General features: G+C 37.6%; 2 pseudogenes; both read left to right on the top strand.

Moving 5' to 3' along the window:
- Positions 1-15,087: 15,087 nt before the first annotated feature.
- LOC149203030 (protein transport protein SEC23 E-like) lies at positions 15,088-65,051 on the top strand (annotated as a pseudogene).
- LOC149203031 (protein CLAVATA3 INSENSITIVE RECEPTOR KINASE 1-like) lies at positions 23,540-32,484 on the top strand (annotated as a pseudogene).
- Positions 65,052-72,089: the final 7,038 nt, after the last annotated feature.

Below are 72,089 nucleotides of genomic sequence, written 5' to 3'. Positions count from 1 at the left end.
ATCATTGCTTGTATATATATCGTGTTGTTCTGATGTTCATTTGCTGTCTATATTTCCTTTATGCTTCTTTTCTAACTGTTAGCTGATCAGTGCTTCTTTTACAGGTTTTGTTGTAGGTAACCCGGGCAGATTTACATATTTTTTTGATAACTACTGACATGAGATCATCTTGTCCTTGCTGCTGATTTTCATTTCCTGAAGTTTAATTCCAGCACTGTCATTTTTCAAATTGCATTTTGCTTATTTACTTTTCTGCTACTTAGACATCATATTACTCATCTGTTTATGATTTCCTTTCTATAGTCAAGTGACTCTATTAGTAAGGAATCAAAATATTACTTATTGTAGTATGATTTAGTTTGCTTTCCTGCAATTTAGATGTCATATTACTCAGCTTGTTTATGATTACTCCCCACAGGAAGATTGAGTTGAAGGGTAAAGGATCAGAATAGGGGTTGAAGTAATGTGATTAGTTTCCTTTTATGCAATTTAATTTCCTACAATCTAGATATCATATTACTCAGCTTGTTTGTGATTACTCCCCATAGGCAGATTGAGTTGAAGGGTAAAGGATCAGAACAGGGGTTGAAGTAGTGTGATTTAGTTGCTTTTCTTTCAGTCTTTGAGTTGCTTTAAGTTCAGTTTTTACTTTCTTTTTCATGCAGTAGTAAGGATACTGGGCCATTGTCACTAGTTCACTGTTTGTTTCATTTACTTCCTCTTGAGAATTGATTTCATTACAGTTAGTTTAGAGCTTTCTTTTTAAACACTTTTAAGTTTGGAAAATCACTGTAGAAATCACCATTACCATCCATACTTAACTTTCAATTTCCATCACACAATAGGGAATCCATAAAAGATAAATCCAAAAACAAACTAAAACCTCAAAAACGACAAAAGACTAAGAAAATGGTTATCTTGTACATTTAGTACACCTCACTTCGTCAGTTTACGAATCCCGGATTGAAATTTTAATTAGCAATTTAGAACACATAAAATTGACCAAACATTTTGGCGCCGTTGCCGGGGAAGTGAAACTAGGTAGCCAATTTCTTAAAAAAAATTATAAATAAAAAAAAAAAAAAATCAAGGAAGGAAAATTGATAACCTCTCAAAGTATGCTCTCCTCTTGCACCTAGAGTGATCTGGAGGATCAGAAAAGAGAAAGTTATTGGTTTAATAGTTTCTTGAGTATGCTCTCTTCTTGCACCTAGAGTGACCTGGAAGATCAGAAAGAGAATTATTAGCCTGACTTGAAGAAAAATAAAAATGATATGCATAGAGCAAGAGATTCTAGGGGAAGGTTTTTAGCTAGAGCCAAGAGTTCGATTTTCACAACTCCATCTACTTCAAGGAATAGACAAGAGACACCTCCATCATCACCAACCCACACTCCTAGCCCTAGGATTCCTGGAATTCAAGAGGCAGTAGTTGAGTTAGGAGACTCTTCCACACCATCCATCGAATCTGAATTAGGAAAAGATCATTTCTTTCCTTCTACAGGGAGACACATTGTAATTGAAGAAGTAGAATCACCTGAGGAAGAAGAGGGAGAAATTCCTCCTCGTTCGCCATTAGTAGAGGAACCAGAGGACTCTAAAATCTCTGAGGAAGCTACCATGACAGAGGAGGGAGTTAACAAATTTGGTAGAGGTAGAGGAGGGGGAGGAGGAAATAATGGAGGAGGTAGAGGTAACAATGGGGGAAATAGGGATGGAGATAACTCATTTGGATTTCCTATAGTCGATGAGGATTCTCGAGCAACAATGAAAAATATTTCACCATCTGTCCTCCCAAACTTTCATGGGTTAAGAAATGAGGATCCTGAAACATATCTATTTGAGTTTGAGGTCGTGTGTCGAACCTATGATTATCTGGAAGACTCTCAAAAACTCAAACTGTTTCCTTCTACATTGAAAGGAGCTGCTTTGAAATGGTTCATGGGATTACTCACTCAATCCATTAGGACTTGGAATGATATGAAACAAACATTTTTGGATAGATACCTGGACTATTGTATGCCCACCAACCACAAGGATGAAGTATTTAAAATGGTACAAAGAGAAGATGAAAACTTGGAGGATTTACTTGAAAGATTCCAATACAATCTGAAAAGAGAAAAAATGAGTAACTTAGATGAGGAAACCTTGAAAGCCCTTCTATTAAAAGCCATTAGAGATGAATGGATAGATATTTTGAACATGATGGGAAAAGGAGACATATCTCAACTTCCACTTCATGATATAGCAGAGCTGTGTGTCCATCTCTCAAGAGGAAAATATAAAACTGGAAAAGGGCCTAGAGATCCTTCTCTCATCAGAGCAAACAAATTTGCAACTGGATCAGTAAGTAGGGCTGAGATTCGCAATATGCTTGATGAATTCAAAACTGATATCTTAGGGAGTCTTAGTGAGCAACTAGACACTCTTAAGATCCACAATAAGCAGAAAGCAGAAGCTGAAGCTTTAGCCATCTTTTGCCCAAAATGTAGAAAGAAACATGCTCTTAGGGAATGTCCCCTGGATGCAAAAGTTGTAGAAACATGTGCGATTTGTTCAGAGAATCATGAGACCAAGGATTGTCCTTCAATTCCTGGGCTCAAAGCTGTGATCCAAATACAATTGAGTCTCTCTGTTTTGTTGCAAGGAGACCTTGGCAGGGGCAACAAAACCAAGGGTTTAACAACTCTATGAACTTTCAAACCCCACCAAATTGGAATCCTTGGCAACAACCTTGGTCCCAACCTCAAAATCCTTTTCAATCATGGGTACAAGGCATGCAAAATCCTTATGGGAGATTTTCTCAATTTTATCAATATCCTCCATCTTTTCAAAACCAACAAGCTCCACAACTCCCAAATCAAAATCCACAACTATCATTGCCATTTCAACAACAACAAAAACCTTCTCAACAGAACCCAGATTCTCAACTCTTGCTTCCATTCCAACAGAAGTCAAATCAACTTCCTTCCCAGCCATTGTCGAACCCCAATAATAAAAGCCCTCAAAATGCTTACATGGTAGAAGGTCAACAATTTCCTACCTATATGATTGTTCCTCTCAATGATGTACAACTCAGATCTGGTAGAGTTTTAGATAAACCTTCTATAGATGCCCAAAAGCAAAGCATTTCTGAGGAAGATTCTCTTGAAACCAATAAGGGTTCTGAAGCATCTCTTCAAAACCCAAGCACTCATAAAGAAAAAGAAAAAGAGTTAACCCCCACAACTCCTATAGTTGAGCAACCTGCATCTTCATCCACACCTCCTGTTCCTGAAAGATTACAAATTGACAAAGGGGTGGAAAAACAAATCTTGTTGCCTGACTATGATTTTCTAGATGAATTGAAGAATGTCTGTATCAAGATTCCCTTGTTACAAGCCATTAGAGAGATTCCTATTCTAGCAAAAACAATAAAGGAGTTGAGTCTTAAAAGAGCAGGAAGGAAACCTAGAGATACAAGAAGAATCCACCTGGTAGGAAAAATTGCAGATATCATGATGGGAAAAATTACTATGCAGAAGTATGTAGATCCCGGTAGTCCAATTGTCAAAACACATATCAATGGGGTAGAAATTCCAAATACTTTGATTGATTTAGGGGCTGCTATCAACATTATGAGTAGACAGACTATGGAACAGCTAAAACTTCCTAATCTTCTTTTTACACCTACTTTATTGCAACTTGCAGATCGATCAATTATCAAACCAGATGGTGTCTTAGAAGACATTTCGGTCTCCTTAGACTCTTGGGAATATCCAGTAGATTTCATGATTTTAACCCCCAAGAGTAATTTAGGAGGACACCCTCTCATCTTAGGAAGACCTTGGCTAGCCACAGCCGATGCTTTCATCAGTTATAGGTCTGGGGATATGTATATTTCTGATGGTAATTCGACAAAGAAATTCAATATGTATCCTCCAGCAAAATCAATTACAGAAATAGGAGATAATGAGTGGATTGATGATGAAGATGCTATACAACCTGTCTTTACCATTTCTGAAGTTAGTGAAGATAGTCAAATTCTGAACACATTAGAAAACTTTGAAACATCTTCGGAATATGACCACACACAATTTCAGTTAGATTCTGATATTGAGTATCTATCATCTAGACAAATGTCTCTTTTCTCTATGGAAGAGTTTGGTAGTTCCGCCATTGAGATCTTTCCAGGTAAAACATTGAATATCAACAAAAATTTGGAAAGATCACAACAGGAAGAACTAACCAAAATCTTGCAAAAACATTCTACTGCATTTGCATGGGAATATACTAATATGAAAAGTATTGACCCTAAGACTTGCATTCATCACATCTACATTGAGGAAAACAGTAGACCAATCAGACAACCTCAGAGAAGGATGAATCCAAACCTTAGGGAGATAGTGAAAGAAGAGCTCCAAAAACTACTTAATGTAAACTTCATTTATCCAATTTCAGATAGCCGATGGGTTTCTCCTTTGGTTATAGTACCTAAAAAGAATGGTAAATGGAGGGTATGCATTGATTACAGGGAATTGAACAAAGCAACTTTGAAGGATCACTTTCCTTTACCCTTTATCGATCAGGTATTAGATACTTTAGCAGGAAAAAAGTATTTTTCATTTTTGGATGGTTTTAGTGGCTATAATCAGATTCAGGTAGCACCTGAAGATCAGGACAAGACCACATTTACCTGTCCATGGGGAACTTTTTCTTACCGAGTACTTCCTTTTGGATTATGTAATGCACCCGCAACATTTCAAAGGGCAGTACTAGGAATCTTTTCCGATCTAATCCATGATTGTGTAGAGGTTTATATGGATGATTTTACAGTTTATGGTAATTCGTTTGAAGAGGCATTAGAGAATTTGGAAAAAGTCCTTATAAGATGTAAAGAAACAAACCTATCAGCGAGTCATGAAAAATGCTTTATGATGTTTACTGAAGGAATTGTTTTAGGACATCATATTTCAGGGGATGGGATTAAAGTTGATAGATCAAAAGTTGAAGTCATCTCCAAGTTGCCTATTCCAAATTGTCAAAAAGATGTTATAAGTTTTCTTGGATTTACTGGATACTATAGAAGATTTATTGAAAACTTCACCAAAATAGCATCTCCACTCTTCAAATTACTTACAAAAGACTGTGAATTCAAATGGGATCCTGATTGTCAAACTGCATTTGAAACTTTGAAAACAAGAATATCTGAAGCACCCATTTTGAGAGGGCCAAATTGGAAACTTCCTTTCCATATTTCCACAAATGCTTCAGATACAGCTCTAGGAGCTGTGTTGGGACAAAAGGATTTATTTCCTTATGCCATTTACTACACCAGTAAAAATTTGACTCCCACCGAGTTAAACTATAATGTGACTGAAAAGGAGTTCTTAACTGTTGTTCATGCAATCAATAAGTTTAGACACTATATAACTGGCTATGAAACTTTTGTCCATACTGATCATTCTGCAATTAGATATTTCATGAATAAACTTGTTACTAATGATATAGTTACAAGATGGCTCTTACTTTTACAAGAATTCAATATTACTGTGTTGGATAGACCAGGGAAACAAAATACAGTAGTTGATTTCTTGTCTAGAATCCAAAATACTAATGAAGATTCTCCTGTAGAGGATAAGTTTCCAGATGAGTATTTATTTGCAATAACTACTAAGACTCCTTGGTATGCAGATATTGCTAACTATTTGGTTACAGGAAAGCTACCTCCACATTTATTTCCTGGTGAAAAAAGAAGAATTATTCAGGAGAGTTCAAGTTATTCATGGATTTCTAATGAATTGTTTAAAACAGAGCTAGACTGTGTGATCAGAAGATGTGTTCGGGAAGATGAAATGCCTGACATCCTCAAGGCATGTCATGATGAACCATGCGGTGGACACTTTGCTGACAAAAGGACGGCCTATAAAATCCTTTCTTTAGGATATTATTGGCCTTCCCTTTTCAAAGATGCAAAACAATATGTCAGAAGGTGTGACAGCTGCCAAAGAGTTGGGAGATCGACTCTTTAAAATGAAATGCCATTACAACCACAGGTACTCATCGAACCCTTTGAAAAATGGGCTTTAGATTTCATTGGACCTATTAATCCACCATCTAAACAGAAAAAGTATATATTGGTATGCACTGATTATGTCACTAAATGGGTAGAAGCCAAAGCATTGCCTTTTGCCACTGAAAATTCAGTTGTTCAATTTCTTTTTGAGGATATTTTTACTCGTTTTGGTGTCCCAAGAGAAATTGTGACAGATCAGGGAAGTCAATTTACATCTAACTTGATGGAGAAGTTGATGGAAGAATACAAAATCAAGCACAGAAAATCTACTCCTTACCATCCGCAAGCAAATGGCCAAGTGGAGTCTACGAACAAAGTTCTTGAGAGCATCATCACCAAAACTGTTCATCTACACATAAAAGATTGGGTAGAAAGGCTTCCTGAAGCCTTATGGGCCTACAGAACTACATGGAGGAATACAACAGGACATTCTCCCTATGAACTTGTTTATGGGAAAGAAGTCCTGCTCCCCATTGAGTTTCAAGTTAAGACTTTTAAGATGGCAGTCCAGTTGGGGATGAATCTATCAGAAGCCCAAAAGCACAGAATGGAGCAGTTGAACGAGCTAGATGAGATCAGACAAGAAGCAATTTTAAAGACTGATCTAGTTCAACATCAAAGAGCTAAATGGCATGACAGATACATCAAAGAGAGAAAGTTTCAAGAGGGAGATTGGGCATTACTGTTTGATTCCAAGTTCAAAGACTTTAAAGGTAAATTTCAGACCCATTGGCTTGGGCCATATGAAATTGACAAAGTCTTTAATAATGGAGCAGTAAGAATCAAGACCATTGATGAATTTCAGATTTCTTTTCTTGTGAATGGCCACTGATTGAAAATTTATCATAAGCCACTCTCAAAAGAAGAATTTGTCAAGATGTTCCAAGAGAATTCTGCAATAAGGCTGGTGGAGAAGAATCCTTCTTCCCCACCAGCCTAGCCTTTGATTCTTTCAGTTAAAAAAAAAATAAAAAAATAAAAAAAAAATTGTATAAGCCTGAAAACCAATCATAGATTGGCAGTCTTATACAGAAAATATAGAGTGAAAATCAAGGACACTTGACACTCTATATTTTCCAAAAAAAATCCTCTTTCCATCTTCACTCCACCTCATTCGCCATTCCACTCCATCTCCATCTCATTCACATTTTCTCTTCACTTCACTCCGCTTCATTTTCATTCCATTCCACTCATTTCATTCTCATTTCATCAATAAAAGTTCCTTTTTAGAACTATTTTCACTTAGTTAGTTCTTTTCTAACCATATTTGTTCAGCTAAGTGGGTGCTATCTCAGTTTCCACAGCCGGAAGCAGTTTCCGCAGCCAGAAACAGTTTCCGTAGCCAGAAACGATTTCCGCAGCCACCACCACTCTGTTTTTCAAATTCACAGACAAAATGTTAGTACAAAAATCAGGAAAATGCAGGTGTAAGTGAGCAAATGCCATGAAGACATGGAACATCTCCAAGACATCAAGAAAGAATAGTTGGTTAAAAACTATGGGCAGGAAATGACAAAGTTTCCAAAGGTATGAGCAAATTTTTTTATCAAATAGCAATTAAAGTCATGATTATGCATAGTTATCAAACCATGAAAAGTTCTACTATGTGCAATGATTCGATATGATAGCTCCATTACTCACTCCTATCCCACGATCTTACTCCATACACCATGCATTCATTTCTTAACGGTCTCATGATGGGTTTTCGGGTTTAAACTCAAGTTGACTGCACTATCATTTGCCACCTGCGCTCATAAGATGTGACCAATCTCTTTACGGCTCTTCCTCACCGTATTTTCCGCAGCTATCTATTAAAACGTGTGATCTCCCGTACACAGCCGTTAATTCAAAAAAAAAAAAAGATCTCGCCTCCACTACCGGTCACTTACCATTTCATTTAAGACCTTCCTTTCATACACACGCACTTCAGTTTGTAAACCCATTCACTACTGTTTATCCTCTGTTCCGCCTGAAATCCGAAGCACTCCCATTACCTGCTATCGATTGCAGCCATTACCTTTTACCATAAACCCTGCAACCGAGCTACTGTCCTCTGCTAAAATCCTCATACGCAATTGCATCCTCAGTTGAAATTTAAAACAGGGAAAGGAATGGGAAAACTACTCAGGGCAGAGCCAGAAGGACCGAAATATCTAGAAGGTTACCCTCAAGCCAAGGATTTACTGAAGAAAGCTAAATGGTTACGGTTCATTCAAAGGTTTAAAGGCTATAACAAAGAAGTAACCAAGGCTTTTGCACGGTCATTTGATGGTCAGAAAGTGGAGATTGGAGATTTGAAGCTCACGGTGACCGAAACAACAGTAGCAGCTGCTACAGGCTTACCTCAGGAGGGTGAGAGATGGTTCAAAAATAAAAGCGTGGATGAACAGGCATGGAGAATCATGCTAAGAAACCCAGGTATGGACACCACCGTGTTTACTAAAGGAATTCCTGTTCATGCATTAAAGGAAGAATGGGCTAGCCTGCTATTAGTTATCCAAAAATTTGTCACCTGTGAAGGATGCTTCGGTTCGATGTATATGTACCATGCTAGACTGTTGATGAATTTCTTAGAAAATCAGACTCTTAATTTGCCTTATTTCTTGCTCTTGAGTTTGAAGAAGATGAGCATTACAGTCCAAAAACACATAGGCAATATAGACCCTCATCTATACCATCATGGACTTATAAAAATTCTTATTGAAGACCACTTAAGGAAAAACAAAGATACATGGGAGCAATTCTTGATAAGAAACTACTTCCAAGAGCCATCTGAGGCCTCTGAAAGTAGCACACTGAGGACACCAAGAAAAAGTAGGAGGAGAGAAAAGAGCACTACAGTCCAAGACTCCCCTACTATAGAAACTCAAGAAACCGGTCAAAAAGAAGAAGAAGATAGAGCTAAAGACAAGAAACAGAAGAAAGAAAAAGGCAAAAGGACCATCCAAGAAGTCTACCCATCCCCTGAGCAATCCATAGAGGAGGATTATCAACCACTTTCAGAAAGATTAGTACATCTTCAGGCTGCTGCTATAGCAAAGAAAAAGGCAAAAGGAAAACAGAGTATACAAGAAAAGAGTACTAGTCCACCATACTTAAGGAGAAGCACAAGGTTAAGAGGAAAAGGGAGTAAAACGCAAATAAAACGGCCCCACTTCATTGACTTGGGTGGAGAGACACCTGAGAAAACTCCAGCTGGCCGTAGTCCACCTCATCCTCAACCAAGCATTGAAATCAGTCCTCCACATGATGAAAGCCCTTCTCGGCCAGAGTTAGAGAGCAGTCCTCCTCCTCCACCAGATTTTGAACTCAGTCCAAGAAAGACACCTGAAGTAGACCCCAATCAACAGGAAGTATATGACTACTTGGAATCATTAGAAAAATCAGCTGCAGGTCCAAGTACCACTCTGCCACTAGATGCACAAGTTCAGTCCTTAAAACAGGAGGTATTTGAATTAGAAGTCCTAAACAGGCATATCAAGCAGGAAAATGAAGCACTCAAAGAGCAGAGCAAGGTAGATAAAATTATTCATGATAACACTATGCTCCATTTAGGACTATGGCAAAAGAAAAACAAGAAGCTGAAGAAAAAGTGAAAAAAGTTGAGCAGAGCATTGATTAATCTCAAGTTCAGATGTCTAATAAGGAAACCAAGAATGGTGGTAGCACCAAAGAAGAAGAAAAGAGGGCTAGATGTCCTAGCAGAAGCATCAGAACATATGGATTAGAAAGGGGTGACTAAATTTTGGTTGCATGAGGACATGCAACACCTTCACAGTGGGGGTATGTTGAGTCCCAAACCTGCACTTCCCTATATACCCTTTCAGCCTTCTTTTTCCATTTACTTCATCCACCAAGCTGTCAAATAATTGCATAATAGTCTAAAAAGAGCTTATGGAATGGTTTCCTAACTATGTTTATGACTGTTGTTTGATTTAGATTTTTGTTCAAACAGTTGCGGAAACTTGTCACTTTCTGTAGCCAGCCCAAGTTTCCGCAGCCATTTTGTTAAAGGCTATGCTACAGGTGTCCAATGGAGAAACCAGCCACATGGGTAAGCTGCACGTGACGTGTACATGGGGTGTGTCCCCTCAGATCAGCCAAATCACTCATAAACAGTCACGGTCAATGATGGTCAAAGGAAGGGCCAAATGAGGAGTTTTACGGTGGCACGGCTCTGTTTTGCCCACGTGAAGGTTTGCGTGGCACGATCCTTAGTTTCTGGAGGTACTGGCACACCTGGAGAGCAGCCCGTGAACTGAACCAAGCAGCCACCACTCCATGAATTCATGACCATCACGCTAGATCTCGGCTCAAGGAGATTTACGTGTCTCTTGGTAGCATAAATCTAGGAATTAGTTGCAGCACCTTTTTCTTATAAATAACGCGTTGATATACGCTGAATGGACTAGCTTTTGTATTGTAATCTTGAATGTTGTCGCCCACTGTACTGCATTTCACTTTGCTTTAAATACATGAGAAGACTATTTTTCTGAATCTGATTTGTGACTAAGTGATTGACTGGCCGAGGTTGCAGAGGGCCCCTGTACACCAGAGCTTTGTATAGTTTCTTACTTGCTTTCATTTACTGTTTTTTTTTTAAATCATTGCTTGTATATATATCATGCTGTTCTGATGTTCATTTGCTGTCTATATTTCCTTTATGCTTCTTTTCTAACGGTTAGCTGATCAGTGCTTCTTTTACAGGTTTCGTTGTAGGTAACCCGGGCAGATTTACATTTTTTTTTGATAACTACTGACATAAGATCATCTTGTCCTTGCTACTGATTTTCATTTCCTGAAGTTTAATTCCAGCACTGTCATTTTTCAAATTGTGTTTTGCTTATTTACTTTTCTGCTACTTAGACATCATATTACTCATCTGTTTATGATTTCCTTTCTATAGTCAAGTGACTCTATTAGTAAGGAATCAAAATATTACCTATTGTAGTATGATTTAGTTTGCTTTCCTGCAATTTAGATGTCATATTACTCAACTTGTTTATGATTACTCCCCACAGGTAGATTGAGTTGAAGGGTAAAGGATCAGAACAGGGGTTGAAGTAGTGTGATTAGTTTCCTTTTATGCAATTTAATTTCCTGCAATCTAGATATCATATTACTCAGCTTGTTTGTGATTACTCCCCATAGGCAGATTGAGTTGAAGGGTAAAGGATTAGAATAGGGGTTGAAGTAGTGTGATTTAGTTTCTTTGCTTTCAGTCTTTGAGTTGCTTTAAGTTCAGTTTTTACTTTCTTTTTCATGCAGCAGTAAGGATATTGGGCCATTGTCACTAGTTCACTGTTTGGTTCATTTACTTCCTCTTGAGAATTGATTTCATTACAGTTAGTTTAGAGCTTTCTTTTTGAACACTTTTAAGTTTGGAAAATCACTGTAGAAATCACCATTACCATCCATACTTAACTTTCAATTTCCATCACACACTAGGGAATCCATAAAAGATAAATCCAAAAACAAACTAAAAAACTAAAAAACGACAAAAGACTAAGAAAATGGTTATCTTGTACATATAGTACACCTCACTTCGTCAGTTTACGAATCCCGGATTGACATTTTAATTAGCAATTTAGAACACACTAAATTGACCAAACACAATGCTTGGGAGGAAAATCATGAAGCCGATCCATATGTCCATTCAGAAGTATCCTACTAACTATGATGCTCGAATTTCGTCTAGATAGTTCACCACATATCATGGTTACAAAATTACAAGTACTTCTTAAATTGCATGATATTTCATAGTTACTTTGAAGCCATATATAGGCGTGGAAAATTTGCAGTCATGGAAAATGTTGTCCATTTAGGTACTATGGCTGATTTTGTAGTCATGGACACTGTTGTACAATTAGTCACTATGGCTACCCCATATGATAAATGTATTTCCCCAAGCGAGATATTTTACATGACCTATGGGTCAATATTGTTCTTAGGGAACATTAAACCTAAGGCAAGGTTTGGCAAGGTCTTAAGTCTCATTAAGACTGGGCACTTTAACAAACCTTATGATATTAGGGTATAATATTCCTTATTGCCTCGATTACAATTCGTGAGGTTCATAGGAAAATAGCCCAGTTTTCTGAGGACACCTTGAGTGACATTACTTATTTTATGCACAAAATTGGGCATATTAATGGTGGCTTGCTATAACTTTGTTCTTGATGTAACATTGATTGAATGTGGCCTATGATAACTCTATCCCTATTAGTTCCTTGTATAAGATCAATTGATATTACTATTGTTCCTAACATTCATTTTTATGCGACCTCTCTAATAACTGCACAACTACTAGTCTTCTCATACATATGTATAAAATCAAGAAGAGGATCTCGTACTATATTAGTTGCTATAATTTTACTAGACTTCCTTCATAGACAACAAAGAAACTTGGGACTATATGCAATTGTTGTAGCTTTCTAATTGTGTAGCCATCGAGTGAAATTTTTATGCATTACTCTATTACAAGCATTGCTACAGACAAATGATAGATAAAATAGGCTATCCTTGTGTAATCACGGTTGGGCATGATGTCAAAGTGATGCCATGGTGTATTTCTCATTGGCTATGATGTCACACGTAATCGAAGCATATTGTTGCTAGATTTGGTTTCCTTTATGATTAAGCATGATGTCATTATTTACATTATTATAGGGTATAAAATGGTGTTACCAAACCTATGTAGTCATGTTTTGTTACTGGGCAGAATGTCTTGCTATAGCAGCAGGGAAATGGTCATCGTTGAACTACTCATCTAGTGGATCAACACTATTATTGTCACCAACATGTTTCCCATTGATAACCAAACTAGTGGACTATCCAAACTTTGGTATGTTCATGTTAATCCACTAAAATTAGATGTGCATTATGCTTACAAATTTTGAAAAAGACAGTTGAGTCATGGAACCTTTTAAACTGTAATAGTAGCTTAAGACTAATTTGAACATTTTGTGTAATTTAATATGCATAGGTTGATATTTGTGTGAGAGATATCCATCACTTGAGTGTGTAACCATGCTAAGCACCAATACATAGATAATAAATTATTGATATGGTATCTGTAGCATTAGGAACTTATAATGTTATTTGATGGTTCAATTTCAATAATGCATACGGATTGTAACAACCATAATATAGGTTCTTTGTATACTGATTTGAACTAGGTGTATCACATCATATCCTTAATGTTGATCTCAGGTTCCTTATAGATTGATTTCTAAAGGTTACTATGATGGTATGTTGCCTTAAAGGCTTTGTGTATAACACCTGCATAACATCTTGGTCTATCACTTCAAGCTTATATTAGGGTGAAAATCTCCATAGTTTCTTTAAGTGCTAGCATGTGGAGCTCTAGAATATGGAAAGTACCTCTAACTATTTCTTAAATATGCAAACAAAACCCAAGTTTTCATTGCAAGCACCATTATTTATTTCCATATATTCATATATGTGAAGAGAATTTATTCATCATGATACCTTATTAGTAATAGGCTCAATATCATGAATTGTGCATTTGGCAATCTGGTGGATTAGACATAAATCTATGTACATACACATAGAATTGTTCCCTAATTACAATTAATTATTCTAACTAGCACATGAGTCTACAAGTTAAAACCATTCTACAGTTAGCACATGTACAACCAACATATAGGTTGAAATTGCAGGGTTTATTTAGGCTTGTAGCAGCCATTGCATCAATGTTATAGTTGCTCCTTATGCCATATGAGTCGTAAAAATGGGAGGCCCGCAACATGAAGCCACAAAGGGGTTGTGCCCTTAATAAAACTAGGTGATTAACATTTGTAATGGAAATAAAAGCACACTCTAAATATCCATATGGTTGTATAAAATATGTTCACACCAAAAACAAATTAAAATTCACTTAGGTTATAGAGTACACCTCATGAAATCATATGGATTACATTGTAAGATTCGAGAACATCTCTGTTACAAATGTGTATGAAGGTTATTAGTATGTGATACACCCTCTATGTATTTAATGTAGTCATCACCATATGACTTACAACATCAGTAGTTATGGGGTAGGGAGTCATCTCCATAATTTACACATCTAGTCCTTCAAGGAATGGTGTTACAAAATGAGTAACCCAAGTGTAAAAGAAAACCTACTCGAATTAGAACTATGCCATGACCATGATATAGCCTCACCAATGCTGAATTTAGACCAATAATAATAATAATAATAATTTAGGAGGGGGTGTTACAGGTACGGTACAAGATATTCAATAATTGTTTCTGTTGTTATCTTTTGATATCTCTGTGATGGAGCTATGATAATATTCACAAACCATTTTTAAATAGTTATGTACTATGAAATTATGATATACCCTTTCATATGTGGCATGGTCTAAGATTTAGCATGTTGACCTCTTTAAAGTAGGGTTTTCCTATTGCATTTTTGGTGACCTGCGTTTTCATGGACATATTTTCTTGAATATCCTACGACCAATATAACCCTCAACAACCCATAGAAACCCACACTCTACATGTAGTGTTTTGACATAACCACACGCTTATACTTACAATTAAATGATAAAAGCCAATTAATTATCCCAAACTTAGCTAATTAAATGATAAAATCACATTAATTATCCCAAACTTAGCTAATTTATAAATGATAAAATCCCATTAATTATCCCAAACATTAACTAAAAATATCCACATCAATATCAACCAAACAACCCATAACGGCCCACACTCCACATACAAAACAATTGCCTCCACAATTCACTTCATACTCTTTAAAAACCCTGTTGTAGTCACCCATTAAACCCCAAAAAAAAAGAGGTGTCGAATACAAAAATGAGCCAAGCAAAAACCACTACACACTACAAATTCAACATGGATAATCTTGGCTTAGTGGATCCATGATGGCCCAACTAGAGTTCGATCCACAACATCTCTTGTGATTCATAAATTAAAAATATCTAGAGAATCCAGGACCTCCTTGACCCCTGATCAATTCGCAAAGGCGAGCTGAGAGGGCCTTCAACAATGGCAGAGTTCCTAGAGATGGAGAGTAGGGATGGCATAAGAATGACATGGAACGTGTGGACTAGCTCCAATATTGAAGCCAACAAGTATGTAATTCAGCTGGCAACCGTCTACAACCCTCTCCACATAGCATCAGAGATGCTCATGTTGCCTTACCCTCCTCTCTGCTGCAAATCCTGTCTCTTCATTCTAAACCCTTACAGTCGTGTGGATTACGCAGCCAAGTTTTACCTATTCTCCTTTTGTTACCAGCGGAACCATTTTCCCCAACACTATGCCATGATCAACGAGAGAAATGTGTTTGCCGATATTTTCCTGTAGTATACGACCATCGAGTATGAAATTCCCGACGACCGGGCTTCGAACATGAACCTTGTCTTTCTATTCATGCTGGATACCCCCGTGATCAAAGAGGAATTGGGGTGTGTGAAATCGGCCCTACACCAAGCCATAACTCTGCTACCAGAGAATTCTCTGGCGGGGTTGATTACATTTAGGACTTAGGTTCATGCGCACAAACTGGGGTTTGTAGATCTATTCAAAACTTATGTTTTCAGTGGTTCCAAGGAGATTTCGAAAGAACAAATTTTGGATTAGCTCGGGCTTACACGACCTCGACTTGGATTTACGAAGGGAATGAATATTAGTGGGATGCTAGGTAGAGGGGTTTTGAATGGTGTTACTACTGGGGAATCAATCAGTTCTTGCTTGTGGCATCGGACTGTGAATACACATTGAATTCTATATGTACGTGTGGTCCTTGAATGTTTTTGCTTTTAATCTTTGATGGAGTTTATTTGAATTGCGTCCCATTTCATACATTTTGGGAAACCTGATACTTCAGGTTAAAATTGAACATCTCAAGCCATCATTACATCAATCATTACATAAAAATAGACTTATGCCAACCTACCCATGCAAATAAAGCAATCACACGAGATCTAATTCCTATCTCTATTTTTTTTCATATTTTTCTTAATGTAGTTAGACATTTGTGCTTGTGCCCCTTTTAGTGTTTTGTTTTTTTTAGCTTTGAGGGAGTAGCCGAAATTTCTTATCCAAATAGTAGATCAACCTCGTTACTTTTGGAGTTTAGCTTATACTTTTTCATGAAAACCATATCAATCTCGAAAATATTATAACTGAGCTGTTTGATTGCAGAATCAAGATGTTGAAAATTCAACGTCATTCATCCAATTCTCTTATTAAAATGTATTTATATTCAACTTTGATTTTAAGAGAAGATTTTTTTTATATTCAACTTTGATTCTAAGAGAAGAGGTCTTATAGACCAAGTAAGTGGCAAAGGACTAAAAAGTAAACATGACCTTCATTATAATTGGAAAAACTTGAATCTTACATCATTATAAGTGGCAAAGGACTAAAAAGTAAACATAACCTTCATTATAATTGGAAAAACTTGAATCTTACATCATTAAAAGGGATGCAATTGTCATGTCATAAAATTAAGCATTTAAAGGCATTATTGCCTTAAAATAGCATATCGTAACCAACCCATGCAAGAAATGCATGGGGATGAGGTCTAGTTACGCTTACTTATGTAGGTAGGGTGACTTAACATGAGTTCTTCATGGCCTCGGGGCATGTTTCTCATGATGTACATATATATTTAAAAAATAAGCTAGTGATGAGATTCTTATTGTAAATTGTTTGGGTGCTCTAGAGTTTGTTCTCTGTTACTAATTGGAAATTTGTTCATGAGGCCTCTTATGATTAGAAACATCTAAAAATTGGAATTAAGAGGTAATGAGCTTGCAATTAGTTGGGCACAAAAATTTCACTAATATAATATTTTACTCGTGAAGCAATATATTTGAATGTAAACACTTGGAATAAGGATTTGCGGGTATCCTTAGATGTAATGTGGGTGTTGAAGTGCCCATTTGAAGCAACCTTCTATGAAAATATATATTTAAGTGGCCATTTCTATACTCTATGAGAATAGATCTTGAAGTGACAATGTGACTGAAGTTAGTATAAAATGTCAATGTAGAAGTGATGTGCTTCTCTTCATATGGGACTCCTCTAGATCATGCCTAGGCCAATAACGCTCTAAACAATACTTTGAAAATGTATTCTTGCATGCTATATTTTGGATGTTTGTTTTCCCTTGTAATTATAATAGCATATTATTTATCTTTTGATTGCTTTTTAGCGAATCGGAACATGTAAATGGATTTCTCCCAATGAAATAAAAAGAAAGTGAAAAGTGGATTATTTGGTATGATGAACGTGGAAACATATATGGTACATAGAGATGAGGATCCTATTTCATATTTTAAGGCATCCAATGGGAGTGGTAGTGGGTTTCAATTTGGTAGTGGGTCAAGCAATAACAACAAGATGCATACTCCCAGTGGTCCAATGGTCAAGATCTCTCAATTAGGTTTGCGAGAGGAGATGGATCTTGCAATAAACTTTTTTATTATTATTATTATAGCACACGCTATTATATATTGATATGTGTGGAGCTCTAGTTGAACAATCTTTCATTTGTTATGTACCTCTTGTTCATAGAAGTGTAGACCCACATTGTTGGTTAAGGATAAACTCCTACAACCTTCAAAATCAACATGTATTCTGTCAAAGTTAGTATTGTTTCATTGATGAAAAAAATCAATATTTTTTCATTATGGATGAATGGATTGAGCACACTATTCCCACATAAATTTTGTGGTGTCATTAAAGAATGCATTGGGTTTCTTGAAAGTGATAGATTCTTTGGGTGCACAATATATGGGTGGATTGTTCGTTAAAGTTATTGAAGTGTTGACTTGTGTGAAAATTATCACAAATAATGCACTTGTTTGTAAGGTTGTTGGCATAATTGTGGAAACTAAATACCCACAAGTATTTTGGACACCTTTCATTGTGCATTCTTTGAATTAAGCACTTAAATCTATTACTTTTTATGTGACATGGATGGGAGAGTTAATTGATTATGCATGCCATATTCACAATTTCATACCAAACCATACTGGTGTGCTCATAATATATAAAACCTTTACAAATTTATTATTTCTAAAAAGTGTATATACTCATTTTCTTAGCCTCTTTCATCATGATTATGTGGTTAAGGGAGGTTAGAACCACTCTTGTATTTGTGGTTATTTTGGATTATTGGGCTTTTTGGAGAAAGCACAATGTAAATGTTTCAAAGAAGATCACAGAGATAGCATTGGATGATTGTTGGTGATTAATGATTGATCTTATAGTTATGGTCATGGATCCTATCTTTCTTTGTTGTAGTTTGCAAATATAGACCCATGCCATATTGGGAGATGTTTATGAGGTTTGGGACTACACTAGGGTTGGTGAGGACAATTATTTTTTTGAATGAGTGTCTTTAGTAGGGGACATCAACAAAGATCTTTTTCAACACTGTATGAGATATTATTTTAGCATGTGGGAGAAGAATTGGACATCTCCACTTTTCTTGGCTCATTTGTTGAATCTCAAGCACTGCAAACAACAATGGCTCAATGTTGGGTTTATCATGTAGATTCCCTCCACACATGGAGAGGGAATTTTATAGGGGAGGAAGATTGCGTATAGCATGATATATTAGGATAAAGTTACCCTCAAGAGGTACCCTTCATCGAGTTTTCATCTCAATTCTTAGATTCAAAGGCTATGATGTGATCAAAGTCATGTAGATTAAGAAGTCTTACGCTTGTTGGATGACACCTATGCCAATGTACACTATTCCATAATAGAGAGTCATTAAGATCTTATCTCAGGTTACTTCATCCTCTTCTTTCTAGATGGATTGGAGCATCAAGAATGTGTGGACTATGAAGAACATGCTTGAGTAGTCTAGACTCTACTGTTGAGACATTGGTGTATATGTACACTAACCTCCTTGTAAAGTAGGGAAGGGAAAATATGTAGGGTGTATTTCTTGATGATATGGTTTTGGAGACCTACCTTGAATTTGCATTGTTTAACTTTGATCTTGATACTCTGGCCCTAGTGCTGGTAACTTTTGATGATGGTCCACACTAGCAGATGAGGATCTTAATGCACCGGTCCTAGAGCTACTCACTTTTGATGATGGCCTACACTAGTACATGTAGATCTCAACTTGACATAGAGGAGAAGGGAGGAGAGAACATCCACAATGGCAATGGTGGTGATCTTGATGATTTTGATTATGAGATGCAAGAGCACAGGCTATATCTTATGAATTGTCACTTTGATATCCTTCAATTAATCTACCATATTTTGTATTGTCTACTAGCATTGACCAACTTTGATCTTAATACTCTGGCTGAGGGTTGCGGGGGAGCGCCCCCCCATACAAAACTGCTTCTAATTCGTGCTCCACTCGGGAGCTACTTGAAAGTTAGTCAGGAGCACGCTCCTGAAGGGGAGTGATTTCGGGAACATGCTCCCTTTAAAAAAAAATGCTCCCTAGTTTTTAGGGAGCGATTAGGGGAGCTCCCTAGTCTTTTTTGCAAAAAAAAAATTCAGTAAAATTCCAAATGCAATTTGTTTTCAAAGAAACAAATTTTTTTTGAGTGGGCCAGCCTAATGATCAAGCCTGTGGCCCTAGTATTGATATGTGATTCATGGTAATGTTAAACTCTTAATGTAAAAGGATGCAAACGATTGTCACTTTCATCCTTTTACTTAAATTTTTAACATTACCATGAAATGACTCAGGATGTTTGAGAGTGGTTCCGACCTCATTGGATTTCATATGGAGAATGTAGAATTTTAGATCTCATTCAAAATCTAGCAGACTTATCAGTTTTTCAAGATTGGGGGGACTGCAATGTTTCCATTGGATTTTTTCATGTATTAGGGTATGGAACTCATATTTAATCAATAGAACCAATCCCTCTATGTGCCATGATGTTAGTGACATTGGTTGTCCAACTCCTCTATCATGACCCTACTAAAAATGTACCCATCACTCAAATGAAATCTTGACTTGACATGCTATGTTTTTCTATCTTATGTTAATGCTTAAAGGGTGATATTAATGTCAAAGATCCTAATTTTCCAACAAGACTAAAAAATTAGACATTTCTCGTGGTGGCAAGAGGTCCAAGCATTAGCAATAGATAATGGATTTACTTGTCTTTTCTAGTTTCTAGTAGTTTTTATAATTGTTGACTCTTTCATATTTATTATGATATATTTTATAAACAATATATGAAAATTTAAGTTTGAAGTTGGAAAGTATAACTCATTGGTAATGAAATATGAATATGATGCTTCATGAAAGTTGAAAGTTGTTTTATTTTATAACATTTCATTTCATGTTAGATATTATTTGTTGTAATGGTTACACTTAGCTTACAAGTACAACTTTGGTGATCAATGATGATAAATGTTATATATTGAATTTTGAAAGCTTGAAACTTTAAGATTGATGAATCATGAGACTCAATATGTTGTATGTTACTATGTTACTAACTTGTGGAAGTGGTTGATGAAGATTATAACTTCTAGATGATTGTTGTTATATGATTCAATCTATGCTTTTTATGATTTTTATATCTAATTCATCATTGTGCATGCTTTTGTTGACATATATGCATCAAAATATAAATATAAATATAAATATAAATATAAATATAAATATAGATATATATATATATATATATATATATATATATATATATATAGATATTATATAAAAAAAAATGCTCCCCAATTTTCTCCGAAACCGGGAGCTTCTGAAAATGTCGCTCCCTCCCCCGTTCCCAAGTAACCTTGCTCTGGCTCTAGAGTTGGTCACTTTTGATTATAGTCCACACTAGCATATGCAGATCTTAATTCACCAGTCTTACAGCTGTGCACTTTTGATGATTGCCCACGTCAGTAGATGTAGATATTCACTCCATATAGAGAAAGGGGAAGATCACAACAACAATGGAAATGGTGGTGATCTTGATGGTTTTGATTATATGATGTAGGAGGACAGACTATCGCATATGGCTCATCACTCACGAGATACTTCAATGAATATATCCTATTTTGTATTGTCTTTTGGAAATCCCGTCTATGGTATCATTGTATTTATTTAATACATTTTTTGGCATTGAATGAAGAACAATTGTTCTGACTCCTAAGGTTTTTTCCTGTTATTGTGTGTTTATGATCTATACTTTATTGGTGTTCTTATATCTAAAAGTTCAAAATATTTACATCTTTATCTTAATATTTCCTTTCTAGAATTTTAATGCACACACTTGCACACAAGCTGAATGGGCTTAACGATTAAGAACACGTTCTGTTTGGAGGTCACAGGTTCAAATCTGGACAAGGGTAGGGTGTGTAGTGTGTACACCTCCATAGACTAAGCAATCAAATTAATTCACAAAGGGGGTGATTTGTCCCACAAACAAGGGGATCTTATATGTCAACTTGGTGTCAAGCTGTGGACTTAGATTATTATTATACAATATTATATTCTCTTAGATTATATCATTATTACTATACAATATTATTTTCTCTTTGTCCTGTTTTTGGGGTCTACGTGTCAGTAGTGGACACTCTAATCCTCATGTCCCAGTTTCAGGTGACTTAGTTTGGTATATATATGCTAAATTTCTTAGTTTTTGGTTTTGAAAATGTCTACTTGATTGTTTTCCAATATTATGTTGTATTGGTTAGTACAGCTAGAAATGAGCATAATACATGAGTTCATTGCTGAAATTTTTTCTTTATGGCTGAGATGAATATGTTTGTAGGAAGTTATTAGTACTTGTTTAATGATTGTTTTTATTAAACTTCTGCATTTCAGGTTGGGGTTGCTGAAATGAAAGTAGTAGTTGAAAGAACAAGTGGCCTTGTTGTGTTAGCAGAAAGCTTTTGTCATTCTATGTTCAAGGACTCTTTCAAATGTATTTTTGAGGTTGGAAATCAATCCCTTGGTCTTTTGTTCAAGTAAGTACTAGTGGAATTTTGGGCTGGATATGATATCATCTACTATACATTTCTTCCTATCCTACACAGGCACACATCGTTCTTTTTATAGGGACATTTTTCTCTAATGGTGACAAGTTTCTCTTTTCCTTTTAATGTCATTTTCAAAAAGGGAAGATAGATGGTTATTCCAAAGCCATTTCCAACTTATTTTTCTTTTAGCCTCATGAACTTTGAAATTTATCACCATAAGTTGTGCTCAATTCATTATGAGCAACGCAAGAATGATCACTCAGATCTTGAACATGTCCAATTCTGAACTAAAATTGGCAATTATATTTTTTCCTCAATTGACCTCAAAAGAAAGTTGGATTAAGCCAAACCTTCTTGGTCCAGATGATAGGAGGGGTACCCTACAGATCTTCAAATCTCATATTAGTTTTCTTTCTCACAAAGCAACTATTATATATGGCGCCATATTTATTTTATTTATGTGTTCTTATGGTTGACCCTTTATATGTAGTGTGACATCTTCTTGAATTGGGCATGTAGCTAGACTTGTAAGTGTTGTTTGCTCATGATGCTTGTGTGTGTGGGGAAATGAGATTGAAAATACTTATGGAATGGAATGGAATCTCATGAATTTAGTAGTTGTTGGAATCATAGAGGGCCATGGAGTGAAAGGGGTTGGGGTATTATAAGGGGAATATCTATATTAGGAATTTGCAGGAGTGTTGCAGAAACATAACTGCAACAGAATGTTGGATGGGTTGGGATTTGAAAGTCAAACTCCCAATAGAAATTGAAATAATATATGGTAGAGTGATGATTGAGAGATGGTGGTGACTTCCCATAAAGCATTAGTAGTTTGAAGAAGAAAGTAATGCAGTATCATGGTATAAAACTGGGCTTTCTTGACAAGTGAATTAGGTGGCGTATATGTATAGCTCGAGCGACTGGCTATGGAGGGGATTACCTAAGCATGCCTTCCTTTTTATCCTTTTTTACAAGTTTATTTGAGAAGTGGGATATGATGGTGGAGATATACTTTGAGATGAGATGGGCTCAAATCTCCTTGCAAGCGTGAAGTATGAGATGTCTAGAGGAATTTGGCAAATTCAATGTAACAAATAAGACCAACAGTTATCAAGAAAAAGGAAGAAGGGAATGAGATATTTTAATGTTACCATGCTTGTGTTTGCTTGCTATCATTTCACCTTTGAGGGGAATTGATCATTGCACGATGTTGTTTATTTTTTTCCATTACAGTCCTCAAAGGATGTGGGGATAAGTTTGCTTTCTTTCTTGTTCCTCCTATGTATTTGTGCTAAGTATGACAATTGTTCTCTAGTTCTCAATACATATATCCGAAAACATTTTCTCTTCTTCTTCCTGACTATCCTTTCCTTCATTTCACCTCCTCCACAACTATGAATGAGAATGTGTCGGTCTTGGTGTATAAGTTCTGTAATGTAGAAAGGGAGGTTATTTTGTGTGTTTTGTATTATGGAAGTGATGGGTGTCACTATCACCTTTGTAGGCAACAACACTCTCCCCAAATAGTGTGAATCCAGAACTTGTTGCTCTAATTAATATCAAGAGTGGACTGAATGACCCACACAATATAATGGAGAATTTTGATGGCAGTTCTATGGATCCTTGTAGTTGGTACATGGTCACCTGTAATACTGATAACTTAGTCACTGCATTGGGATTCTACAGCCAGAACCTGTTAGGGACATTATCTGCAGGCATTAGGAACCTCACCAATCTTCAGTTTGTGATTCTGCAGAATAATGACATGTCAGGACCTATTCCTGAAGTGTTAGGGAAGCTTGGAAAGCTTCAAACACTAGACCTCTCCATCAATAATTTCAGCAATGTTATACCCACTTCATTAGGCCAGCTGAAGAACCTCAAGAACCTGAGGCTGAATAACAACAACCTTTATGGACCATTTCCTGGATCACTAGCCAACATCTATGTGTTGTCATTTCTAGACTTGTCCTACAACAATCTTAGTGGTTCAGTCCTAGCTATTCATGCAAGGACCTTCTATATTCAAGGAAAACCTTTGCTATTTGGGTTAGGTGTTGTACACCTTTACCCTGGAGAACACATATGCCTTTGACTACCAATACATCAGTGACTATTATAGCTCCTTCTAGATTTTCTAGAAAGCATACAATGCCTTTATATTTAGGCGCGAGTCTTGGTTTTTTGGGTGCAATTGGCCTTGCAATTGGAATTTTCTTTTGGTGGAGATAGAGACAAAATCAACAAGTTTTTTTTTATGTCAGTGAGCAGCCTGATGCAGAAGTATGCTTGGGAGATTTAGAGAGATTCCATTTCAAAGAGCTTCAGGTTGTCACTGATAATTTTAGTAACAAGAATATTCTAGGTTTAGGAGGATTTGGGAATGTGTATAAGGGATTCCTACAAGATGGAACTCTTGTAGCCGTAAAAATATTGAAAGATTCTAATGCAACAGGGGGAGAAGTGCAATTTAAGACAAAAAATGAGATGATAATCTTGGTCATGGATTGGAATTTATTGAGATTATGTGGATTTTGCATGACATCCAAAGAAATACTATTGGTTTATCCCTACATGTTGAACAAAAGTGTTGCATCTCGTCTGAGAGATACCATTAATGGAAAACTTGCATTGGATTGGGCTACAAGGAAGAGGATATCCCTAGGAGCTGCTAGGGGACTTCAATACCTACACGAGTAGTGTGATCCCAAGATAATTCAACGTGATGTAAAAGCATCCAACATCTTACTGGATGAATATTTTGAAGCTGTTGTGGGTGAATTTGGATTAGAAAAACTTCTGGATCATAGGGATTCACATGTGACTTCAGCTGTTAGAGGTATTGTTGGGCACATAGCCCCTGAGTACCTTTCAACGAGACAGTCCTCTGAGAAGACTGATGTATTTGGTTTTTTTATATTATTGTTGGAACTTATAACTCGGCAAAATGCTTTGGATTTTGGTTGGGCAGCAAACCAAAAAGGTGTGATGCTTGATTGGGTTAAAAAACATATCAGGAGAATAGGATTGATATCACGATATTCAAGGACTCCGGATGAAGACCTGAAGAAACAGTGGGAGAGTCAACACCGGAGGGTTTCAGGTTGGAGCGAACAGTGAACAATGGACGAATAGCTAGGGTTTCAGGTTTCTAAGCTCCATGGAGGCACGCAAACGGGGGAGCTCCACTCCCTCCTACAGGCAGGCAATGGCCAATCGAGGTAAGAAACCTATAGAATCTATCAGAGGGCCTTTAGAAGAAAGGAAAAAGAATCTGGAAGAGGATCAAGATTTTACCAAACCAAGGGAGGACAACAACATGAAAGATAATGAGGAAGAAGACAAAAAATAGGGAGCAGAAAACAAGGCACACAAGGGGCCATGTAAACCCAAAGCAGAGGTCACTCCCAGAGTAGTTTTAAATGATCCTGCTCTGCAGGTGCACAGGGACCACATGCGGACCTATGCTATCATTTGTAAATTCATGGCATTATGGCCCAGTGAAAAGGCTTTACAAGCATGGATTAAATACCATTGGAAGCCGAAAGGAAGCATAGACCTACACCTTGGGTCAAAGAGTTTCTTCACTGTGGTCTTTACAAATATTGAGGACAAAGACAGGGTGTTTGAAGGAGAACCTACTTCTACGCAGCAGCAGGCCTCTACATGCGGCCGTAGATGATGAATTTTGTCCCGGAGTGAGAAACTTTTACTTCAGTCTCGGTCTGAGTAAGACTCTACTTCCTACCTCTTAATTACCGGCAAACAGAACTGTTATCTGCCATAGGAAATAAACTAGGGCATTTTGTTAAAGCCTCTGAGGCCACCAGAAGGGGAAAATACACCTCCTTCGCATGAATATGTGTGGAGATGGACCTATCGGGAGCCCTACCAGATGAGGTCATCTTGGAAGTTTTTGATGAAGAATGGGTGCAAACAGTAGATTATGAACATATTCCTTTCAGATGTTGCAGGTGCCATGAGCATGGGCACCTATTTAGAGATTGCCCTCTCAGCAAAATAGAGAATAGAAGTAAAGCAACCACAATGAAAGACATTGAAAGCTTTCACAAAGTGGGACATAGAGGAAAAGGGGGAAAAAGGGGGCCAAAGCAACAGTAGGCAGAAGGGCAATAGGCTAGTTTGAACAGGTTCCAAGTTCTCGAAGAAGAGGAAGGAATACCAAAAGCAGATCAGGTAATGGAAGGAAACTCAAGGGAGAAGGAGAAAGAAGAAGATAGGGAACAAGCACAGGATGTTACTAAACAGAAAGAAACAATGTTGAGCAATGGAGAACTTGAGATGGATCAAAAAATGACTCAGAGTGAGATGGAAACGGAGGATCACGAACTGCAGGAGATTCTGGATAGAGAAAACCTAGATTTGGAAGGATTCTTGAAACAGGGAACCATGGGAGGGGTAGACTCAGTACCTCAAGAAGAGTTCAACAAAGTACAACAGCTGTTCTTATGGAAAACTTAGACCAAAGGGCTGCAAAGGCAAAGAACCAATGAAAGGCAGGGCAACGAAGGAGTGAAAACTATGAAAACCACACCAGGATTAGCTCCCAGAAACCCAGGAAAGAAAAGAGGCAGGAAAAAGCAGAACGAGCTATTGATGGAATGTAGAAAGCTAATGATAGATTCAAGTAAGATGAAATACCTATCTAATTACTCCTTTACAAATATTTAATAATGAAGTTCACATATTGGAATATCATAGGTTTAGGTAGTAAAAGAAAACAAAGAATACTTAGCAATAGAATGAAACAAGAAGCTCTGGATATGATCTTTATCCAGGAAACTAAATGTTCCATTCAAAAAATCAAAGAAATTCATAGCAAATGGCTCAATAGATTTGAGTTTCTAGAAGTTAAAGTAGATAATACAATAGGAGGCATACTCACTCTTTGGAACCCCCAAAAGATTGGCATAATAGATGCTGAGGCATCTAGGAATTATTTATCAGTGATTATTCAGCCTGTGGGAGACAACGAGACTTATTTGGTCACAAATGTTTATGGCCCACAAAGACTGGATGATAAACTCAGATTTCTAGATTCTCTTGTAGAACTAAGAGATAGATATGTAGGAGTTCCATGGATAATGGGTGGGGACTTCAACATGATCAAATCACTTTCGGAAAAAAAAAGGGGGAACAAGAACTTTAAGCAAAGATTCTATAGCATTTCAAACTTTCATAGATAATATGAAGCTAGTTGACACTGAAATGAATAATGGCCTCTTTACATGGAACAAAAAGAGAGGAGGGGAGTCTCAAGTAGCCTCAAAGTTAGATAGATTCATAATTTCAGAGGACCTTATGCTCATAGACAAGGAAATGATAGTGAGAATTCTCCCCTTTGGTGGCTCAGACCATTGGCTTGTACAAATGGAGGTACAGGGCATTGGCACCCCCAAGAACAAACCTTTTAGATTTGAGAATATCTGGCTTACCCACCCCAATTTTATCAGCAATATAGCAAGATGGTGGAAAGAAGATCTGCATATTCAAGGAACAAGAATGTTTCTGCTCCACAAAAGACTAAAATACATCAAGCTCAGACTCAAAGACTGGAACAAGAATGAATTTGGAAATATTTTTGCAGCGAAAAAATAGGTTGAAGATAAAATGCAGACACTCAATCAAACTCTTATTACATATGGCTTTGATAGAGTCAGAGATGAACAAGTCACCAAACTTCATCAAGACTGGGAGAACTTATGTAAACAAGAGGAAATATATTGGGGACAAAAATATAGAGTTCAATGGCTAAAAGAAGGTGAACGAAATACCAGTTTTTTCCCCAGATCCACCATGGCGAACAGATCCCATAATAGGATCTCTTCAATCAAGGACGAGGGAGGTCATCTTCGCAATTCCCATGAAGAGATAGAAAATGTGTTAGTCCAGCATTTTCAAGTTATTGTGAAGGAGACCACTGAAGATAGAGATCACTTTATCAGGGACTTAACAAGGCATATACCTAGGCTAGTATCAAGAGAGGATAATTTCAATCTTAACAGGCCAGTGACTGAAGAGGAGGTCAATGAGGCAGTTAAGGAAATGCAGAATGGAAAAGCACCAAGCCCTGATGGTTTCAATGTGGATTTCTTTAAAGCCTGTTGGAGCATTGTTAAACAAGATATTATGAATGTAGTGGAGGATTCTAGGTTGAATAGAACCATTCTGAAGGCGCTCAATACTTCCTTCATCTCCTTGATCCCCAAACAGGATAATGCTCAGACTCCGGATAGGTTTAGACCCATAGCTTTGTGCAATGTGGTGTATAAAATAATATCCAAAGTTGTTGCTAATAGACTCAAACCCCTTCTTCCTACTCTAGTTTCTGTGGAGCAATCAAGCTATGTGGAGGGTAGAAAAATACTCAATAACATCATTCAAGCACATGAAGTGGTGCATTCATTGTTAAGCAATAGGAAGGCAGGAATGATTATGCAATTGGACCTTGCCAAAGCTTATGATAAGTTGAATTGGACCTATATTAGGAAGGTCCTTCTAGCCTTTGGCTTTGATCATAATTGGGTAAGATGGGTTATGGCACTGGTCACTTCTTCTAGCTTTTCAATTTTGGTCAATGGTTCTCCTTCCAAGACCTTTACTCCTTCAAGAGGTCTCAGATAGGGAGACCCGCTCTCTCCCTTTCTCTTTATCCTCATGATGGAAGGACTTGGGCGGTCTATCAAGCATGCGAAAGAAGGGGGTAACATCAAGGGTATCCAACTTTCTGAAACTGGAAAGGCTTTGTCCCATCAACAATTTGTTGATGACACTATGTTGCAGGGAGTCCCCATGGTAAAAGAAGCTCTTGCTTATAAACAAATCCTGCGTGACTTTGCTATGGCCACAGGTATGGAGGTAAATCTTTCCAAATCTAAGATTTTTTTTCTTTAATACTAATATCGCTATTCAGAGAAATATCTCTAGAATTCTGGGCTTTCAAAGGGAGGTCCTTCCTTCCAAGTACCTGGGAGTCCCTCTAACTGATAAACCTATGCAAAAAATCCTCTGGGAGCCAGTAATTAATAAGATGCAGGATAAAATTAGAAAATGGACTATCAGATCTTTAAACTTGGCAGGCCGGTTGGTGCTTACAAAAGTTGTTTTGCAATCAATCCCCATTTTCATGCTTTCAACACTTCCAGCTCCAAAGGGAGTTTTACAACAATTTAGAACCATTCAAAGAGACTTTCTTTGGGGTAAGGGGGAGGAGAGAAAGAAATGGGCCTTGGTAGCCTGGGATAAGATTTGCAAACCAAAAACCCATGGGGGCCTTGGATTGGATGATCCAGATGTACTTAGCAAGGTTTTAGGGGCAAAATTATGGTGGCGTTGGGTAAAAGATCCAAAGGCTCAGTGGGCTAGTGTATGGAAAGAAAAATATGCCAGCACTTGGCAAGATAATGATCACATAAGGATGACGGGAATCATAAAAGGATCCCACATTTGGAATAAGGCCTAGGAGAATAGAGGCTTAGTGCAGAAAAACAGTTTCTGGGAAATCAGAGAAGGAGACCTTGCTCTATTTTGGGAGGATAAATGGCAACAAGAACCTACACTATTAAGAGAGGACTTTCTGGACCTTAAGAAAGAAACGGACACCAAAGGACTTTTCAGGGTTAAATATTTTTGGTAACAAACAAGTATAGAAGACAAATGGATAACCTGGAATAATATAGAATTTGGGGGTGACAACCCCTTGAAAGCAAAATCAGATGCACTACTGACAATTTTGGAACAAAGGAAGATTCTTGTTTCATAGGGGCATGACCAAATTAGATGGGGCAACAAAAAAGAAGGTACCTTCAATATTAAGGAAGCCAAGAAGATATTCCTTGAGTTGGACTCCTATGTACCAAACAGGGTTTGGCAGAACCTTTGGAGGCATCAAGGTTGGATGAAAATTAAACTCTTCATGTGGTTGGTGCATCATAAGAAAATTCTGACTTGGGAAAATATTTAGAAGAGGGGTGTTCTAGGACCTTCTAGATGCCAGCTCTGTGAAGCCCAAGAGGAGACAATGGAGCACCTTCTCAATGATTGCATCTTTACCTCTAGGTTGTGGGACACTTTTGCCACAATTTTCCAACAAACGGACAGGGACAAAGAAAGCATTATCAACACCCTAAATAACTGGAGACGAAACTTCTCTAAGTATGAGTTTCTTCGCTTGGCTTGGGTTTTAATTCTAGGCTTCATAATTTGGAATGTTTGGAAAGAAAGGAACAATAGAATCTTCAAAAATGTTCACAGCACCACCCAACACATTTTTGAGTAGATCCTAAGACAGCTCAAGGAGACGGTTGGCACTATTGTGCAAAACTCCCCAAAAAATCCACCTTCAGAAAATGAAATGCAGATACTTTTTCAGCTGGGTATGCAGGGGCTTATACTTCAGGGAATGAATAGGAAGGTTATGAATCCGGAAAATAAGCCAGATTATTGGCATCCTCCCCCTCAGGGTTTTCTAAAATTCAACATTGATGGGGCCTCAAAAGGCAACCCAGGTCTTGCTGGTTTTGGAGGAGTGCTACGAGATGATAATGGTTGTATTCTTTTTATTTTCCATTGCCATCTGGGAAGAGCTACAAACAATATGGCTGAATTAATGGCTCTTGAATAGTGTTTAGATTTCCTGAAGCAGGATAATCTCCAGAATATTATTATTGAAGCCGATTCTAAGTTGATCATTAACTCGGTTAAAAGAATATGTTGTGGCACAAAATCGAAAAAAGTCTCAAGTCATTGGAGGCTAATCCAGGTCTTTCAAAGGGTCCAATTTCACCTCCTAGACTTATGCACAATGAGTTTCACTCATGTGAGAAGGACGGAAAATAAATTGGCAGACATTTTGGCCAATCAAGGAGTGGTTTGCACTAAAACCAAGTTCAAGTTGATTTGGCAAGAGATGCCTCAAAACATATTAAGGGAGCAGTGTTTTAGTCAGGCGGAAGAGGACAACATGGTATACCGAAACAAAGCCACAAAGACGGGATCGGGTTAATTTTTATGCAGAGTTATGACACAAGTAAGGTCGCTTTTGGTATGCAGGTCTATGATTGGCAAGAATGAACTAGAAGTTTCAGGGGGTTGGCTGGAAGAAGGGATATTCATCTTCCCTTGGCCCAGGTGTCGGAATCCAATCTTTCACGGCAGCCGCAAAACCCCGCTTTTTTTGCCTGCGGTAGCTTTACTGCCCTCAAAGCGATTTCTAGTGTATCGCACCACCTTCATGTTGGAAGCGGTTTTTCTCATTTGGAAGCAATTCCACTCACCACGCAACACATGGCTTAGAGAGGGGAGGAAATACTGCCCTCATCACGCGGTAATCATCAGTGAGTAAAGGCCATGCGATATGATTCGTAACCATTGGATCAATCACGGTCAATCTACGGCCAGGATTAATCATGCTGGTTGGTGGGTCCGTACCACCATTTTCCTTTTGGTGGCTTCAATACAGCCCGAGAGGTGGTTTGGTGGCCATTGCACACCCTTCATGTAGGAAGTGGTTTTGTGGAGTTGGGAGCGATTCCACTCACCAAACAACATGTGGCATAGTACGGGGAAGGAATACCGCCCTCATCGCACGCTATTCTTCGGTGTGTTAGGCCCGTGCGATATGATCCTCAACCATCGGATCATGTAGGACAGATCTACGGTCATGAAAAAGCGAGCTTGTTTGTGGGTCCAGGTTGGCTATCGGGTGAGTAAACAACGGGCTACTTGGCAGTGTGATATTATCCTCCGCCATAGGATTTGGCATGGAGGATCGACGGTCAAGGATAATTGCATGGATCAGGAAAAATATCTTCTGGGCAGGTTACATGTCTTGATGGAATTCAGTGGCTTTCACGCACTCCACATGCTCGAGAGTTATCCCCCCTTCCAAACCCGAAATCCATTTAGGGGTTCCCTAATTCATCACCGGGTCCGACTCCAAATTTTATGGTTTGATTTGTTTGCTTTTTGTGGACTTAGCAGTTTTGTGGACTTTGTAGTTTAAGCCTTTTGCTCGGGGCCATAGGCTATAAGCGGATGCTTGTTCTGTGGCCCACAGTTCCTTTGGGAATGGTGTATATTATGTAAGTTGACTTAAGATTTAATGAAATAGAAGGTACAACTCCTTCTTCAACAAAAAAAAAGAAAAAAAAAATATCATGATATTCAAGGATATTAAACCAAATTATGACAGTTGGACTTGAGGAGATGGTGCAGGTAGCATTGTTATGTACTTAGTTTAACCTTGGTCATCATCCGAAGATGTATGAAGTGGTTGGGATGTTGGAATGTGATGGATTGGCAGAAATGTGGGAAGCTTCACAGAAGGTTGAAACACCTAAATAGAAGGGGATGAAAATTATATCCAAGATGTATTATGACTTTATCAATGAACATTCCTCACTAGTTTTGAAAGCAATGGAACTTTCAAGTCTGAGGTGACTTACATTAAATGATAATCTCATGTTTGGAATTGTGCTCATGTGGCATGCTAGAGACTTGTTTATCTTGGAACATCTTGAATTAAACCAAGGGAAGAGTTGGTTGTTGTATCTTTCTTGTAGTTTCACTGTGAGGTGCACTCTGATGGCATCACTATTTTGGGTGTTTTCTTGTAAAATTATCGTATTATACTCTTTAATATCACCTCCAGGTTACATTTCCAACATGGTTTTTCTGCACCAAAATGAGGAATATAAGCACAACTTACTTGTATGTAACTTGTTAGACTGCGAGTTGATGGATTTTTGATGAGTTTACCTACAAATTCTAGAAATGTTACCACAGTCAGGACTATTTTTTATTTTATTTTGAGTTGGCAAAGAATTGGGCTCAGATGTTGCTCCATGCTTATTAGGCTCCTACATGCGCGCTATTGCTGGTCTTTCTCAAGAGGAGGCCTAAGAAATCCATAAATTTCAGGATAGCTTTAAGTGCAACTTTTTATCCAAAACAACTCCTCCAACATAATTTTCTATAAAGTTTCTCACCCCCTGAAGCTGAGGCAATGACTAAATATTGCATTGTAGTATTTAGAATTTTATGCAAGGATTTTTGAGTTTCTCCAATGTAGTGTGGAGCAAATATGTGATTGTCAGAATTGGTTCAATTAAAAGTGAAATATGGGTGTGTTTTGCACACAACTACCTTAAGTTAAAGTGTAGTAGTTGCAATATGATAGGAATCATGTACAACAAATATTTAAAAGTTATACTTGTAAGTATATGTGCTCTATCGTGTTAGCTGCAGCCATCTGATGTTTTCCTCCCCTGATGTGGAGGGTTATTTCTTAAAATTCACATATCAATATAGTGTCTGGTAGTTCTGCAGGAGTGGTTGGATCCTAGTGATTTTCATGTATAGAGGTGGGGAAAGATGTCTTGCACTGCCCTCTGCCTATCCTATTTTTTATTTCTATTAACCTTTCTTTCCTTCTTTGTCTGGGAAGAAAGAGCATGTGAAGGAACAATGCAACACAACTGATTGTCCTCATAAAATAGTAAGGTTGTCCTATTTGATAAAACATATCTCTCTATATCTCAAGTGGTTTATAGTGGTACTAGAAACACTCAATGAAGTTTTGTTAGGAGTCTCCTAATGTTAAATAGTGTTGTTAGTTGCCCTAAGGTTGAGGATCTTAATTAGTGTTATTGATCCACATCATCTATCAATTAGTTATGGAAGTGGTTAAATAATAAATAACTTATTACATTAGCTATATGTACACCTAGTTCTTCTCTTTTTCTTTTACAATAAATTGTGTAGCTAGTACTGATAGCCTGCAAACCAGTATTAGTAGGAACTTGTGACTTGGCAAGGGCCAAGATGTCTAGAGACAATCTCATATGGGGGTCCCACTCTAGGGGGATGCCAATCCATAGAGCCTCATTGCAGTGGGACAATATTAATCATTCATCATGTATAGGCTTGACCCCTCCCTAGTTTTGAACATGTGATCTCTGTTATCGCCTAAATTGACCTCAGGCTGAAGGAACACAATTCTAGGGTAACCACAAACCACGCTTAACCTAGTAGCTAGCCCTACTAGATCAGGAGAGGACTCTCTCCTTATGGATCTCAGTCAAGATGACTAGATCAGGAACAAGATTTTATGCTAGGTATAGTAGCTCAGGGGTTTGATTGAAATTGTTGGTGTTTTTGCGAGATGAGTAGGAGCTGGGAAATTTGGGTCAGGGAAACTAAGTCAAAATTGTGGTGGATTCTATGGGGCAAGGTAGGTATGATCTTCAACACCTTAGGCATGATGGGGTGAAATTATAGACTAGTGAGGAGCTAAGAAGGGAATGATCAAGTCGTGAATCCTTCCTAAATAGTAGAAAAACATGAAATACTGGTGTTTTCCCAAGGCAGAGCATTAAAACCTAATGTATTCCACCTATCTAACTTGAAAAAAACCAATCAGAAGCAATTATATGAAAGAGGCATTCATAAATGAGATGAAAACATATTAACAGAAGAAGAAACACATGCTAAAGGCCATACCATAGGGATCCCATAAAAATAGCTGCAACTTTATTAGTTTCCTGCCAAAACTACTAAAAAATGATATGTGTTCAATACATGAGCATCCAACTGAATCCAACCCTTGAAAATGACAAAGAGAATACATTATATAAACATATAAACCACTCATCCTAGCCATCAGGGGTTGAATCCGTGAGAAGAGGAGTTGTTTCAACCATTTCTAAACTAAGAACATGAATCCAGGCAGTCAAACAACTTGCCTCTACAAGAGTGGAAACAGATTCATTACCCTCAAAACCACTTTTTGTCCATGAATATACCATATACTAGTGTTTGACTATTACATTTCTAATCCATGGCATTAATTACATCAGAAAATTCACTTGCATGAGAGAGAAATCAAGAAAATAGGCGAAATTAGGCAAAAAGTCATCCTGAGTGAAAAATTCCCTACGCGCACTTTTGGAAGCCTTCCCAAAATCCAAATTGAGCCTAGGATAGCTCATTGGAAAGGTCTTTAAGTATAGTTTCTAGAACACCTAGAATTTCTATATTTAGAGCTCATTTACCTCCTCAAAAACTGGTTCTCCCAAGGCTGCTTTTGTGTGTCCAAAAACTGGCAGAGAGGTCAAATTTTGAGTGTTTTTGGACTTCTAGTGAACTAAATCTACTCCAAAAGTTTTGAAAATTGCTAGGGTGAATGTCCTTGATTCCTTGAATCCAAAAATGCAACCCTTTTGTCCATTGGGTGCCCCTAGAAAAAGCGCAGCGCCGCTTCTGGGTAGATTTTCTGTGTTTTGAATTTCCAAATTTTCAAAATGACAAAATTTCTTCAAAAGCTGCCCAAATTTGGCATGAAACACCACCATCAACTGCTTTGATGGGCTAGTGAGGCTTCAGCCAACATATTTAATCTATATTTATCCTTTTTTCTATCCAAAACTTTCCTTAGCCTAGCCTTTAACTTTCTAATCCTCATGTTACAAATTTTGTTGCGGGTCATGTAATGGTATGCCATGTGTCTGAGCATTTTCTTATCCTTATTGGCTTTCTCAATGAGTCCTTCAAGATGTATGTTGACTCTCTCAAGCCAAGTCTCCCTATCATTTTCAATCTCTTTCTCAATAGGAGTCACTGCGACATGAGCCTCTTTGGCAATTTGCCTATTTGCTTTGATCATTTCCAGCTCCATGAGGACTTGTTTGTCACTCAACTATTTGTTTTCCTATTCTAAGTATGTGATGATATACTTGGCACTTTCTAGGTTGACCACCAAAGCTTGTATTTGAGCTTCCCTTTCCTTTATGATGATGTCTTTGATGGTTTCTTGATCTTGAGCCTCTAAATCAATAACCTCAGTGTCATGCTGCTCGGGCTCATCATGTTCTTCCAACTCAAACTCCCTTTCTTGCTCATTATCCAAGTCATCCTACTATACCTTTTCCTTCCCTTTGTTTAGCTACTCAACCTCTACCTGCTTTGTCGATGTAGAAGGCAAAGCCCCTTCCACACCTTGTGGAGATAACATTTGCCTGTGGACTGAGAAGAAGGCAAGGTCCCTTCCACACCTTGTGGAGATAACATTTGCTTGGCAGCTACAAACAACTTCCTTGACCCTCTTTGATATGTCAAGAACACCAGTATCTCAGTAGTTTTTGCCTCTTGGTGCTCATCTCCTTTTTCCACATGAGTTGAAGGCCCAGTTGTCTCTTGCACCATGGAGGGAGGAATCTGAGGTCCTATGAACATGTCATGAGCTATGAAAGTCTCCCAAGGAATATTGAGAAGACTGAGATGGTGAAGGACAATAATTTTAATTAAGGAGTAATGATATATACTGTTCATCTGTTGAGGATATGGCTTCTTCTGAACTAGGTAAGCCATCTTGTCAATGTTTCTAAACAGGAAATAAGGGAGGTTCAACATTTTTACCTTTGTGAAGTGCATGAGGAGTCTGATATGATAAGTGTATAATCTGGAAAACATGCCCTCACGTGTGAAATACTTGATGATAATCCTCATCAAAGGGACATACCTGTTCTCCAAAAATTTAAAGGGAAAAATCCTTTTCACCTAGTTTTTGTATTGAGGCTTGATGTAAGGCTCATAGTAATGCTCATCAAGGTCCTGAGCCTTGTACCATTTCTCACCAACATTAGGAATTCTAGTGGCCTTTGAAATAACAGCTGGTGACACTGTGAAATTAACCCCAGCTAAAGTCACTTCATGGTTATGCAAATTGGCAACAAAAGAGTCTGGCCAACTCATGATGAAACTAAACTCTCTCTACTAATTCAAAAAACTCAAAACAACCAAGATGTCTGAAACAAGAAACTGCTAATGGAGAGGCTTGAAGTTCTGCTAAGTTGGTTGGCTCCTCTCTTGTGATTTTGCCTCCCTTATGAGGCTTTCTTTGTTGCCTTCTCCTCTCCACTGAACTATCACTTGCTGCTATCTCCTCATCATAATCAGAATCACCTCTTTCCATGATTAATCAATTTTCTTGGTTTGCACAGTTTAGATAATGTATGGGATGAATGATATGCTCTAAGGTTTGTAGGGATGGGTATAGATAACTTTAGGAAGCTATGGGTAAAGCGTGAGAGGGAGGGGAAGGTTTAGGAAGTGATAAATGGGTGGTAGAATATGATAAAAATGATGGGAATAATAAGTGTGAGGGTTTAGTTATGAGTTTGATTGATGTGAAAAACCAAATGACTAGGGTTTTATAGTGAAAATTAGGGTTTTATATAGAGAGAGAAAAACTTTGAAAATCTTCACATATGCAAACTAAATTGCAAGTAAAGTAATGATACTTACTTGCACAAGGCAGATTTGAAGGTAATTTGGTGTAGATTTAAAATTGGGGAGTTTTTGGTGTTGGCTGCCCTAAGCGCAGCGCCTCTGCTCAGACGCATAGCGCTTGGCCCTAAGCGCAACGCCCGTTTAAAAATACACTGTGAAAAATCACCCTACACGGAGCGCCTTTCTCCCTACGCACAGCGCCGGGAAAAAATCCTCTAGAAGCGCAACGCCTGTTGCCTACGCGCAGTGCCACCTCTATTTCGATCAAGAACACTTAGAAAACTGATTTTTCTTCTCTTCTTTAGATCCTTTGATTTGAAAAATGATATAATAGAATGAAAATAGAATAAAATGAGTTTATATATGAACCTCATTTTAATTTTTTCTTTATGAAAACACACTTTTCCAATGTATCCTTGCCTTTTAAAAACCCTGATTTTAATGCCTTTTCACTTTTTTCTTTTGCAAGTGGATTTGCTCATGTTGCCTTGATTTCTTTGTAGTCTTTGTAGCCTGGCAGTATAGTTTGGTGACTTATGGGCAGCTTAGGATCAATATTACATATAGGAACATGAAATTACATGAAAAATAAGAACAGAAACAAAATACTTTGTTTTCACCTCAAAACATGTTTTGAGGTGAAAATTACATTTGACTTTGATAAAAATAAATTTCAATTCTTATGATACTTGGCTTGAGTTTATTTGGCATTCTCATGCCCTTGCTGATCTTTATTGGCATTCAACCATCAAATTTAACTATGGTGAAAACCCTAAAACCTAATGAGACCAAACCCTAGTGACCTAATGGAATGAACTGCAGAAGGAAAATGAATTTTGACTGAAAACAGTAAAAAAAGGATCAGCAAGTATGTTTCATGAGGGAAAAAAGTAGCGACCTCAACCATCAGTAGATCCATGACCTAATGGATTATTGAAATTTTACAGTATGGGAGACCTATCATGCAAATTCAAAAGAGCTGATTTTGATCACTGATGGCAGTATGACAAGACTGACACTAACATTGGCTCCAATGGGGATGGTAGCTCCTTGGAGGTGCCAAGAACACTGTAGACCTAGTAGCCTTATCCATTGGGCAACGGAGTCAAAACTCTTCAAAAACTGAAAACTAACCAATGCAAACTGAAACTGACTCATGACTCAAACTGTGACTATAAACTAAATCAAAACCGACAAACCTTACACATATCATTCAAACTTTATAGCCTTCACTTCAGGCCCCAAGCTGGAATGACTGTGTACTTTGAAATCTTGCAATGAAAGGGAAAATGGTATGTACAATGATCATGTTATAATTTCAGAAATCACCTCAAAAGTAGTAGTGCTTCAAGAGCCTACCATTAACTGGTCCTCCTGGGCACTCTTGATCATCCATCTCCTTGAGCAAAAAAGCATTCTGTCCTTTGTATGCTGCAATCTTATAGGGTCCTTTCCATAAGTTTTTGAACTTACCGTGCTTTCCTTTGTCCTCATTCCGAGCATCCCACTGCAACACTACATCCTCTAGCTGAAATTTGTCTGCTTTAGTTTTCCGATCATAAATCTTCTTGATCTTTTCCTGTAATATGAAAGTGTTTTGGAAAACTTCATCCCTTGTTTGTTGCAGATGAATCATCTGATTGATTCTTCGTTGAAAGTCATCCTCTTCACTGCCGGCCTCCTGTAACAATATCATAACCAGAACTGCAAGGGATGTTGGAAAAATTATGTCAATGCCATAAACTATTTCAAATGGAGACATACCTATGGATTCCTTGTGGCTCACTTTGTCAGCCCATAAGGCATTAACCAACTTTCTATGCCAATTTTTCTTATTCGTTTCCAGCATCTACTTGATGATGTTCACTAAAGACTTATTTGATGATTCAGCCAAACCATTTCCCTACGGGTAATATGTTGTAGAATGACCCAAAGTAATATTATATTTGCTACAAAATTCAATCATCCTCTTTGATTTGAATGCGGCTGCATTATCTGTGATGATTTTATTAGGACAACCGAAACAAGATAAAATATTTGACTCTAGAAATTGGATGATTACCGTATTTGTGGCGTCGGAATTGCTTCAATCCACTTAGTGAAATAGTCGGTTGCTGTTAGGATCCATTTGTGTTGTGTTGATGATGTTGGATGATTTTCCCCAATAAAATCAAGTCCCCACTGCTGAAATGGTGCATTGACTTCGACAGGTTTCAGTGGAAGAGGAAGTAATTTTCTTTTCCCTTGAAAGACCTGACATTCATGACAGCTCATAATTGTTTTATACACATCTGAAAATAGAGTCGGCCAGTAATAACATACTCTCAACACTTTGTTTGCCGTTGTCTTCCAAAACAAATGACCACCACAATCACCTTTATGAAAGTCATGCATCACCTGCTGAGCTTCGTCTTCAACCAAATAGTTAAGTAACACACCTCCCAGATCTTTCCAATAAAGGGCATTATTTAAAATACAGAATTTGGCAGCTTTGAGTTTGAGTGATCTACCTTTGCTTCTAGACATTCCTGGAGGTGGCAAAAGATACTGAAGTACATACACTATGTCTAAATACCATGGTGATTGAAGAAGCATTTCAGACACTTGAATGAGTGAGCCTTTTTCTTCATCTTCTGACATGGCTACGATGAGATTGATATCTAAAGCATGCAGATTTGATTCAGCCATTAGTCTCGCCAAGCCTTGTCCTTTGATCAGCTTTATGGGTTTAATCTCCAGATCGTATTCCAACATTGTTGCAATTCATTTTCCTCACCTTCCTTCCGAATCAGTTTGTATTAGCACATCCTTTACTGTTGCATTGGGGACATATGCTATGATGTGTGAGTGCAGAATATACACTCTGAAATCCTTTAATGCTTTTGTGAGAGAAAGTGCCTATTTTTCAATTATATTATACCGCAAGGTAGCATCTCAAATAGTCCTACTGAAAAATGCAATGGGTTTCTCTAGCTGATCTCTCTTTTGCATCAATACTGCAGCCATGGTATGCTCGGATGCAAATGAAAATATATTGAAATCTTGAGTGTAATCAGAACTAATTAATACTGGAGCTGTGGTCAAAGCAAACTTTACCAAATTGAATGACTTCATGGCATCCTCCATCCATTTTACCATGCCATCCTTTTTCAACATGTTAGTCATTTCTCTTAAATGTTAAGCTAAACTAGGTACGAATCTACATAAGAAATTCATCTTACCATTGAAAGCTTGTATCTCCTTCTTGTTTCGGGGAAAATCTATTTGCTGAATTGCCTCCACCCTTGAAGGATCAATGCGAATTCCTTCTTTTGAGATAATATGACGAGCAACTTTCCTTCATCCATAGCAAAAATACTTTTCTTTGGATTAAGAGATATCACGAATTTCCTACATCTCTGAAAAACAATCTTTAAATGGTGTAGATGCTCATCATTGGAACCTGAAAAAACTATAAAATCATCTAAATATACAACCAAAAATACATCCTTCTCATTAGCGAAGGCGATGTCCATGGCTCGCTGAAATGTGGCTCCAGCATTTTTCAAACCGAATGGCATTTTAGCATAATGAAAAGTTCCACAAGGTGTTGTAAATGCAGTTTTTGTCTTGATCTTTTTCATTCACCAAGATCTGATTATAACCTAAGTACCCATTGAGTAGTGACATGTGTGATGCTCCAACCACTCTTTGCAGGATATGATCCATCTTTGGAAGTGGGTAGTTGTCCTTCAAAGATACCTTGTTAAGGTTCCAGAAATCTATGCACAATCTTATCTCTCCGATCTTCTTTCGTACAAGAACCAAATTCAAAATCCAATCAGAAAATTTGATAGGGACAATTATACCAGCTTTGAATAATCTATTTACCTCTTTCTCGATGGAAGGCAGCAGCTTTGGGTTGATCCTTCTCAACTTTTATCTGAATGGATTTTGATCTGGCTTCATGGGAATAGTATGCTGAATTATATCTTTATCATACACCTTCAGATCTGAATAATCCCAGGCAAACACATCAGAAAATTAAGATAACAATCTAGTATATTTAGTCTTTGCCTCGGGAGACAATGCTTTGGACAATTTTATAAACTTGGGCTTTTCCATTGTTCCAAGATTGACATCCTCAACTCCTTTATCTATAGGTACCAAGCTCGGCTTTCTTGCAACATCATCTTGATCAAAAATTTCTTCTAAAGGCATGAGACCTTTAGGAATAATGTTATCTTTCAGCTGCAATACCTCCATCTGATTCATTTCAATCTCTTGGTCATTGGTATCATAATCATCATCTATGGAAGCATCCTTGAATTTTCTTTCATTCTGCAAAAAAGTATTGATTTCATTATCATCCCAAAACACTTGCCAATACCTTAAATTATCCAAAATGGTAGGCTGGTGCTTGACATGAATTTCAAACTTGTTACTGGAGTTCATTGGGATCTTCAAATTGCTAGTTGCAGTGGCTAGTGAATCTGCAATAATATTCTGAGTCCGAGGTACATCTGTCAAAGTATAATCAGGAAACATTTGCAAGATATCTAGGACTGCATTTATGTAGGCTCTCATCTGCGGGTGCTTTACTTGATACTCTCCCTTTACTTGTTTTATTATCAACTCTGAATCTCCATAGACCAAAATCCTTTTTGCATTTAATTTCTTCAAAATTTTCAGACTTGCAATCAAAGCTTTGTACTATGCTTCATTGTTAGAGCAATCAGAAGCCAACTTGTAAGAACACACTCCAACATTTCTAGGAACTTTGTCAGGCTAGAAAGCAGGGCTCTGAAACCAAATTCCTATGCCAACACCGTCCTTACCAATAGCTCCGTCGAAATCCATGCTCCAAAGACCTGCCTCTTCTTCTAGATGTTGAAATTTTGTTTCCTTTTTTGTATTACCTTGACTGATCTCTTCATTTTTCTCTTGTTCATTGACCTTTTGCTGCTGGTGGGTAGAATGCTCAGAAGAAATTGTTAATTTCTTTCTCTCTTGATCAAGGGCTGCTCTAAAATTTTCTAAAATCTCTGGTACATCATCTACTTCTACTAACTGAATATCTACATCATTCAAATCACTATCTGAATATAGTACAAATGATTCTAAATCTATATGTACATCATTTATTGGATGATTGAGCGGCTTCTCTTTGCTAGTTATCATGTATTTTGTTTCCTTCTCCCTGTATAGTTTTCTCAATTGGCCAAACACGGGAATGGTAGCATAAGAGAAATAAAGTTGTAAAGTTCCTTTAAGTTTCACACCCCACGATCTGGACAAAAGCATACCAAACCGTGGTGGAATGTCAGCAACAACCACATCCATCAAAACATTCTTGGCTGGAATTTGGTCTAAAGATACCACCAAGTCTTTGATAAGACCAATACAACGGACCCTACCAAAATCAAAAGAATATAGGTCATGATATTTTCGAGTAATTTCAAGAGTAATTTCAAGGCCTAGTTTCTCCATAATGGCTTTTGGCATCAGATTATGAGAAGCTCCGGAGTCAAACATGGTGTTATGGAGAACATACTCATGTAGTCTAAGGCTTATATAAAATGGAGGAACTTCACTATCTTCGGACTGACCTTCTAAGGTAGGGCCAAAAATGAGCTCAGGATGATCATCTTCAACATTTACCATATTTGACAAAGGATCTATTTGCAAAATTTTGGACACCTGGTGTTTATAGTTGGTGTTCTTAATCAACTTAGTCAAAGGAATTGAAGCTTTTAATTTAGCAATTTCATTTTCTAAACTAAAAGCTGAAACTTTCTCTACCTCTTTGACAGGAAGGTCCTTCTTTTCTCCTCTTTCTTTTGTTGCACTTTGTTGATTGTTCTTCTGACTTGCAATGTTATTTGATGATGGTCCTTTGCTGGAACTTGGATCAATAGGCTCTTTCCCTTTCCTCTGAATACCTAAAGAATCATTTTTAGATTGTGTTTCCTTTCTTTCTTGAATTGGACTAATTGGTACATCCCTGCTTCTCAATGAATATTGCTTCTGTTGTGTTGTCAAGGCATTCATATATCCTCACTGATAATCACCTGACTCATCCTCCAGAGCTGCCTCATTTGCTAGTATGTAATCTTCATCCCTTTGGGTGTCTGGAACCTCCGTATATTCTTCCTCTTCTATCAGAAAACTGGGCATACCATCGGCAGTGAAGAAATGGTTTGCCTCAACCACCGGATCATCATCATCTTCCTCCTCCATTCCGTGCACATAGTTCTGCTACAAAGGAGTTCTGACCTGTTGTTGTTGTGTTATCTGATCTTGTGCCTTTTTCTCCCTCTCCTTAATCTGGAATTGGGGCTGCTACTGTCCTCTAAAGTTTTGATTCCTAATTGGTGTTTTAGGTCTATCTACAACAATCAGCCAGTCAAACATCTTTTCAACTTTCCAGAGAAAAGTATCCATCTTAACATCTGAGGTAGATGCTTCTTCCTTTATAGTCACCTTCTTTTCAGATTTCATTCTCACTCTTTTGGCCAGCAGATTTTCTTCTACACTTACAATGTTCTTCTGCATATCTTCAAGTGTGGTAGAATGTCTTTCTCGTAACTGATATGCCATATCATCATCAAAACCGTCTAGAAACTTGAGCAAGGCTAACCCCATTGGTGGTTTAATGTTGGCTGAAATGGCATTATATACCGCATTGAACCTCACGCAGTAATCTTGCACACTTTCACCCACATTCCTTTTGATATTTTCATACTTAAATAAAATTTGGAGTGGGTTCTTCTTTACCTCCCACTGGTCTAAGAATTGTCTATGCAGAACCGCCAAAGTGTTGATAGAGGCTACTGGTAAAGCTTTGAACCAGTTTTGAACCTCACCTTCAAAACTTTGCACAAAAAATCTCATAGTCACATTTTCTACCTCTACCTCATGAAGGTAGAGAAGTCATTCATTCTATCAACATGTTGTTGTGCTGTAATGCTTTGAGTGGCATCAAAAATACGTATCTTACTTTGGTAATCAGCGGGCATATCATCCAAATTATAAGGTAAAACAAGGGGTGCATACCAGGCAACCATGACTTGAGGTGGATTTGAAACAACGGTTGGATTACTAGGGTTTAATGGAGTGGTTGATGGAGAAGTAGGGGTGATAAGTTGTTGATTAGATATGATAGGTTGAAGGGGAAGGGTAGGTATAAACTGAGGTTGAGAATGGACTTCAGAAATTGATGGGAATACTGATGAATTGAGAGTAGTGGATGTTGATTCTGAAAGGTCAGGGATATTGGCAGCTGTGATGGATGATTGAGGAGAATTTAAGATATATTCGTCAACTAATTTGTTTTCCCTTTGAATTTTGAGATTTGTTACAAATTCCGGATTTATAACTGTATTATCAAGTGCAGTTTCAGATTTGGTTTCAAATAGAGTAAGATCAAAATACTCGTCAAAAGGGAGGTCTTCAATAAACGACCACTCACTGGGATAGGAATTGGATTTGAAAATAGGTCTAGGGATTACTGAACTTTCTTATCTGATTATTCTCGGAATAAGGTTGGGATTTTCAAATACAGGGGGTGGATTCGAAGCAGGATTGGACCTCGTGTATCTTCTCGAAGCCAGTGTGTTCAAATTTTGAAATTTTTATTTTGCTTTACAACTTTCTGTTTCAACCTAGAAAATTCTAAAACTCATCATCCGAAGTTCAAGAATTTGGTTGAAAGATATTACCAGGGTGATTAGTCTTTCGATCCCCAGTATGTTCACCACTATGTTATCGCCTAAATTGACCTCAGGTTGAAGGGAGGCAATTCTAGGGTAACCACAAACCATTCTTAACCTAGTAGCTAGCCCTGTTATATCGGGAGAGGGCTCTCTCCTTATGGATCTCAGTCAAGATGACTGGATTACGAACAAGATTTTATGCTAGGTATAGTAGCTCAAGGGTTTGATTGAAATTGTTGGTGTTTTTGCAAGATCAGAAAGAGCTGGGCAATTTGGGTCTGGGAAACTAAGTCAAAATTGCAGGGGATTCTATGGGGCAAGGTAGGTATGATATTCAACACCTTAGGCTTGATGGGGTGAAATTATAGAGTGGTGAGGAGCTAAGAAGGGCATGAGCAAGTCGTGAATCCTTCCTAAATAGTAGAAAAACATGAAATACTGGTGTTTTCCCAAGGCAGAGCATTAAAACCTAATGTATTCCACCTATCTGACTTGAAAACAACCAATCAGAAGCAATTATAAGAAGAAGAAACACATTCTAAAGGCCATACCATAGGGATCCCATAAAAATAGCTGCAACTTGATTAGTTTCCTACCAAAACTACTACAAAATGATATGTGTTCAGTACATGAGCATCCAGCTAAATCCAACCCTTGCAAATGACAAAGAGAATACATGATATAGACATCTAAACCACTCATCCTAGCCATTAGGAGTCGAATCCATGAGAAGAGCAGTTGTTTCAACCATTTCTAAACTAAGAATAGGAATCTAGGTAGTCAAACAACTTGCCTCTACAAGAGTGGAAACAGATTCATTACCCTGAAAACCACTTTTTGTCCATGAATCTACCATCTACTAGTGTTTGACTATTACATTTACAATCCATGGCATTAATTACATCAGAAAATTCACTTTCATGAGAGAGAAATCAAGAAAATAGGTGAAATTAGGTAAAAATTCATCTTGAGTGAAAAATGTCCTACGCGTAGCGCCACTGGTCTACGCGTAGCGCCACTGGTCCTACGCGCAACACCACTTTGAGTCCACTTTTGGAAGACTTCCCAACATCCAAATTGACCCCAGGATAGCTCATTGGGAAGGTCTTTACGTCTAGTTTCTGTAACACCTAGAATTTCTGGATTTAGAGCTCATTTGTCCCCTCCAAAACAGGTTCTCCCAAGGCTGCTTCTGTGTGTCTAAAAACTGGCAGAGAGGTCAAATTTTGAGTGTTTTTGGACCTTTTGGTGAACTAAATCTGCTCCAAAAATTCTAAAAATTGCTAGGGTGAATGTCCTTGATGCCCTAAATCAAAAAATACAACCCTTTTGTCCGCCCCTAGAAAAATCGCAGCGCCACCGGGGCAGATTTTCTCTGTTTTGAATTTCCAAAATTTCAAAATGTCAAAATTTCTTCAAAATCTACCGAAATTTGGCATGAAAGACCACCATAAACTTCTTTGGTGGGGTAGGGAGGCTTCAGCCAACATCTTTAATCTATCTTGCTCCTTTTTTCCTTCCAAAGCTCTCCTTAGCCTAGCCTTTAACTTTCTAATCCTCATGTTACAAATTCTGTTGCGGATCATGTAATGGTATGCCATGTGTCTGAGAATTTTCTTATCCTTGTTGGCCTTCTCAATGAGTCCTTCAAGATGTATGTTGACTCTCTCAAGCCAAGTCTCCCTATCATTTTCAATCTCCTACTCAATAGGAGTCAATGCGACATCAGCCTCTTTGGCAATTTGCCTATTTGCTTTGATCATTTCCAACTCCATGAGGACTTGTTTGTCACTCAACTATTTGTTTTACTGTTCTAAGTATGTGATGACATACTTGGCTCTCTCTAGGTTGACCACCAAAGCTTGTATTTGAGCTTTCCTTTCCTTTATGATGATGTCTTTGATGGTTTCTTGATCTTGAGCCTCTAAATCAATAACCTCAATGTCATGCTGCTTGAGCTCATCATGTTCTTCCAACTCAAACTCCCTTTCTTGCTCATTATCCAAGTCATCCTCTTATACCTTTTCCTTCCCTTTGTTTAGCTGCTCAACCTGTACCTGCTTTGTCGATGTAGAAGGCAAAGCCCCTTCCACACCTTGTGGAGATAACATTTGCTTGTGGACTGATGAAGAAGGCAAGGTCCCTTCCACACCTTGTGGAGATAACATTTGCCTAGCAGTTGCAAACAACTTCCTTGACCCTCTTTGATATGTCAAGAACACCATTATCTCAACAGTTTTTGCCTCTTGGTGCTCATCTCCTGTTTCCACATGATTTGAAGGCCTAGTTGTCTCTTGCACCATGGAGGGAGGAATCTGAGGTCCGCTGAACATGTCGTGAGCTATGAAAGTCTCCCAAGGAATATTGAGAAGACTGAGATGGTGAAGGACAATAATTTTAATTAAGGAGTAATGATATATACTGTTCATCTGTTGAGGATATGGCTTCTTCTGAACCAGGTAAGACATCTTGTCAATGTTTCTAAATAAGAAATAAGGGAGGTTCAACATTTTTACCCTTGTGAAGTGCATGAGGAGACTGATATGATAAGTGTATAACCTAGAAAACCTGCCCTCACGTGTGAAATACTTGATGATAATCCTCATCAAACGGACATACCTGTTCTCCAAAAATTTAAAGGGGAAAAGCCTTTTCACCTTGTTTCTGTATTGAGGCTTGATGTAAGGCTCATAGTAATGCTCATCAAGGTCCTGAGCCTTGTACCATTTCTCACCAACATTAGGAATTCTAGTGGCCTCTGAAATAACAGTTGGTGACACTGTGAAATTAACCCCAGCTAAAGTCACTTCATGGTTATGCAAATTGGAAACAAAGAGTCTAGCCAAATCATGATGAAAGTGAACTCTCTCTACTAATTCACGAAACTCAAAACAACCAAGATGTCTGAAACATGAAACTGCTAATAGAGAGGCTTGAAGTTCTGCTAAGTTGGTCGACTCCTCTCTTGTGATTTTACCTCCCTTATGAGGCTTTCTTTGTTGCCTTCTCCTCTCCACTGAACTATCACTTGTTGTTGTCTCCTCATCATAATCAGAATCACCTCTTTCCATGATTAATCAATTTTCTTGGTTTGCACAGTTTAGACAATGTATGGAATGAATGATATGCTCTAGGGTTTGTAGGGATGGGTATAGATAACTTTAGGAAGCTATGGGTAAAGCGTGAGAGGGAGGGGAAGGTTTAGGGAGTGATAAATGGGTTGTAGAATATGACAAAAATGATGGGAATAATAAGTGTGAGGGTTTAGTTATGAGTTTGAGTGATGTGAAAAACCAAATGACTAGGGTTTTATAGTTAAAATTAGGGTTTTATATAGAGAGAGCAAAACTTTGAAAATCTTCACATATGCAAACTAAATTGCAAGTAAAGTAATGATACTTACTTGCACAAGGCAGATTTGAAGGTAATTTGGCGTAGATTTAAAGTTGGGAGAGTTTTTGGTGTTGGCTGCCCTAAGCGCAGCGCCTCTGCTCAGACGCATAGCGCTCGGCCCTAAGCACAACACCTGTTTAAAAATACACCGTGAAAAATCACCCTACGTGCAATGCCCTTCTCCCTACGCACAGCGCTGGGCAAAAATCCTCTAGAAGCGCAATGCATGTTGCCTACTCGCAGTGCCACCTCTGTTTCTCTCAAGAACACTTAGAAAACTGATTTTTCTTCTCTTCTTTGGCTCCTTTGATTTGAAAAATGATATAATAGAATGAAAATAGAATAAAATGAGTTTATACATGAACCTTATTTTAATTTTTGCTTTTTGAAAACACACTTTTCCAATGTATCCTTGCCTTTTAAAAACCCTGATTTTAATGCCTTTTCACTTTTTGCTTTTGCAAGTGGATTTGCTCATGTTGCCTTGATTTCTTTGTAGTCTTTGTAGCCTAGCAGTATAGTTTGGTGACCAGGGAAAATTTTAAGAACCCCCCCTAAATTTACATGTATAATAAATGGGCGAATCTCCATGGTATATAGGAAAAATGGAAGGCGATTTTATCAATAATATGATATGTATATATAATTTTTTGGTGAATCTCTCACCAGGAATGACGAATATTTTACTCAATTATAAAATCTTGTTTTTATTGAATACACAAATGAAATCATTGCATTTCTTTAAAATATCTTTTGAAATCAAAATTACCGAAATTACATATCGATAACCTAGTGGGTGTAGGATAAAATTCACCTTTTCCATTCACAGAAAGCATGAGAAAAAACCTAATACTATATATAAAACCAAGAAAAATTCAAATTCATCACTTCTAGGGACCTCGTAACCACCCTGCCAATACACAAGTATGTTCCTGTTTGCAATTAGAAAAATTACCCAAATTACAATCTGTTTACTCCAGCATATGTTGGAAAGTTATAGAAGGATGACCAGTGCAATCAATCCATTCCTTTTAGCCCTGGATTAGTTTCAGTTTAAAATAGAAGTATACAAATATACTTGTCCAATGTCTATGCTTTAACCATTCACCTTAAGATGTTTTTACAATATAATTTCCTAAGTCTATTTAATATCTTCATTATCATAAAAGCCAACCTATATCCATCTTAACTCCACATCTACCACTCTTAGGGGGATGAAATCTATTTATCCCTCTCAGCACTTGGTAGACCCAGAATTAAGATGGATCTAAGATGATAGAATTTCTCCTTTAAATAGTCTATGCTCACATGAATACCATGGTATTACCATGGGTCAATACCATGGGTTATCATAAACCTGGAGCTTAAAAATTACTATTAGTAATTTATAAAAATTAATAAAATTAATAGTTGATTTTTATTTTATTTTTTATTTTAACCAAGCTAAAATGTTTAACATACATTAAATTACAACATCTATTTTTACTCTTGATCGAATCAAATACTTTTTCACTCTATGCTAGTTTGCATATCACGATATTTGATACCTCTCGGGGGTTAGTAGATCCAAAGTAAAGATGGATCTATGCTGGTTTAATTCCCCATTTAAATAGGCTACATTCCAGGTGAATACCATGGGTCAATACCATGTGCCATTTTTTTTTTATTAATACTAATATTAGGGTTAATATTGTTTTTTTGCATGGTATTAATAACAATCTAGTCCATGGTATTTGTCCATAGTATTTTGCCCATAGGTTTCACCTAAATATAACGCATTTTTTGAGTGTTCTTAAATATAAGGTGACTTATGGAGTAAATATAAAAAAATGTTTTATTTGTTTACCATACCTCTCGTTTATTTATATTTTTATTAATTTATCATACCTCTTTTACAAATATGGTATTTGGCCCATAGGATTCACTTAAATAATACATTTTTCTTGAGCCTTCATAAATAGAACGAGGGTTATGGACTAAATATAAAAAGAGGTTTTATTTATTTACCATGCGTCTAGTTTATTTATATTTTTATTTACTTACCATACCTTTTGAGTAAGTATAAAAAGACGTTTTATTTATTTACCATACCTCCACTTTACTTATATTTTTATTTGTTTACACCCTTGCATGTATATAAGGTGACTTATGGAGTAAATATAAAAAATGTTTTATTTATTTACCATACCTCTCATTTATTTATATTTTTATTAATTTACCATACCTCTTTTATAAATATGGTATTTGGGCCTTTGGCCCATAGGATTCACTTAAATAAAACCTATTCTTGAAAATGGGCAAATGGATTCACTTAAATAAGACCTATTCTTGAAAATGGGCAAATGGAAGGTTGTAACTCCTAATTTCAAGGGCTAAATTTACCTTTTTTACCCTCTCCCTTAAAATAAGGTGGGCTATTTGAGGTGATTTCTAAAAATGTACTATGATACAAAATGTTCGCCCACTAAAAATTTAAAACCCCTTAATTTCGCCAAAGGGCGAACATTCGCCCCTAAAATTTTCTATGTTGGTGACTTATGAGCAGCTTAGGATCAATATTACATATAGGAACATGAAATTACATAAAAAAATAAGAATAGAAACAAAATACTCTGTTTTCAGCTCAAAACATGTTTTGAGGTGAAAATTACATTTGACTTTGATAAAAATAAATTTCAATTCTTATGATACTTGGCTTGAGTTTATTTGGCATCCTCATGCCCTTGCTGATATTTATTGGCATTCAACCATCAAATTTAACTATGTTGAAAACCCTTAAACCTAATGAGACCAAACCCTAGTGACCTAATGGAATGGATTGCAGAAGGAAAGTGAAATTTGACTGAAAACAATAAAAAAAAGGATCAGCAAGTATGTTTCATGAGGGAAAAAAGTAGTGACCTCAACCATCAATGGATCCATGACCTAATGGATTATTGAAATTTTACAGTATGGGACACCTAGCATGCAAATGCAAAAGAGTTGATTTTGATCACTGATGGCAGTATGACAAGACTGACACTAACAATCTCCAGAGAGGAGACACATGCTCTGCTGGTCCCAACCTTTAATGACCATAATTATCATATGGGGCAGTCCTGAGATCATATGGACTCAACCTTTTTTTTGTAGCCAATTTTGATAAGGGGAGATATCAAATCAGGGATTGAATGGAGATGAAGATGCTTCAGTGAAATTATAAAATCATTTCAGATAGTAAAAATTGCTTGAAGGAATGTAGGTTGAGACCTCTAGAGGGAATTTTTGGTGGTTTGTAGGTATTCTCTCTAAATTTCTAACAAAGACTTTATTAATCTCTTTTGGGAAAGATAGAAATTAGGAGCATGTAGAAAGAGTCTGATGGGCACTGGGAAAGACAATGGGGATGCAAATTGTTTTAATAGTTGTAACATTAAATATATCTTTTACATGCCAACTTGGTTTGTTGCTAAGCTAGTCTTTTGTCATTTTAGTAGTAGATGGACAACATAACACCAGTGTTTGGTTGTTTGGTCAAGATGGTTGTGTTTTGAAATGATCGGAGAATCCACAGTAGAATTATTTTCGAACCAACGTTTTGAATCCCAAGTGGGATCCATCATCAGGGTAGAAGAATGATGATAAAAGAAGAGCAAACAGGAAGAATAAATACTAAGGAGGAAATCCAAGTCTGCTGCTCTTCTTTTTATCCTCACTCTAAAACTTTCGAGTGAAAGGATATCACTCCAAACATCCCCTCCGTGCAGGGATAAGATTTTGGATTTGAGAGATCTGTGGTTTTTATCTTTTGAAATGATCGGAGAATCCACAGTAGAATTATTTTCGAACCAACGTTTCGAATCCCAAGTGGGATCCATCATCAGGGTAGAAGAATGATGATAAAAGAAGAGCAAACAGGAAAGTCTGCTGCTCTTCTTTTTATCCTCACTCTAAAACTTTCGAGTGAAAGGATATCACTCCAAACATCCCCTCCGTGCAGGGATAAGATTTTGGATTTGAGAGATCTGTGGTTTTTATCTTTTGAAATGATCGGAGAATCCACAGTAGAATTATAACATAAGACTTACATAAGACTAACATGTAATATTAGTAGTTTATCAGTTATGTCTCAGGACATTTTTGTAGCCTAAAATGTAATAACATCCCACAAGTAAATAGTATCTAGAAAACTAATAGATTTGGAACCCATCTGATCATGATTTTCCTTTAGGGTTTCTGAACATTGCAATATACTACTTCCATCAAAAATTCTGAGTGAGGGTCTCTATGCTCATGCCCTCCTTGTGTATTTCTTCCAGAGCCTTGAACTAGTTTTGGAGATCGTGTTAGTGGGCTTGATCATAAAATTGTAGAGTCATTTCTTTGCATTTCCTACTTAGAGGATTTCCTTTGAATGTTCTAATAAGGAGTAAGTCATTAGGTATGCCTAGGAGAAGGCTATGATGGCTTGTGGATTAAGAGCTCAAGGTGGCTTCCTTGTTACTTTGTAGTGGAGCCCAAGGACTATTTCATTTTAGTCATATTACTCCCTTGGTTGGCAGAGCTTTGTTTCCTTTAGGTCTATAGATGTTTTGGCTTGTACCTGTTTGTTGTGAATAGTTACTAGTGTTGTCCAACATACTTATTTTTCTTTAGGGGCATCTTGAGCTAAAGGGGGGTGAGCCTGAACCTCATCATTTTCACCAAATAGTGGGCAGTCCTTAATCTTATTATTCAGGTTGACTTGTCTGTTCAACCTATGACATTGGAATTAGGTATTTGTAGGCATAATGTATTTGACAGGTTGAGGTTGACCTCAATGCAGATGGTGCCTATTTGGTTGGTATTTAAATGTTTCATGGTAGTTCTTAGCAAAGGAATTTACCAGTGGGTTAGGCAAACTGCTCTGAGAAGGGCCAAAACTACAGAGGTAAGTTGAGAAACTCCATGCTGATGAGATAGTGAAACTCGACATTTTTATTAGTTGGAAGTCCTCAATCTCTTGAGAGAATATAATAAACACAATCCTACACTCCACTTACCCAAGCTAATCACTTGGTTAATGTGTGTTGGATCCATGGGATTCTGATCACCTTGCACGCAGGTTTCAATCATGTTCTTAGAGGGAACACCGAACTTGAGCTTTATATTCATCATTATCAATAAAAAATTAATTGGCCTCTGAGGCAATCCCTTGTCATATAAATTTGGTACAAACTTGTTGGCCATATTGGAATCATAATCCTATTGACAACTTGCAGAGTTCACTGCAATGATTGAAGGTGTGCGGGCCATAAAAGGCTTATTTCCTAAGGGGTAAGGAGCTATCTGTGTATGATTCTTGTAGGACACAAGGAGTAAAGACTAATGGTATATGATTTGAAGAAAAATGTTGTGCCATAATGTGTTTAGTAAAGTAATGGAAGTTATTGATGTTAGAACCTGTTGGACACAGATTGTCATTGATGTCAATATGGCAATATTCGAGGAGCAAAAGGAGCCAAGAGGAGTAGAATAGAGGATGTAGACAGCCATCGTAGCAACAGAGGAACAAGTAGAGCTATAAGGAAGCAGACAAAGCCATCAGAGGAGCAATGGGTACATTTATATTATTGGGATCTATCGGGCCACAAAATAATTATATGCATGAAGATACAGGTAGAGGAGCATATATCATACATATGTGTTTTTACACTATCTGAGGCACAAAACCTTATATATATATATATATATATATATATATATATATATATACATTTACACTATCGAGCCGTAAAACCCATGTATGCATGCTTTAACACTATCGGCAGACAGAAAGCCCATATACATAGGCTTAACACTATCGGAGGCGAAAGACTTGGCTCTAGGGCAAATACACTATTGGAGGTGGATTGCGGACTTGAAACTCTATACATGGGAGTGTTGAGCTGTATCGGCTCCGGCACATTGCATCACTATGAGGGGTCTATGTTAACATCGAGCCCTCACCCTGTGCGACTTTCGATCACCGATAGCGAGTATCGCATCGACACTTTGGAAGTGGGAGCTACAATATGTCAAGCAGTCCATTGCGATCACTGATAGCAATATCACATTGGACCTCCGCTAGGGGAAACTCTCGACTGTGATTCATATCCATGTGAACCCGCCACACATTACAAATATGACTTAATCTATGATCGCATCTGTCGCATATTGCAAGTCATAAAGCCTTGCCACATTGGAAGCATCGACTGCGATAGACTGTTGACCTTACGGGCATATTAACTATGGTTTAATACCATATCACATCCAGTCCATCAGAGCAGTGGAGGATGGGTCGTCGGCCATCGGCAGAGTCATGGGTCCGATAAATAAAGGACCCCCGAGAGTCACGAATCGCCGATTTCGATTTAAGCACGGACCCGATAAAGGAATAGGTGCGATTGTAATATTCCTTGATGTCCGCCTTTTAGTCTGTTTGACTGTTTTTTTCTCATATTCTCTGTGTAATGGAATGTTTAGCTTACGCGGGGTGTTTTAAGCCGAAAGGCTTACGATGGCTATTCTGACAGTTCAAAAGGTTGAACGTCAGTGAAAAGGGTGAATCATGGCAATTATGATTGCGATCGGGACAAAACATCTCTGTTTAAATGAAAGAACTTTGTGTATGTTGAAATCATTGCCAAAAGGAGCACTGTTACGGTAAACCGGGAAGATGTGTTCTCCATGGATCATTTGGACCAGTCTAATGAATCTACGTATCCCTAGAATGTCAGTGAACTTGCACAGTGCAGAGGAAGCCGCAGTGACCGAGGAGGAAGCCTAAGAGGTGGTGTAAGTGGAAACGAATGGACAGAGGCATGGGAATGTATAAAATAGTAAAAACAAATAACTGTTCATGCTGTTGTTGTGGTGAAGAACCATAGTGTGAGGTAACAGAAGCAGCAGAGGCAGAAGAGGCAGCAAAAGTGACGGATGCTATAGAGACAACAGAAGCAGCAGAGGCAGGAGAGTAGGAGTGAGAGAAACTTAGCTTAATAGAGTGTAGCAGCATACCATTTTATACCAAGGTTGGGTTGGAGCCTAAGAGGTTGGAGCCTCATAACTGAACAGGACTAAAGTCATTGGGGGTAGGTGCTCCTAAGTGCAGAACCACTGCAAAGCAAAGTTGGTGCTCTGGAGGTTGGAGCCTCACTGAAGTCCAAGTTGGAGCTTGGAAACTATTCACAATCAGATATATACTTATATTGTATTTATTTCATTGCATTGTCTTGAGTTTTAATAAAAGCATTAATTCCAGCAGTTGATTCTGTGTTCTGTGTATACATATACATATCTGTATATGCTTTTGGCAATCACTAGAACAATTAAAAAAAAATAAGAAATACTGATTCACCCCCCTCTCAGTATTTCCAACAATTGGTATCAGAGCTGGCTTCTTCATTCTAGCCTAACAACTTGAAGAAGGATCTGCAGCCATGATGAGAAATCATGAAGCATAAGAAATACCTCCTTTGTTCGATGACACTAACTTTGGTTTCTAGAAGAAAAGAATGACCTACTACTTAATGTCCCTTGGACCTGAAGTCTGGCATTTTGTTCAAAATGAATACCAAATGACTTCCACTCTTCCAACAGACCCAGACGAGAGGAAGCCTACATCGCAAATGCAAAGGTATTGAACTCCATCACTAGTGGAATCACTGATTCCGAGTTTACAAAAGTCATGCACAATACCTCTTCCAAAGAAATGTGGGAGAACCTAGTTGGCTTGTACGATGGAGACTCAAAAGTAAAAAAGGCAAAGCTTCAAACTCACAGAAGACAATTTGAAAGTTTGAAGATGGAAGATGAAGAAGATATTGCAGCATACCTCTTCCGAGTAGTTGAAGTGGTAAATTCCATGAAAGGATTGGATGAAAAAATTGAAGAAAGTACCATTGTTCAAAAGGTATTAAGGTCTCTTCCAGATAGATTTGACTCCAAAATAAGCGCTATAGAAGAAGCAAAGGATCTAGATACCCTCAAAATGGATGAACTCCATGGAATTCTCACTACCTATGAAATGAGGAAAGGTGGCCCAAGCTCCAAAGATGTAGCATTCAAGGCCTCAAAGTCAAAGAAGGGGAAAGAAAGGAATGACTGTAGTGATGAGTCAGATGTGGAATCCGAATTGGCTCAATTTTTACGAAAGTTGAAGAGAGGATCTAAGCTTAAAGGCAAGTATCCTCTTATCTGTTTTAAATGTGGGAAAATAGGTCATTATGTAGCAAGATGTCCTCATAAACATGACAGTGATGATGAAGGAAATTCTAAAAGAATGGTACACAAAAAGAAAGGGTTCAATAAGAAAAACTTCTTCTCCAAGCAAGATGAGTTTGATGAGGACGAGTTTATGGTCATCAAAAAGAAATCAGATGAGGAAAGTGATCATGATGAAAGCCAAGAAACATTATTCATGGCACTCACAGATGATGATGACTCAGGGCTCGAAGGAAATGTAGATGAACCGTTAATAAGCGCCATTGAAGAAAATGAGAAACTACGGAACAAAATCATTTCTCTCAAAGTGGAAAACGAGGAAATAAGAAGGAGAGAAGATCTCTTGGAAGCAAAGCTTAAAGAAAAGGAAGAGACTTGTGAAGAACGTGAGGCCGGAATAGTGTCTCTGAGAAAGGAGTTGGAGCAAATTAAAAAGGGCTATAAAAACTCTCAAATACCTGAGACTATTCTGAAAAACCAAAAACCTCAACATGACAAGTCTGGAATAGGTTTCAAAGGGGAATCCTCAAGCACTAAGAATAGTGCGAAAAGCTATGCCGATGCACTTTCTTGCGATCCAAAAAATGAAAAAGTATGTTATCAAAAGTGCATCCCAGATCCCAAGAATGAAGAGAGAATTACTCCAAAGAAGAATGTGGAGGCGAATCATGGACACTACAGCAAATACAAACCTATACTCCACCAGGGGCCCATCGCAAATCCAAAGAACGAGGGAGGAGTAATTCCCAGGAAGGAAATCGACTCAAACTGTGGTTGCTTAAACAGGTACAAAACCATCTTTCTTGGGCGCTGCTTTCACTGTAAAAACTTCGGTCATCAAGCCGGACATTGTATGGCTCGCAGAAGTGAAAAGACAAAGCTAAAGGACTGAATAATCAACTCATATGCCCCCAAAATGCAAGGACAAATCAAAACCTTCAATTCATTTGATCCCTTGACCAAATTTGATCTAATTTGCTCTTTCTGATACAATAATGGACACTATGAAAAAGACTGCCCACTCAAAGGAAGAAAGACGAGTAGCAAGAACTCCAGCATGGATAAATGCAGCCTGGCTCTATATGCTCAAAATAATGGAAACCATTGGTTTGTGGATAGTGGGTGCTCCAGACACATGACAGGAGACAGAAGGAAGTTTGTCTCACTGAGCAAAAAGGAAGGGAATGTGTCCTTTGGAAGCAGATCTGGCAGAATTGCAGGAAAAGGAACAGTTACTCTGATCAATGGAAAAGGAAAATCTCAAGATGCTCTGCTAGTTGACGGACTCAAACACAACCTCCTGAGTGTCAGCCAAATATGTGATCAAGGACATAAAGTTGTTTTCAACACCAAAGACTGTGAAATAAGGAACTCTGCCTCAGGGGAACTTGTGGCAAAAGGGGTGAGAACATTAGATAACATTTACATTCTGAACAAGATTCAAGAAAATAAATGCTACTTGAGTCAAATAGATGAGAGTTGGTTGTGGCACAAGCAACTTGGACATACAAGCTTCAAAAATCTGATCAATATTACCAAGATCAAAGCTGTACGAGACATACCATGGTTGTTCAAACCAAATCAAGGAGTATGTGGTCCATGTCAACATGGAAAGCAGACCAGAACTAGCCATAAGACAAAGGAGCTCTTTACATTGAAGCCCTTGGGGATCATCCATGCTGATGTGTGTGGGCCAACTAGAAATCAGGGACTCTAAGGAGAAAAGTACTTTGTGTTATTTGTTGATGATTATACTAGAATGATGTGGATATATTTTATAAAGTTTAAATCTAAAACTTTTGAGTGTTTTAAGAATCTAAAAGCCCTTGTAGAAAATGAAAAAGATTCAAAAATTAAGTGCCTCAAAATAGACCGAGGAGGAGAATTCACATCAAACGAATTTAGTAAGTTATGTAATATTCATGGAATTAAAGGGGAATTCTCTACTGCTAGAACACCTCAGCAAAATGGGGTAGTTGAAAGAATAAATTGAACAATCCAAGAAATGGCAAGAACAATGCTATTAGCAGCAGACTTACAACCTATATTCTGGAGAGAAGAAGTAGGGACAGCTGTCTATACATTGAATAGAACTCAATTAAGACCAAATTGTGAAAAAACTCCTTATGAGCTATGGAAAGAAGACCTGCTTCAGTGAAGTACTTCAAGATCTTTGGAAGCAGGTGCTTCATAAAAATAAATGATGGCTCACCCAGAAAGTTTGATTCTCGGGTTGATGAAGGGATATTTCTTGGATACTCTACACAGAGCAAGGCTTACAAGTGCTACAATTATCGACTGAAGAAAATAGTGGAAAGCATTGATGTAAAGGTTGATGAAGATCTTCCAGAAAAGGAAATTGAAGAACATGAAGATGACTTTCTCATTGAAGAAGAAGAACCTAAAGAAGAAGAAATAGATGAGGAAGAAGAAGAAGAAGAGGAGGAAAGAGAACCACTTAATACCCCTTCAAAGATGAAGTATGTCCAAAGACATCATCCAGAAGAGAAGATCATTAGCGATAGAGATGAAGGTGTGCAAACCCGAAGAAGGATAACAATCACACCCAAGAGAAAATTCATTGCCCTCCTATCTATGAGAGAAACAGAAACATTTGCAGAAGAAAGTAAGGATCCTCATTGGGTAAAAGCCATGGAAGAAGAAATGTCCCAAATTGAGAAGAACAAGACATGGGAGATGGTACCTTGTCCAAAGGACAAAAACATAATAGGAACCAAATGGGTGTTCAAAAATAAAATGAATGAGGAAGGACAGGTTATCAGAAACAAGGCAAGACTTGTCTGCAAAGGCTATTCACAAATTGAAGGAATTGACTTTGAAGAGACATTTGCACCAGTGGCCCATATGGAAGCTATCAGGATGTTCTTAGCATTTTCTTGCTCAAAAGGATTCAAAATATATCAAATGGACGTGAAATTAACATTTCTAAATGGGGAACTCAAGGAGGAAGTCTACATGGAGCAGCCAGAAGGTTTTGATCTAACAGTAGGAAAGGACTTAGTCTGTAAGTTGAAAAAGGCTTTATATGGGTTGAAACAAGCTCCTAGAGCTTGGTATGCAAGATTGGATCACTACCTACAACAACAAGGCTTCAAAAAGGGAGTGGCTGGAAGTAATCTATACATAAGGACAGATGAAGGTAAGTTACTAGTCTTGTTTATGTCGATGATCTGATTTTTGCTAGTAATAATGATGAAATGAGCCATGAATTTTCTCAAAGCATGTCAAAAGAGTTTGAGATGTCAATGATAGGAGAGCTGTCCCACTTCCTTGGACTTCAAGTATCTCAAACCAGAGCAGGATTGTGTATATCTCAAACCAAATATCTAAAAGACATGCTCAAAAAATATGGAATGGAGGACTGTGCACCCATGAGCACACCTATGACCACAAACTACAAACTGATCAAAGATTATGACTCCCCTCTAGTAGATGCAACTCATTACAGGTCAATGATTGGAGCCCTTCTATACTTAATAGCTACAAGACTAGACATAATGCAGGTAGTAGGAATGGTGGGAATATTTCAATCTACTCCCAAACAATCCCACTTATTAGCTGTAAAAAGAATTCTCAGATACCTGAAAGGAACTTCTGATTTCGGTCTTTAGTGCCCAAAGAGCTCAACACTGACTGTCACTACATACACCGATGCTAATTGGGCTGGAAGTATAGATGATCGGAAAAGTACTAGTGGAAATGCGTTCTTCCTAGGAGACCATTTAGTATCCTGGCTCAGCAAAAAACAGTCATCCATCTCATTATCCATAGCCGAAGCCGAGTATATTTCTGTAGCAGACTGTTGTACTCAGATACTATGGATGAAGGAAGCTCTAAAATATGTCAACATATGTACAGATCAACTGATTACCATCTATTATGACAACACAAGTGCTATCAGTCTCAGCAAAAATCTAGTGATGCACTCAAGAACCAAACACATACCAATCAAGTATCATTTCCTCCGTGAGCAAGTAGTTCAACAAAACATCGTCCTGGAATATATCAGTACTAAGGAGCAGATAGCTGATATTTTCACAAAACCTCTTCCTCGAGAAGCATTTGAACATTTGTGTTAAAAGATGGGGGTTATTTCTTTATCATCACTCAAGTTCATTCATAAAGATGTAGCAGGATAGGGGGAGCAATTTGAAAGGGGGAGTCCATATGCATTCCTTTGCCATTGATGTCAAAAGGGTAGAGCAGAAGAATATTACCATCAATAACAAAGGGGGAGATTGTTGGATAGAGATTGTCATTGATGTCAATATGGCAATATTCGAGGAGCAAAAGGAGCCAAGAGGAGCAGAATAGAGGATGCAGACAGTCATCGCAACAATATAGGAACAAGCAGAGCTATAAGGAAGCAGACAGAGCCATCAGAGGAGCAATGGGTGCATTTATATTATCGAGATCTATCGGGCCACAAAGAATTATATTCATGAAGATACAGGCAGAGGAGCATATATCATACATATGTGTTTTTACACTATCGGAGGCACAGAACCATATATATATATATATATATACTATCAAGCCATAAAGCCCATGTATGCATGCTTTAACACTATCAGTGGATAGAAAGCCCATATGCATATGCTTAACACTATCGGAGGCGGAAGACTTGGCTCTAGGGAAAATACACTATCGGAGGTGGATTGCGGACTTGAAACTTTATACATGGGAGTGTTGAGTTGTATCGGGTCCGGCACATCACATTGCTATGAGGGGTCTACGTTAACGTCGAGCCCTGACCCTGTGCAACTTTTGATCGCCGATAGTGAGTATCGCATCGGCACTTCAGAAGTGGGAGCTACAATATGTCAAATGGTCCATTGCGATCGCAGATAGCGATATCGCATCGGACCTCCGCTAGGGGCAACTCCCAATTGCAATGCATATCCACGCGGACCCACTACACATTACAAATATGACTTAATCTATGATCGCATCCGTCGCATATCGCAAGCCGTAAAGCCTTGCCACATTGCAAGCACTGACTGTGATAGGCTGTGGACCCGACGGGCATATTAACTATGGTTTAATACCATATCGCATCTAGTCCATCGTAGCAGTGGAGGATTGGTCATCGACCATCAGTGGAGTCATGGGTCTGATATATAAAGGACCCCCAAGAGTCACGAATTTCCGATTGCGATTTAAGTGCGGACTCGATACAGGAATATGTGCGATTGTAATATTCCCTGAAGTCCACCTTTTAGTCTGTTTGACTATTTTTTTCTCATATTCTTTGTGTAATGGAATGTCTGGCTTGCGTGGGGTGTTTTAAGCTGAAAGGCTTACGATGGTTGTTCCGACGGTTTAGAAGGCTGAACGTCAGTGAAAAGGGGTGAATCATGGCAATTATGATTGTGATTGGGACAAAACATCTCCATTTAATTGAAAGAACTCTGTGTATGCCGCAATCATTGCCAAAAGGAGCACTGTTACGGTAAACCGAGAGGATTTGTTCTCCGTGGATCGTTTGGACCAATCTAATGAATCTACGTATCCCCAAAAAGTCAGTGAACTTGCACAACGTAGAGGAAGCCGCAACGACCGAGGAGGAAGCCTAAGAGGCGGTGTAAACAGAAACGAATGGACAAAGCATGGGAATGTATAAAACAGTAAAAACAGAGAATTGTTCATGTTGTTGCTGTGGTGAAGAACCAGAGTGTGAGATAACAGAAGTAGCAGAGGCAAAAGAGGCATCAGAAGTAGCAGAGGCAGAAGTGGCAGCAAAAGCAATAGAGGTTGTATAGGAAACAGAAGCAGCAGAGGCAGGAGAGTAGGAGTGAGAGAACCTCAACTGAATAGAGTGTAGCAGCATACCAGTTTATACCAAGGTTGGGTTGGAGCCCAAGAGGTTGGAGCCTCAGAACTGAACAGGACTGAAGTCATTGGGGGTAAGTGCTCCTAAGTGCAAAACCACTATAAGACAGAGTTGGTGCTCTGGAGGTTGGAACCTCACTAAAGTCCAAGTTGGAGCTAGGAAACTATTCACAATCAGATATATACTTATATTGTATTTATTTCATTGCACTGTCTTGAGTTTTAATAAAAGCATTAATTCCAACTATTGATTTCTGTGTTCTGTGTATACATATACATATCTATATATGCTTTTGGCAATCACTAGAACAATTAAAAAAAAAATAAGAAATACTGATTCACCCCCCCTCTCAGTATTTCCAATAGAACTGTTGATTGATATTACCTGTGATAAGCTGGAGTAATCTAAGGATGTCAAGTCATCATGTACCATTTATCTAGGTGTCACATGTGATTAGGACTAGGAGAAAGGACTGTTGCACCTTTACAAGGACAAGATTAAACCAGAAACCCAACCTTAGTTTTTATTACAGGCCACAACTTACTTTCATGAAGCAGTAGTATTGTAGCATTTGTAGCACATTGTGGTATGGGCATTGACCATTCATGTAGTTTGTATCTTAATCAAAATGGATTTGATGTTGGAGTCAAAGCGAGTTATAGGAATGGAGTTGTAACAAGGCACTGGGTTGCCCTATTGGAAGTTGTGGCAATAGAAAATCCTTTCTAAGGAGATTTCATATCTACTTTGTTGTTTGGTTTGGTGTTGATTATCACTCAAAAGTGAGTGTACCACATTTAAAGCTTAAGATAGGAGAGGACAATGAAGTAGGACCTAATTAATGAGCTTTTATATCCTTTTGATGTCAGAAGAGAAAGAGAGGGACGGGGCTTCTCTCACTTTTGGTATAGAAAGACAAGAATGAAAATGTGCTATTAGCTTTGTGGTAGAGCACACACTTGATAATTGCTAGGAAGACTCACCTTAATTAATAATATTTGATGTACATATCAGAGCCAGATCTATGGATGTCAACCATTCATAGTACATCAAGTCATTAACATGATTTTCACCAAGCAATGTTCAGTGATCAACACTAGGTATCATTGCTATTTTGTTCATAATATTTTTTTTTCTTTTTTTAACATGTCTTTATGTATGCTAATACTATTTTTTTCTTTTTAATTGCTTTTAATCTGGCACACTTGTGTGTTGGTTATAATTCAATTGTGTTGAAAGAATGCGTCTGAAGAGTTGGAAACTTTACTATAATGATTCAGAATGAGAACTTGATGATATATTTTATTCAGTTTATGATCAATACTAGGAGTCAACTCTATTTTGTTAACATAACCTATATCTATATATAATTTGTTTTTGCATTTTTTGACATGACTCATTATGTATGCTAATATAGTTTTTTTCTTCATTTTAACAAAATCACATCTTTAAATCTCTCATACCTGTGTGTTTGTAATTATTTATTGATTATGTTGAAAGATTGTGCTTGAATGAGAACTTGATGATATCTACCATCCAGATAGTAGAAATTTTGTAGTTTTCTTATTAAAAGAGAAGAACCAAACTGTAGTTTTGTTTTTAAAACATATAAATTTGTTAGAAGTTGCTACATGTTTTTCAACATGTGTCTCAATTCACATTTGATGATTTGACAAGCTTTTGCAAGTAACCAAATTTTTGCTAAATTAAAGTTGACATACTATGTTTATTGCAATGGCACCTTTGAAGTAAATTGTTCTAAGGCTGTAAAGATTCAAGGTATTATAGGACCTTGTTCATATTTGGAAGAGGTTTATCCTTGCTCACTTTTGCCTTTCTATAATTGATATATTATTTTTGTTGTTTCAAAAGATTGTCGTTTAGTATGATGCTTAGCTAATGTGCAAATATAAGATAAGATGAGGTAATTCTTAGATACATTAAGTTTGGGTCCCAATTAATACTCTTCTCCTATCTTGTAATAAAGATTTTAAGGTCTTTGGAATTGGAACCTTGATTTCATCTTCAGTGTATTTTAATTTTATCACTTTTATCAAAGCATTGACAGAGCATTGAGAAAGTAGCCTAACCTATATAGTTACATTTTGAAACAATCTATCAGTTAATAATTCCATTTACATGGATAATTTTGTAGAAAGGGCCATCTTAACCGGGCATTGTGATTGGTAAGGGAAACGAAACTTCATGGAAGATGTGTGGACTTGATAAAAATACTTCCTTGACAATATTTTTTAATGTTGCACCAAGTGAACGTTTTAACCCAGCATTACAGGCTGCCAATGAACAACTTTTTATTCAGTTTCTAACACAATATGTTGTTTTTTCTCCATTTAAATGATTTTTTGTCAGTTTCACATCTTTGGTTGTGTCCAATAAAATAATTATGGAAAAAAATTCATCATGATGTTGCAAATACTTTTGTCCGCATTTACCAATATTCTGATGGCCAAATGAGGCTCCTGGTTACAAAAAATACAAGGACATTGGTGGACGACAGTGCAACTACTGAGGTTTGGCACAATTCTTTAATGTGATTCTATACATGATTGTAAATTATCTTATTTTCTCGATTGTTGTTTTGCATGATTGTAAACTATATTATTTCCTTCAATGATAGGTACATTTGAAATTTGGGTAGAATAGCATAGAAGAGACAGAAGAGTTGTTACATAATTCAAAATGGTTAAGATTAAAGAAACCATTTGACTTGTAAATATCTGTTCTCTCCAAGGAAAAAATTCCATAAAGTTTCAAGGTTTAATTCTTTGAAGGGTGCTAGCTCAATGGAAGAGCACCTGCTTTACAAGTAGGTGGTTGTTGGTTCGAACCTTTCGTGCCCTAATATTTATAGGGAATGTTAACGATCACTATTCATCCATTTATATGTATCAATAGTGGGGGAGTTAAAGGACCATTATCAAAAGTCATTTTATATATATGAAATGGTGATGATTAATGAATGCCGCCATATATATGCATCAATAGTGAGGGTCATGAAAGGTCTTTCACCATAAATCATTGTTGTTCATATGAAATGGTGATGGTCATTATCTATCATTATAATCACTATTCATGATGGACCTTGAATGTCACCACAACACCTATACTTTTGGTGACGTGGCCTTTGGTGACATTCAATTTTTGGTGATGGAAGTTATTTTGACTGTCACCAATGAGCTTATGGTGACATTTTTTTACCCTCACCAAAATATAAAAATGTGATGGTCAATGAATGTCACCATATATATGCATTAATAGTGAGGGTCATGAAAGGTCTATCACCATAAATCACTATTGTTCATATGAAATAGTGACGGTCACTATCTGTCATTAAAATCATTATTCATGATGGACCTTAAATTTCACCACAATACCTATACTTTTGGCGACGCCACCTTTGGGGACGTTTAGTTTTTGTTGACAAAAGTCATTTTCACCGTCACCAATAAGCTTATGGTGACATTTTTTGACCCTCACCATGACCTTTTTTGTTTTAGTGGAGGATAATAAAAGGGTGAAACCAATGACACCACATTGGATGCCAAAACTAATGCATAACTAGATGAAAATTTAAACTCAAACCTAGGCACAAAACTAGATTCTAATGTGGACACAAAATGAGGCAGAAAAAAAGGATGCAAATTTGCATGCCGAAAAGGATGCAAAATTAGACAACAAAAATGATGCAAAAATGGATGTAAAAAATGGTGCAAAATTGGACACATAAGTAGACACAAAAAATAGTGTGTAAATGGGCATTAAAATGGCTCAAAATTGGATGCAAATTGAGATGAAATGTTGGATGAAAAATGAGGCGAAAAAGCGATGCAAAACTTGGTGCAAAAACAAATGCAAAAGTAGACGTAAAAAATGGCTCAAAATTGAACATAACATTAGACACAAAATGGGATGCAAAGGTGGATGCAACACATGGCTCAACATATGATGCAAATCTAGATGAAAATTTGGATTCTCAAAATGATGTAAAATTGGATGTGAGAAATGGTGTTAAAAATGATACAAAATTGGATGCAACAAATGATGCAAAATATGGTGCAAAAAAGGGAGACAAATCAAATGCAAAAGTGGATGTAAAAAGTGGTGCAAAACAAGATGCAAAAATGGGCACAAAAATGGATGAAAATTTTGGTGCTAAATCATATTCAATATATGGTGCAAAATTGGAGGCAAAAAAAGGTGCAAAAAAAGGTACAAAATTAGAAGAAAAAATTGGTGTAAGACTAGATGAAAAAACTAGCACAAACTAAATGCAAAAAATGGTGCTAAATCGAATGAAAAAGATGGTCTAAACCCCGATGCAAATGATTGCACAAAACTAGAAGAAAATAATGACACCAAATTGGAAGAAAAAAATGACGCAAAAACATATGCAAAAATTGGCACAAAACTAGAAGCAAAATTTGTCGTAAAACAAGGTGCAAAACTAGATGCAAAAAGTGGTCCAAATTTAGACGCAAAATATAATGCAAAAAAGGATGCAAAATTTGGTGTAAAATAGGATGAAAAATATGGCACAAAAAATATGCTTTAAAAATTGTACAATAGAGTCAGATTTAATGCTAGGATGTTCATTCCAATTGGAAAAAAATGCACTATAATCTAGTGCAAATTGCTTATTTTGTTGTAGTGGTGACTCAACATTCTTAATTTCTCCACAACACTGGCCAAGTCCTAGAAAGCTCTACTACCACTACTAGGGTTCTTCTTGTTGATGTCCCACTATTGTACCAACCTTTAATGAACCTTATGTATTATTTTTTCACTGAACTTAGTCTCTTGAACATCAAATATTTCCCTACCGTCATATTACTTATAAGGGAAGTAGCAAAGTGAGTTTTCCTTTTTGCAACCCTTGCATTTCAAAGTCTTCCTTTTTGATTTACTTCTTTTTCTATTACTAGTTGTTGGCCCATGTGTCTAGAGTTTAAATTTTCTATCCTCCTTTTGTTGTTGATGAGGGTATTCATGGAGCAGGTGTTTTGATATGGTGATCAAATTTTAGCTCAAAAATGAAAGTGCCCAAAATGTTTCCAAACTAGCATCAAGTTGAAGTGTTCGTCATTTTGAATCCAATGACATTTGTTTCACCTCAATCTGACATTGTATGCTCAAGTTATCGCGTTTTGATTGTTTGGCCCAATAATTGAAAAAATAACAGGTTTGCTAACTGGGCAATTGACTCGGCTACTGTAATGTTGACATCATAAAGCCCATTGTGAATGTACAAAAGATGAAGTTCTTCCAAGTGGTAGCCTTGTATTGGTTGAAATGTCACAGTTTGATTGGGTCATGTTTAATGTGGTGGACCAATTAGGGTGTGCAACGTGGCCCAACTAGAGGCCGCCATATGGCCCAACCATAGGCCGCCACGTGGCCCAACCAGAGGCCACCACATGGAACCCCATGGTTGGCTACAATTTTGGTATGTGTCAGATAGGTTGGGCAGGTTTTGATCCTGTAACCTTGCATTCAGAAGCCTAGCACCTTGCCACTGCACCATAGGGGTGGTTCTTACCCCATAAGGGCACGAGCCTTATTTATGTTTTAACTCGGCATGTAATAGGAGGAGGGGTCGAGCTGTTAGCCCCGACCCCTGGTCACCTGACTCAACATATAACCTTAGCTCACTGGTTTGGGGCTTGGGGACCAGCCCCCACCCTTAGTCGCATATCTCCCACAAGACCACCGGTAGGAGCTGAACCGAAGCGCCAACAGGAAAGGGATAAGAAGTAGCCCTAACTCTGGTTGTATGCTACCTCACAACACCATGGCAAGGGTGCTCAATGGAGGGGGATTGTAAGGGGACCAGACCTAGATCATATGGCCACCAATGTGACCCTAGGCACGTAGAACGGGAGCTCAACAATAAGGGCGAGCCATTGGCCCAACTCTTAGCTCTATGGGTACCAACAAGACCATGATCCCCAAATAAATGGTGCCTACACTGGCAAGGGTGGGCGGTTAGCCCTAGCCCTTGGGCCTATGGTGCCCATGTGACCATATTATTCCACACTTAAGGATTATTGGGAATTTAAAGTGTCCAACAAATTGCAACTTCAGCGGGCGAAATTTTCTCCTCCACACCGTAAAATAGGGAAAATTTGTAGGATAGTTAGATTGTTAGTCCAATTTGTAGGATGGACCACATAGAAACTAAAGACAGAGCTTGTGGGAGCCATAACTTGGAGAGTTTTTCACCTTTTGGAGCTCAAGAAGAGTTTATCTAGGGGATTTTGGACATTCTAGATCGAATGGTGACCTCTATTTACTGATTAGAGCACATCTAAAGAGACTTTTTGTAGGTTCAATTCCATGGATGTATGGATCAATCAATGTTTTGGAGCAGTTCTTGAAGGTGTTTGAGCATGGAGAAGGCCTTGTAGGGATTTTATTACCTTCATATGTTTACTGCAGTAGTTGTTACTTGCAGTGTTAAGCTCTTTTATTCTTTTCTCACTATGTATTCTTGAGGAAAGCTTTCTTTTTGTACTTCAATGTGGAATTGAAGTACTTGTATGCTCATGTATGCTCATTTTCAGATGGAGTATTGGGTCTTTTTAGGGGACAACTTTTATTGTTGATAGTTTCATGACTGAATGTAGGTTTTCATGTTCTTTATAGTGAGAGTTCTTTGTAGGAGAACGTTTCCTTGAAGGGGAAAATAGCCACTTGTTTTGTCAACAAAATTTATGTGCTCTTTTCACTGAATATATGGAGTAATCTAGCTATGTTGGCAGGCCTCGAGATGTAGCCCAGGAGGGGTGAACCCCATTACCAAATTATTTTTTGTTCCTCTTCATGAATGCCTATATGATTTAAATGATGAGATGTTGATTATGTTTTAAGTTTGCATTAAAAAATAACTCATAGTCCTTGAAGAGACCTTTGAAACCCTGTTTTGTCATAAGACCCATTTTTCTTTGCAAAGCGTCAAGAGAACGATCACTTTTTAGGAAGGATAAGTTATCCTCCAATTTCATATCAAATTGGTATCATAGCAAGGCTTGAACAAGTTGTAAGAATGGGCAAGAAGATTTTCCAATAGTTTGAGGAGATGAATTTGTCTCTTCGAATAGAGAACATTGAATTGAGGAGAATGCTTGAAATTGTTGAAGAGGATAACAGGCATATGCACCTTCAGTTACAGAATGTGCTGGAGGAACAAGTTGATGAACGTTCCACTCAAGTGACAGTAAAGGAAACCTCCAAAGTGAAGCCGATATATGAGCATGGTTCAAACATAGGTTATGGACCTTATGAGGGAAATGATGCATGTGCATTTTGTAAGCATCTCATAGATTCTCATCATATGTCAGTTGGTAAGATTGTGTGGCTAGAGTGGCCTACAAATTCGTCATCATCATTTGAACTAGAAAAGGTGGATGGAAAGTTCAAGGAGGTGATAAGCATCTCAAATCCTTCTATTTCTGTTCATAACAACCCTTTTGCAGCATTTGAACAACATACTAGAGGCATTGGTATGATGTTGTTATATAAAATGGGTTATGAAGGAGGAGGCCTCATCATCAATGACCAAGGGATCACCAATCCAATCATGGTACAAGAGAGACCAAAATATCAAGGATTGGAATATGGTCAAAGAGAGTTTGGAGAATTCTCTAAATGGTTTGAGGAAAATCAATCATGAGAGGATGATATGTCACACCAAGATGGTGGTGACAACGTTCATTTATCTTCTAAGAGAGATGAATTCTTTAAAGGACCTTGCATGTCATTGTCTGGTCCACATCGTCAAAGTTGCAACCCAATGGAAAGGTATAAATCTCATGGGTGTTTTCCAAATGTTGGTAATTTTGACTATTTGTGGAATATGTATCCTTGCACTCTTTATGATGCATTTGAACCTTGTGTCATTATTTGTGAGCAATGCATGGTAATGGTCAAAAGAATGGATCATATTCTTGGCATCAAGCATGATGAATCTCCTTCACACTTGAGGACTTCCTTGTCAACAAGCAAGAGAAAGTACTTTTGTACCCATTGCAAGATGCATGGGCATGGGAATGATCGATGTTGGAAACTACATCTAGAGCTTCGTTCCAAGAAGGGAAAAGAGATTATGCAAACCAATGCAAAGGAAGCAAGAGGTGGAAAAGAGGAATTGCAACGTTCCTAAGGAAACCTTCAAAGCAAAGTTGATGCAAAAAGAGAACCCATAAGCCTAGGAGAGGTAAAGATTGGGTAGACTATTTGTATAGTTTGTTTTTGCTTTGTAAATTATAAAATATTGTTGTTGTTTACATATTTTGGGTACCTTTGTAAAGTGAACAATAATAATCACTATGAACAACATGTGTTTTTCATTGCATGTTATGTAGTTGGTTTGTTTATAAGTCCAAATGTTTGAGGACTTTTGGAATGTACAATGTTTGTCTACAAGTTTGTCATGTACTCACCAATGCAAGTGTTTAAGATGAAACTTGTTGTGAATAGAATATTTTTTTAAAGATGGTACATGTTGGTTATGATTTGGGCTGACCCAGGTTTGATCTTTATAGTGCACCAACAAAACCCTCAATCATTGGCCCTTTCGATAACGACGTGCAAGCAGATCGCAGTCTCACCCGAAGTGACTATGGGAGGATGCATAAACAAGTTTATACAACCTTGAAGGATGTTGCAATGTGGTGTTTTATATTATATTTTATTCTTAACATTCATAAATCACTTTTCTGCATTCATTTAATCAATTAAACATACCATATAAAACCATAAATGATCACTATACTGAAATAAACTATAATTGTAATAAATTGCTATGCTACAACAGATAGTAAGAAAATATACATAGGAAGACACCAATTTTACCATGGTTCATCCCAATCTAGGGTTATGACCATCAGAACTATTGCTTATAATATGAAATATTGTACAACAAGCAATTCCTTACGTGTGCACTAAGATGCATATCGTCTGCGCACTCAACTACAGACTCAGGCCTGTACGCACTCAAATCTAGAGCCTCACCTTTTTCCCAAATAATAGATCACAAAAGTTCAACCATAACACATATCTGGATCAATTTGATCTATCTTTCTTCTTATTATTTGACCCTATATATACTATTACATCAAGAGTACATCATTACAATACCATGGACTCCCTAAAAAAAGCATCTAAAACCATTGATCCTTTACATTATCATATGATTTTACAAAAAGGAGGGGATTTTACCCACTCTGATGCCCTTATACCGCATGGTATATTCCAACTGCTTCACCATGTAGTCCACTTCACACTCCGCCTATGTGCTCCACCCCACAAAATGTGGAGTCTTTGCCAAAAACTAGGCCAAGTTGGGCTATGCCCAACAGGCCCCCAACACTCACATGTGACTCGTCGTGAGTCACTTAGCTACTTTGCCTCTGAATTTTGCTGCAATGTTGTTGTAGGCCTCATTGAATTTCTGCAAAATCTCTGTGACCTGCTTCTCTTCGTTGTGTTCTTCCTCCAACAGTGCTTCCATCACATGTTCTGCAGCCTTCTACACCATCATTGTCTCCCTCTCTCAAAGCTCTTGAATCTTCTCA

This window comes from Pinus tabuliformis, chromosome 2_1 (genome assembly GCF_031772625.1).
Source record: "Pinus tabuliformis cultivar Carrire ecotype Pingquan chromosome 2_1, CPIR1, whole genome shotgun sequence".
Taxonomy (NCBI): domain Eukaryota; kingdom Viridiplantae; phylum Streptophyta; class Pinopsida; order Pinales; family Pinaceae; genus Pinus; species Pinus tabuliformis.
The sequence above is the reverse complement of the archived record's forward strand: the minus strand, read 5'-3'. Positions and strand labels throughout refer to the sequence as shown.